General features: G+C 39.1%; 2 protein-coding genes and 1 pseudogene across 2 annotated transcripts; 2 read left to right on the forward strand and 1 right to left on the reverse strand.

The window, feature by feature from the left end:
- The first annotated feature begins 19,850 nt into the window (after positions 1-19,850).
- Positions 19,851-38,416, forward strand: LOC124959474 (mas-related G-protein coupled receptor member X1-like; annotated as a pseudogene).
- A 2,938-nt stretch (positions 38,417-41,354) lies between these two features.
- Positions 41,355-41,807, reverse strand: LOC124960107 (dynein light chain 1, cytoplasmic-like). Its single transcript, XM_047518666.1, has one exon. It carries the CDS (start codon positions 41,805-41,807, stop codon positions 41,421-41,423), a length of 387 nt encoding a protein of 128 aa, XP_047374622.1. The 3' UTR covers positions 41,355-41,420.
- Positions 41,808-45,091: 3,284 nt separating this feature from the next.
- LOC124959475 (mas-related G-protein coupled receptor member X1-like) lies at positions 45,092-46,087 on the forward strand. Its single transcript, XM_047517917.1, has one exon. The coding sequence runs from the start codon at positions 45,092-45,094 to the stop codon at positions 46,085-46,087; it is 996 nt and encodes a 331-aa protein (XP_047373873.1).
- The last annotated feature ends 26,002 nt before the right edge of the window (positions 46,088-72,089 follow it).

Consider the following 72,089-nt stretch of genomic DNA (forward strand, 5'->3'; position numbering starts at 1 on the left):
TGCAGATTTCCTCTATTGACTTATAATGTCCCTGAAGATTGCTAGTATATCCCCTCTTATCCTTCAGTAGCCTGCAGTCTTGGAGGAAGGTGATAATGTGGTGCTCCACAAGGAAGCTGCCTCTCTATGGTTGGTGACCCTCCGGTGGGGTATATTCCCTGATAGTGGGCAGAGGTGCCTCCACTAGTTGACCAATGGTCATCCAAAGGGGAACTAGGCTGCAGGCTGAGGCAAGGCCTCTTTGAGCCTGTGTCTCTGGTTTTACCGTCCTTGTGGGAAAACCTCACCCGGCAGGGAAGACTCACCCGGTGGGGAGGTCTCACTGGTCAGTTCCCCTCCTAGATGTTCCCCTCAATCTACAACTACTGTCTGGGCTGGGCTGTCTTCCTCTGCAACGTTCCCAGGGGCCTGGAACTACCTCCTGAGCCTGGGAGCCTCACCCTTCGCAGACGAGTCTCCTTAGGCTGCCTCTCCTCAGAGAATCTGCCCGCAGTCCTGGAAACTTCGTTCCGCCCCAGGTGTGTCCTTGTGCGGCTCTTCCACCAAGAAGCCGGTTCTGGGACCCTGCTCTGCACCTAATCACCTGGCTATGAGGCCCCTCCTCTGAGCCGCCACCTGGAACCCCGTACAATAGCTCCGAGACCCAGAGACCCGCCACACACCTCTTCCTCCAGACAGCTGCTCGGTTTCTGACACAGTCACTAGGAGTCCAAGCAACTCACTTCGTGTCTCCTCCTCCCGCCAACCACCCATAGCCCTAGGCAGTCACTCTGAGTCCAAGTGACCCGCCCTGTTCCTCCTCCTCCTCGGGGTAGCCCCCCGGGTGTTCAGGAGCGGTTGCTCGGAGACCAAGCGATCCACTGCGCTCCTCCTCCAGGCAGGACACTGGTGTTCAGGAGCGGTCGCTTTGAGTCCAAACAACTCACAACTTGCCTCCTCCTCTGACAACTGCCTGTGGCTCTGATGCAGTCACTCCTAGACCAAGCTTCTCCTCTTCCTCTGGGCAACCCCCTGGTGTTCAGAAGCGGTCGTTCTGAGTCCAAACAGCTCGCCCCGCAGCTCCTCCTCTGGCAACCGCCTGTGGCTCTGTTGTAGTCACTCCTAGACCAAGCGACCCACCACGTTCCTCTTCTTCCTCCGGGCAACCCCCCGGTGTTCAGAAGTGGTCGTTCTGAGTCCAAACAGTTCATCAGGCAGCCGCCCGGAGCCCCAGTGGTTGCTCTGAGTCCAAGCGCTGTGCTGAGCCGCCTCCTCTACGATGATCCCAGTTGTCCGTGTTTACCACTCCAGTGGAGGGAGGGGCGTCTCGCTGGGCAACTCTACTTCACAAAGTTCCCTGCGTTCCTGGGCTACCGCCCCATCCGGGATGCCTCCCCAATGGGAGAGACTCACCCGACAGCTTTAAGTTGGTCCCAAGTCTCTCACTATCTTCTCTTTTGAATCCTGCGTCCTGGAGCAACATGAAATGCAGCCGCCCTCTAGTCCGCCATCTTGAAACCCCCAGCATTACCTTAATACTAAGGATATACACAGACATAAGAGGAGAAGGAAACTATAGAATAATATTCATGATGAATATAGACAAAGAATTCCTCAATAATCTACTAGCAAACCAAATCCCATGCAAAAAATATCATGCCTCACTATCAAGTGGAATTTAACCCAGCGATACAAGTAGGCTTATACATTCTGAATCCAATAAATATGAATCTACATATTTTAAAAAATGAGAATGAGGGACAAAAATCATATGGTCATCTCATTAGGTGCATAAAGATCATTTCACCAATTCAATATCCTTTCATAATAAAATATCTAACAAATTAGGGATCAAAGAAAGGTACTTCAACACAATGAAGTCCATATATTATAGCCTACAATTAACACTATTCAGCACTTAAAATTTTTATTATTTCTTTTTTTACTGGTTCTTTTTAGTTACACATGACAGTAGAATTCATTTCGACATAATTTTACAAGCATGGAATATATCTTGTTCTAATTAAGACCACAGTACCTCTTCTTCCTCTTCCCTTTCCCCACCTCCTACTCCCTTCTATTGATCTTTATGCCATTTACCCATAGTTTTTAAAATTAATTTCTAATTGCTGAAGATGTTGAATATATTTTCATATATTTGTTGACCACTCATAGTTCTTTTTTTTTTTGAGAAGTGTCTTCTAAGTTCTTTTGTTCATTTATTGATTGGTTTATTTTGGTTTTGGTGTTAATTTTTTTTTTTTGAGTTATTTATATATCCTGGATACTAAAGTTCTATCTGAGGGGCAGGTGGCAAAGATTTTCCCCCATTCTGTAGGCTCTCTCTTCATGATCTTGATTGTTTCCTCTGCTGTGAAGAAGATTTTTAATTTGATGCCATCTCATTTCTTGATTTTTAAATTTTATTTCTTGTATTTTAGAAGTCTTGTTAGGAAAGTCAATTCCTGAGTCAATGTGTTGGATTATTGGGCCTACATAATCTTCTAGCAGCTACAGGGCTTTTGGTATAATCCATATATCTTTGATTTACTTTGAGTTGAGTTTTGTGCAGGGTGAGAGGGGTTTAATTTCATTCTACTACATGTGGATTTCCACTTTTCTCAACACTGATTGTTAAAAAGGCTATCTTTACTTCAATGTATGTTTTTGGCAACTTTGTCTAGTATGAGATAATATTTATGTGGATTTGTATCTCTGTCTTCTATTCTGCTCTATTGATCTCATGTTTTGGTGCCAATACCATGCTGTTTTTATTACTATAGCCCTGTAGTATAATTTAAGGTCTGGTATTTTGATGTCTCTTGCTTTGCTTTTCTCTCTAAGGATTGCTTTGACTATTCTGGACCTCTTATTTTTCCAAATGAATTTCATTTTCTATTTCTATGGAGAGGACCATTAGAATTTTGATGGGAATTGCATTGAATCAGTGTAGCACTTTTGGTACTATGGGCATTTTTACAATATTTATTCTGCCTATCCAAGAATATGGGAAGTCTTTCTGTCATTTAAGGTCTCCTTCAATTTCTTTATTTAGAGTTCTACAATTTTAATTTTAGAGGTCCTTCACCTGTTTTGTTAGATTGTTAGATTAATTCCCAAGTGGTTGTTTTTTTTTTGTTGTTTTTTTTTTTTTTTTTTTGGAGGCTATTATGAATGGGATAGTTGCTCTAATTTCTCTTTCAAAACATTCATCATTGGAGAATAGGAACCCAGTTGATTTATGAGTGTAAATTTGTATCCTGCTACTTTGATGAATAAGTTTATGAGTTCTAGACGTTTTCTAGTGGAGTTTTCTGGGTCTTATAAATGTAGGATCATGTCATCAGCCAACAGAAATAGTTTGAGTTCTTCTTTTTCCCATTCAAATCCCTTTAATTTTCTTCTCTTACCTAATTGCTCTGGCTACAATTTCAAGGACTATGCTGAAGAAAGTTGTTGAGAGAAGGCATCCTTGTCTTGTTCCTGTCTTTAGAGAGAATTCATTTAGTTTTTCTCCATTCAGAATGATGTTGGCATTGGGTTTGTCATATATAGCTTTTACAATGTTGAGACATGTTACTTCTATCCCTAGTTTTTCTAGTATTTTTTACATTAATGCACATAGAGTATTTTTTTCTACTTTCCACAATATATTCAGCACAACTAGATCCTCATGTGCTCACAATTCATTCCACCTACCAGGTGGGCAATTCCTGGACATCTACGTGTTATGTTGGAATAGAGTCAAATTTTAAAATGTAGACCTGTAGATTAGAGTTGTTTTCATAATAAAGCTAAGCAGTGTACCATAGGAAGCACTACATTAAAATTCACTTCTTTCCTGGACAGACTTAGGACAAATTTACATTACCCATGGATAAAGTGTCAGTAAAACAGAAGCCCTCTGAGTGGTAGGTACACAGCACTATTAAGAACCACATATGATTCATTCATCTGTTTTCATGTATTCTTCTTCTCACATAATTATTCTCACTTCTCCATTTCAGCGCATTATTTCTTTCTTTAAATCTCAAAAGAGGAGTCTAGATTTCCATGAACATCACTAGAAATCTGGAATTACCCATAGTATATATTCAGTACAACTGGGTTGTAATCACAATCAGTTCTAATTCCCAGGTGAGCAAAGAGAAGTATTCAGTGAATATCTATCTATCTATCTATCTATCTATCTATCTATCTATCTATCTATCTATCATCTATCTAGATTGAACCTATCACTGTTCAAATGAATGCTTTTTTAAAAGAAAAATTCTATAATTTCTGCCACACTTGCTGTTCTTTATCTTCCACAAAATATTTCCTTAAAAATGATCAGGAGAAATTTTCATGGTGAATATTCATAGCTCTTAAAAAAATAAATATATACCTAGATGACTAAGTCTGTCTGGTGCAACCTATTGGCCCTTTGCATTCAGCTCAATGAATGTAAAAGATCTTCAAAGATTTATCTTCAGATTGTGTCACCACATATGAAGATATTGTGATGGAGCCACTTACTAAGTGTTGTGCATGTGCACAAGTTTGTTTAAGAAACCAGAGCATGTGGAGATAATCATTACAAAAATTTCATATGCATAAATGCCATAAATAGAATGCTTCTATTTCACCAGAAAATATGTACTAAGGAAAGTTTAGCTTTCTTTCTTAAACTTAACTCTAACTGAACTTTTTTTATATATTATGATGAACTGCTTTCTTTTTCTTTAATTTATTTATATTGATTCATTGTAAACAAATGGAGTAAAACTTATTTCTCTGATTGTACTTGAAGTAGAGTCATACCATTTGTGTAATCATACATGTACATAGGGTAATGATGTTTGTATCATTCTGTTATTTTTCTCTTCCCCTCACCCCTCCCACCCCACTTTCCTCTGTACAATCAATCCTTCTTCCCTTCTTGCATATCTCCCACCCCCATTATGTATCATTATGCGCTTATCAGAGAGATCATTCGGGTTTTGGTTTTATGGGATTGGATTATCTCACTTAGCATGATATTCTCCAACTTCATCAGTTTGCCTGCCAATGCCATAATTTTACTCTTTATGGCTAATATTCCATTGTGTATATATACTACAGTTTCTTTATCCATTCATCAATTGAAGGGCATCTACGTTGGTTCCACAATCTAGCTACTGTGAATTGAGCAGCTATGAACATTGATGTGCCTGCATCACTGTAGTATGCTGACTTTAAGTCCTTTGGGTATAGGCCAAGGAGTGGGATAGGTGGGTCAAATGGTGAATGGTTTCATTCCAAGTTTTCTAAGGAATCTCCACACTGATTTTCAGAGTGGTTGTACTAATTTTCATCCCCACCAGCAATGTGTGAGTGTACCTTTTTCCCCACATCCTCTCCAACACCTGTTGTTGCTTGATTTCTTGATAAACACCATTCTAATTGAGGTGAGATGAAATCCTAGGGTACTTTTGATTTGCATTTCTCTTCTTACTAGAGATCTTGAACATTTTTCATGTATCTGTTGATTGCATGTAGATCTTCTTCTGTGAAGTGTCTGTTCATTTCCTTAGCCCATTTATTGATTGGGTTATTTTTATTCTTCCTGTAAAATTTTTTGAGTTCTTTATAGATTCTGGAGATTAGTGCTCTATCTGAAGTATGTGTGACAAAGATTTTCTCACATTCTGTAGGCTCTCTCTTCACATTGCTGATAATTTCCTTTGCTGAGAACAAGTTTTTAGTTTGAATCTATCCCAATTATTGATTCCTGGTTTTATTTCTTGTGCTTTGGGAGTCATGTTGAGGAAGTCTGATCCTAAGTCGACTTGAAGATTTTGACCTACTTTTTCCTCTGTAAGATGCAGGGTCTCTGGTCTGATTCTGAGGTTCTTGATCCATTTTGAGTTGATTTTTGTGCAGAGTGAGAGATAGGGGTTTAATTTCATTCTGCTGCATATGGATTTCCAGTTTTCTCAGCACCATTTGTTGAACAGTCTATCTTTTCTCCATTGCATGTTTTTGGCACCTTTGTCTAGTATGAGGAAACTGTATTTATTTGAGTTTGTGTCTGTGTCCTATCTTCAGTACCATTGATCTACCTGTATATTTTGGTGCCCATACCATGCTGTTTTTGTAACTATTGCTCTGTAGTATAGTTGGAGTTCTGGTATTGTGATACCCTCTGCTTTGTTCTTCCTGCTAAAGACTGCTTTAGCTATTCTGAGTCTTTTATTCTTCCAGATGAATTTCATGATTGCTTGCTCTATTTCTATAAGGTATGTCATTGGGATTTTAATTGGAATTGCATTGAATCTGAATAGCACTTTTGGTAGTATGGCCATTTTGACAATATTAATTCTTCCTGTCCAAGAACATGGGAGATCTTTCCATCTTTTAAGGTTTTCTTTAATTTCTTTCTTTAGTCTCCTATAGATCTCATTGTAGAGGTCTTTCATCTCTTTTGTTAGATTAATTCCCAAGTATTTTATTTTATTTTTTGAGGCTATTGTGAATGGAGTAATTTTCCTAATTTCTATTTCAGAGAATTCATCACTTATGAATAAAAATGCATTAGGTTTATGAGCATTGATTTTATATCCTGCTACTTTACTGAATTTATTTATGAGTTCTAGAAGTTTTCTGGTGGAATTTTTCAGCTCCCCTAAATATAATCATGTCATCAGCAAATAGTGATAGTTTGAGTTCTTCTTTTCCTATTCATATCCCTTTAATTTCTTTGGTCTGCCTAATTGTTCTGGCTAGAATTTCAAGGATGATGTTGAATAAAAGTGGTGAAATGTTGGGAGAAATCCTAGTTCTTGGCTGGCAGAAGTGAAGGTCTCAAGTGTGTAAGGAAAACTTGTAGGATGGAGAGTTCCACTCTATCTAGGAAAGTAAACAACTGCCCCAAGTTGACTCAGTGTTACCAAGGGAACCCATATAGGAGCCTGGTGGTCTGATCCCCCATGGCATACTGTGATTGGGCAAGAAATCTATAAAATGTATAGCTGTTCCTGCAATAAACAAGTTTGCAGGCTTCTTGCCACAAGTCTGCTTCCACCCAACTCCCGGAGTCTGGGTCTTGACTCCGCACCCTTACCCCGCATATGAGCTAGCCCGGCACAAGAGAAAAACTACATTTTGGCGCCCCAGGTGCCTCATCTACTCATGCACCTCAGGATTCACGAGTCCCCCCTGATTTGGTAAGGGCCCCTTCATGTTTGGTGTGCTGATGGTCCTGTGAGGGTGAGCACAGGACCCCTCTACCCCCTTTCTTCCTTGTATTGTCCTGATCCCCAAGAAAAGGCACACACCACTGCTAGCAGGTGCCTTCCCATCAGTGGCTCTACTTTCACCTTTGGTTCTCCTGGTGAATTCACATAAGGGATTGATCCCCCCAAATTCAGAACCACATCTCCCTCTGAGGACATTTTTACCAGAGACTCTGTACGGACATATGGCCGTGAACTGATGACTCATGGAAATTCCTCACTAAGCACAAGACATTGGATTCTAAATACTTCTTTGTTTGTCAGAAGGTAGGTTCCCTTTGTCCTCCCATGGGTCCTCTATCTTAGGCTTAGGGATACTCATTGTAGGTTATTCTACAGTCCTTCTCTTTGTTCTTGAGAGATTTGCTTACTCCAATCTCCCCCCTATGCAGAGAACTCTGCAACTCACCACTTTAAAGGCACTTCTCTTGCAGCTCAGGCTTAAAGTGAAACCAAAAGACAAGAAAATGACCCTTCAGGCATCCACTTCAAGCATTGTAACTTCTGAGGATGAAGAGGAAGAAACTGAATAACAAAGGCCTCCTGCCATCTGCCCCTCCCCCTGTATATCCTTGGAGTGAATTGCACTCTCCCACTCCCTCTGGAGTTCTCTCCGGAGTTCCCTCTGCGAAGCAGGGTACTTTAAAAGGGTCTTCTTTATCTCCCAAGAATTCATTTGCAGCATACCCCATCAATTTGGGCCCTGATGGGGGTGAAATGCCTTGGATCACCACCCCACTCCCAGAGCTGGCCCCCCCTTAGAAAGGCAGAAATGAGAGAAGGTTTAGTCCCACCAGCACCATTTTATCCTATAACAGTGATTTATGCCTGTTTAAAGGGAGTTCTGGGTGGTCCAAGATGGCGGACTAGAGGGTGACTGCATCTCCTGTCACTCCAGAACCCAGGATTCAAGAAGGGGAGGCATTGAGAGACCAGACTAAAATAGAGCCATGGGGTGAGTCTCCCCCACCGGGTGAAGCTTGGCCTGGGCGGCAGACCCAGATAGGGGTGGCTTATCAGAGCAGGACAGGGCAGTTAGAGTCTTCCCCAAGTAGTCCTGCTCCCTCCGGCGGTGGGCTCCTCCCACACAGCCAGCTTCTCGGAGCAGGCCCCCCAGTGAGAGCCTTTCTGCACAGAACCAGCTCCAAGTCCCGGAGACAGTGGTGAGCTCCGGGCCACAGGCAGCTTCAGGGACCAGAACAGGGCAGCCATTGTAGAGGTCTTTCATCTCTTTTGTTAGATTAATTCCCAAGTATTTTATTTTATTTTTTGAGGCTATTGTGAATGGAGTAATTTTCCTAATTTCTATTTCAGAGAATTCATCACTTATGAATAAAAATGCATTAGGTTTATGAGCATTGATTTTATATCCTGCTACTTTACTGAATTTATTTATGAGTTCTAGAAGTTTTCTGGTGGAATTTTTCAGCTCCCCTAAATATAATCATGTCATCAGCAAATAGTGATAGTTTGAGTTCTTCTTTTCCTATTCATATCCCTTTAATTTCTTTGGTCTGCCTAATTGTTCTGGCTAGAATTTCAAGGATGATGTTGAATAAAAGTGGTGAAATGTTGGGAGAAATCCTAGTTCTTGGCTGGCAGAAGTGAAGGTCTCAAGTGTGTAAGGAAAACTTGTAGAGGGAACGCGATAGTCCTTGAAACTCTAGCCAGAGCAATTAGACAGACCAAAGAAATTTAAGGGATACGAATAGGAGAAGAAGAACTCAATCTATCCCTGTTCGCTGATGACATGATTATTTATTTAGAGGAACCAGGAAATTCCACCAGAAAACTTTTAGATCTCATAAGTGAATTCAGTAAAGTAGCAGGTTACAAGATCAATGCTCATAAATCCAATGCATTTTTATACATAAGTGATGAATCTTCAGAAAGAGAAAATAGGAAAACTACCCCATTCACAATAGCATCGAAAAAAATAAAATACTTGGGAATCAATCTCACAAAAGAGGTGAAAGACCTCTATGATGAGAACTACAGAACACTAATGAAAGAAATTAAAGAAAACCTTAGAAGATGGAAAGATCTCCCATGTTCTTGGATAGGCAGAATTAATATTGTCAAAATGGCCATACAACCTAAAGTGCTATACAGATTCAAAGCAATTCCAATTGAAATCCCAATGATGTACCTTACAGAAATAGAGCAAGCAATTATGAAATTCATCTGGAAGAATAAAAAACCCAGAATAGCTAAAGCAATCCTCAGTAGAAAGAGCGAAGCAGGGGGTATCGCAATACCAGATCTTCAACTCTATTACATAGCAATAGTAACAAAATCGGCATGGTATTGGTACCAAAATAGACAGGTAGATCAATGGTACAGAATAGAGGACATGGACACAAACCCAAATAAAAACTATTTTCTCATACTAGACAAAGGGGCCAAAAATATGCAATGGAGAAAAGATAGCCTCTTCAACAAATGGTGCTGGGAAAACTGGAAAGCCATATGCAACAGAATGAAATTAAACCCTCATCTCTCACCCTGCACAAAACCCAACTCAAAATGGATCAAGGACCTCGGAATCAGACCAGAGACCCTGCATCTTATAGAAGAATAAGTAGGTCCAAATCTTCAACTTGTTGGCTTAGGATCAGACTTCCTTAACAGGACTCCCATAGAACAAGAAATAAAAGCAAGAATCAATAACTGGGATAGATTCAAACTAAATAGCTTTCTCTCAGCAAAGAAAACTATCAGTAATGTGAATAGAGAGCCTACAGAGTGTGAAAAAATCTTTGCCACTCATACTTCAGATAGAGCGCTAATTTCCAGTATATATAAAGAACTCAAAAAACTCTACACGAAGAATACAAATAATCCAATCAACAAATGGGCTAAGGAAATGAATAGACACTTCACAGAAGAAGATGTACAAGCAATCAACAGATATATGAAAAAATGCTCAACATCTCTAGTAATAAGAGAAATGCAAATCAAAACCACCCTAAGATTCCATCTCACCCCAATTAGAATGGTGATTATGAAGAACATAAGCAACAATAGGCATTGGAGAGAATGTGGGGAAAAAGGTACACTCATACATTGCTGGTAGGGTTACAAATTAGTGCAGCCACTCCTGAAAGCAATATGGAGATTTCTCAGAAAGCTTGGAATGGAACCACCATTTGATCGAGCTGTCCCACTCCTTGGCCTTTACCCAAAGGACTTAAAATCAGCATACTACAGCAATACAGCCACATCAATGTTCATAGCTGCTCAATTCACCATAACCAGATTGTGGAACCAACCTAGATGCCCTTCAATTGATGAATGGATAAAGAAACTGTGGCATATATATACAATGGAATATTACTCCGCAATGAAGAATGATAAAATTATGGCATTTACAGGCAAATGGATGAAATTGGAGAATATCATGCTAAGTGAGATAAGCCAATCTCAAAAAACTAAAGGACGAATTAAATCGCTGATAAGCGGATGAGGACATATAATGGGGGGTGGGAGGGGTTAGCATTAGGATTAGGGTTAGGTTTAGGGTTAGGGATAAGGAGGGCGGTAAGAATGGAGGAAAGAAGGACTGTATAGAGGCAAGGGAGGTGTGGGAGAGGTGGGGGGGAAGTGAAAAAATAATGAATCAAACATCATTGCCCTATGTAAATTTATGATTACACAAATGGTATGCCTCGACTCCATGTACAAATAGGGAAACAACATGTATCCCATTTGTATACAATAATATACAATAATATATATATATATCATATATATATATATATATATGGTAAATTTAATTGAGGAGGTGAGAGACCTATAAGCTGAAATCTATAAAATATTTTTTTAAGGAAATTGAAGGAGATGCAAAAAATGGAGAGATATTTCATGTTGATGGGGTGCGAGGATTAAAGTATTTAGTATATTTGAATTTATCACATTGTATGGAAAGTCTTGTTTTATATATGGGCACCTAAGTCCCAATTACATTCATTCAATATTACATGTTTTACTCACTACTTTAACAAGCAAACTATAAAATATATCACATTCACTTAGGCATTAGAACTTCAATTTCTAGAATTTTTATTATTCAACTTTTTGACTACAATGTTATGCTTATTAGGACTTAAAATTGTGTTTTAATCATCTTTGTTACTCTTCTATTTCAGAATATGTAACTGTGATGCATTTTCTCTCATTTTTAATGACCTCTTTAAGATAAAACCACCACCTGCTTAAACTGTCTCCTTGGCTGAGGTGGTGTTTCAGTTGAGACCTGGGATGTCCAGGAGTTCCAAGACATCCTTGCCAGTTGCTTGCACACCTGTCCAACCTGGTCCTCAGAACACACTCTCCCTCTGAAACCATGTTATCAAGTTCAACAGTGACTCCACAGAGTTAAATCAGAGGTCAGTTTATGTACCTCTCATCTGCTACTGACACTGTTTACAGAACCAAAGTCTCCATCACTTGGAATTCTGGAACAGCCCACTCTCCTGCTTTTCCCCTTTCTGAAATAGCTGCTCCTTCCCATATTTTACCCACTAATCTGATACTAAGTTTTACTAAATTCCCATTTCCATTTTTAATTCTGAGTCTTTTGATTCATTGACTAATTCTTCTATATTGGATACTGAATCCAATGCTTCATCCAGATTTTTAATAACGACCCCTTCAGAACTCTTCCCTTTTTCAATCTTAATTGGCTTTTTCTAGGAATGCTCCAGTCCTTTGGGGGTAATCTCCAAAGAGTCTATAATCTCATTTAGGTCACATTGATACTGTGGTTCCTGAAATAATGCCTATGACACAATGAGTCTGTATTAGTTTCCTAGGGCTGTAATAACAAAGTACTGTAGACTGGGTAGATTGAGCAGAAATTTCTTTTCCCACAATTTTGAAAGTGAGAAAACTGAGGTTTTGGTGCAGGATATGTCATTTTTTTCCTGACACGTTCCTCCTGTCCTTGTAGACATCAGCTACTCCTTTCTATACTTTCACATGGTCTTTCCTTTCAGTATCTCTGTCCTAATCTCCATTTCTTTTAAGGATACCAGTCATGTTGAATTAGGAAACACCATACTGATCTCATTTCTAATTCATTGCCTCTATAAAGATCCCCATCTTCCAGAAGCATCATATTCTGAGGTACTGAAGATAAGGTCTTCAGAATAGGAATTGGGGGAGAAAAACAATTGAGCCCATAACAGGAAGCCTGTTAAATATTAGCTAAATAAATTCTCTGAAAATTTCTTCTGAATATTTGAAACACATTTTTGTTAAAATTTCATCTTTCAAATGACTAATAGCTTGCTTTGACTAGTGCATGACATATAAGAAGGTAAGTTACAGGAGGTGAATTAAATTTAAATATCTATGTCAAATGAGGTAAGAAAATTTCATTAAGTGAGGGAAGAGACATGGTATTATTTGTGTGCCCAACTCTAATAAGGGGAAGTCAAATTGATCACACTGAGGAATTAAAACTAGGTGACAAATTTTATCATTCAGAGCAGATAATTATAAAAGAAAGAAGCATGGAGAGTTTAGAATGGGATGGCTAATAAAGAATAGGACTCAGGGATATTCCCTTTGTAAATGATTCTTTGAGATTGGGAAAGAGATCACACATACGAATGCATTATTTACATGATAAAAAATAAATACCCCAAAACGTGAGGACAAACCTTGGTGAGACTTGAAGACATATTCATATATTTTAATCTTATTTACAAAGCCCCACATTGCATGATCACATTGCTAACACGGCCATCTAGGGTTAGAGTGGCTATTAAAGATCCATAACAACAATGACTTTGAGGAATTTGAACTGGTTGGTATGAGAGAGTCTGAGAGGAAATGGAAGAGCAGTCATGAAATGTCTTGGTAATGGTCCATGCCTGGAGTGGCTCAGGTTTCTGACTTGCCCACGTATAGTACAGGAAAGAGCAGGTCTGTTCATCACGTTCATTGCTTTGTGGTCACCATTTCTCACTCCAATTCTTGTAGGTATATACTAAATAGAGAATGAAACAGGGTCCTCTGGGATCACTCAATTCTATAAAGGCTATCCCCCTTCATCCAGGGCAAATGCTGCAGCCATGTAGAAAAATGAACAAAATAAAAGGCAATATATCTAGAATTTGTTATTCCCATTTTGAATTATGATAATTTTTTCTAAATGCACATCCATTTTTCAACCTTCTGGTATTATATGTGGTTTCCTTCATGAAAAGGCAAGATAATGGGAATCTTTTTCTGGAAACTAGGTGCTGGCAGCCCTGACTGTTGAGTTTCAGAATGAGAATTACCAGAATTTTCCCCATTCTGATCCATCTCCTCGGAAGTTCTCCTAAATTCATCCTTTGGAAATCTGCTTTCCTAGAGAGAATGGAAATTTCTTCATGAATTTAAGGAACAAGGTGACCTCGCATCCAGTCATGAGCTGTTATGAACTCAATTTCACTGATTTACTTGCTTTTCAAAGTGATTCTATATTGAATATCTGAAAGGTATAAAGAAGAAAACAGATAGATCAATCTGAAATAATTGAGGACATTTCCATGAACAGACTATGTAGAAAATTCAGAAGGACTAAGAAGTTTACATTGCACAGTAAAGCATCCTAAGCAATAGTGCAACATCATTTCTCTTCTGGGTTTAAAATGACAAAGGAAGGAGCAGGTGCCAAAGAGAGCAGCCATTACTGCAGCTACAACAGCAGGAGACAATGACCAGATAGGAGAAGGAGCCCTGCCATTGTCAAGGGCCTGTGGGAAAATGCACTCCTTATTCATTAGAGTAAAATGTTTACTACTCTAATGGACACCAATTTTCATAAAGTCTTAGACACCAAAAAAAAATTTCACTCCTGAGCTAGAGGTTGCAACATAATCAGACATCAAAATTCCTTCCAGATTGCTATTACAATCACATAATATGTATCCTCACCTTGCTTGTCCTATAGTGTATCTGGATATATCATGATTCCTCCCGGAGGACCAGGAAAAGAGGGGAGACTATCTCCTATTAATCTCATGACCCAGGATTTGGTTACATTGCTTCTTCTCATATCCTCTGGGTCAGGACCTAGTAACACAGGGTTATAAGCAACATAAAAAACTGAAAAATAAGGTCTTTTTTCTGCTGTAATACTCTTAAAAATATTGTGAAAGATGGGAGAATTGATATTGGAGAAAACTAGCAGTTTCTACACTCCATGTCTCTCAGATTCTGCACTCATATTAAAATATAAGAGAAAACCATGAGAAAGTCATAAAAAGTGCTCCAGGAACTGTGTGCAGTGGTGCACATCTGTAATCCCAGAGGCTCTGGAGGCTGAGGCAGGAGGATCCTGAGTTCAAAGCCAGCCTTAGCAATTTAGTGAGGCCCTAAGCAACCTAGTGAGTCCCTGTCTCTAAATAAAATACAAAACAGGCTGGAATGTGTCTCAGTGGTTAAGTGCCCCTGACTTCAATCCCCAGTACCAACAAATAAAAGTGCTTGAGTAGAGCAGGGACTGGCATTGGAATGCCTCCTCTTGTTGTCATTTCAGAAAATTTAGGGTCTAATACTTATTAACTTCATAAAATAAGCAAGCATGTCCTTCAAAAAAAAAAAAAAAGAAAAGAAAGTAAGAAAGAAGAAAGACTAGAAAAGAAAATTTTGCTATCTGTTAAAGCCTGTCTTTTCTTGTATTAAGTGGGGATATTACAATAGATGGCCATTAAGGCACACAGGATTCATTACTAAAGAAATAAGCATGGTTTATGTCTTATTGAGCCTCTAATTTAAAGGAATCAAATACATCACATCCTAAAAACAGCTGTGTGAACTGTAAGTCCCTTGATTGCAAATAACACAGGTTCTATTTTTCCTCCCACATATTTTTCTGGCCAGTCGGGGATATGAAGTTTCTTTCTCTAAGGGAGCACATGATGGAGGCCATCACTTCAGTCCTGGATTCCTGCATATCTTCAGAAGACATACATTGTCTGTGCTCTTAGTGGCCTCATTTTCCTCTGAGTGATCTTGATTCTTCAGGCACGGCTCCCACTGCGAGACAACAATGGGTACCTGTATTATCTATTCCTAACTAACGTTCACCCATCCTTCTTTTGTTCTTTATTTGAGTGATTTCTCTTCCTCTCTGTTTCTGGAATGTGCTTAAGCTAGGCTTTATTTTCATCCACAATTTGACCACCATGTTACATATACAACATGGGAATTTCTCATCTACTTTTCCTGCATCCATGTGGGATCAGAACACAGAGGGTGTGAGTCACAAGGGCTGGACTGGGGGAAGGCTATGAGGCAGCACTGCAGGGTTCAGATTCACAGTGTATGAGGTCAAGGACTAAAAACACAACCTGTTTGTAGCACAATTTAATCTTCTGTAAAATGGGAAATACCAATTCTTACATTATTGATTTTTCACAGAATTCAAAGATGGAAAGCCAGGTATATTCTCAAGCACATGCCAGTTGATTTCCACTCAGGTAGGAGCTTGTCCTCTCTCCCATTTGAAATTTGTATGAGAAACTCTATTTTATTCAAGCTCTGAACTTCTACAACTCCTACAGACACTTGACAAAAACCTTTGATCTCTAAAGTAACTCTGGCAGAGAAAATGAAGAACATTTCTACTGTACACACCCCAGAGCACCACTTAATAGTCCTCCACAGACACTCCAATACTTATCTCTCTCTTCAGTGGCACTCAGACCCTACATTGCTTATTTGTTTCTCATTGGTGCTGCTACACAACTCAGTTAAATACAAATTTCACTCCCATAGTGGATGAAAATGCTTTTAGGTGCTCATTAAAGTCATTTTGAGGCTTCACTTTAAATGCATTCAGTGCTCAATTAATTTCTTTGGTTACACAAAAGGAGTGCTAAACACACCCAAAATATTTCACTAAAATAATGACAATATAAAGTTACTTTCATTTAATGTTTTATGCATTTTTTAATATTTTTTGTTGAATTTTCATTCCAACAAAATCTTCACTATGGTTAGACTCCTCTTTCTCTCATGCATTCAAAGAATGAATATGAATACACAAGACGCTGCACATAGAACTAGATGCTGGAAATACAAACACTGCTTCTGTCTTCACTGACACACTTGAGTCACTTCTAGTTCATCAGGCCAAGACATCTTCCCACCTGTCCAAAAAGAACCCACATTCCCTTCTGGGCCCTAAAACAAGGTCTTCTTATGTTCCTAGGAAGGAACATCTATTAGTCATGGTGGTGTCATGGCCACCTCTACATTTTTATGAATTCCTGAACCTGAGAGAAAATTTCTGAAAGCTGCCACACTCAGTGGTACTTCTCTCCTTTGCTAAAGGATGTTGATTGGGGACGTTGGGAATAGAATTTCCCATGCAATGGAGAATCTGCTCTGCAATGCAAAGTACAAACTTTAGAGAAGGTCAGAAGTAGGATTGTATCAGGTTCCAGGATCGTCAAGCCTTTGATAGGTTATGTAAACTCTGTAAATCTCTCTTTCCTCCCTTTTAACAGCCTGATAGTAAATTGAATGTAACAGTATGGTTCTGAGAATAGTAATCATGCACCAGATGCTCACATAGGAAAATGTTCCCTAGGGCAACATGGAAGTTTCTCAACATTAACCCAAACATCTCGACCTGAGGGATGGAACTCATACCAACAAATGGAAAGGACAGGACATTATGGCAACTTTTTCTTTTATATTTATTAAATTGTTGATGGGCCTTTATTTTACTTATTGATTTATATGAGGTGCTGAGAATCAAACCCAGTGCCTAACTTTTAACAAGAACAATCTGATCTAGAATGTGGTTATCTTCACCTTTGCCCAGGTTGTTCTGGTAGGTAATGTGGTTGTGCTGTGATTTCTGGGTTTTTACAGGCAGAGAAACACTACTCCATCTACATCCTCAACCTAACGTGTGTCTACTTTCTCTTCGCCAGCTGCAACATTATAGATTTCCTGCTGGGACTCATCAGAGATTTCCATTCCAACACTATCTTCCTCCAGGTCTTTGCCATGAATCACATTGTGTACATTGCAGGCCTCTGCATGTCAGTGCCACTAGTACCAAGCACTACCTGTCCTAACTGTGGCCTATCTGGAAACACTGCTGCCACCCAAAATACACTTCAGGTATGTGCATGCCCAACTCTGGGTCTGCTCATTGCTTCTGAGCATTCTGATCAGGTATTTTCATGGAATCCTGGATATAAAATATGAAGATCATACAAAAGACTTCAAAGCCTGTTGTCGTGCATCTAGGGTGTTCAATGCAATGCATCTAATATTTTTAGGTGTGAGTTGCTCTGGGTCCTGAATGGAACTGTTCTATAGATATTTTTTGTGGATTCTTGCAGATGTAGCTGAGTAGGCCTTATGTGAAAATCCAGCTCTTGTGTCAGACTTCTTCCCCTGAACCCTGTACACCCTCTTTAAAAGATTATTTTCTCCTTGTTAGGGGAAGTTATGGTTCGTCGATAACTGCCAGAAAAACGATCCGCAGACACAGGTCTCACACGAGGAACTTTTTATGCGGATGATTCATGTCCGCTGGGGAAGGGAAGAAGGAAAAGAAGAAGGAACATGGCGCATGGTTTCTCCTCATATTGGAATTTCGCAGACTGGGAGGAACCAATCACGGAGGAGAATTATTACAGACTGACTGATGGACCAATGACATATTAGAACGTAATGTGGGAGGCAGGAAGATTACAGCAATGTAAGTCGGAAATTCCTGTAACGGGAGAGGCGGGCGTAACGCAGATTGACAGGTGGTTGGGAGGCTGGATTCCTGTAACAGGATAGGTGGGCGGAACGCAGATTGACAGATGGTTAGGAGCCCAGGAATTCCTGTAGCAGGAGAGAAATGTGGCTTTATACCTTACATTCCCCCATTTCCTTTTTTATAAAAAAAAATTTTTTTTTTCTTTTTTTGGTACATGGATGAAGGTCAGTCTTCTGTAATTACTTCTTGCTGGGTGTGGACATAGAGCTGGTATCATTGTGGCAGGAAGAACTGGAGACTTGCTAGTTTCTCTGGAGGCACATCTGCAGCCAGGCTCCAATTTTTGTGAGAGCCTGATATTTCTGCAATACAAGTAGATTAATTGACATGGAAGTAAAAGACAGGGGGCTCCTCTTTTTGGCTGGCATTCTATTGGAAAGAAAATTCAGTGGTTAGGAAAATTATAAGCAGGACTCCGGTCCTCATGGCTGGGCATGGTTGTTTGGTATCATCTGGCTCCCAATTTCTGGAATGGGAGGAAGGGTGGAGGGCTTCATGATCTTCAGTCTGAGATGAAGGGGTCCCACAGGAGTGGCTGAGTATCATTTGGAAGAAGCCTGTGGATTAGGCACTGGAGAAGGGTTAGTGGACTGAGAATAGAGCTTAACCCAAGAAATGTGCAGCCGTCCTGGTAGATTTTGTACCTTGACAGCTGTTGGCGTGGTTAGGATCACTGTGTGGGGTCCCTGCCACTTGGGAGATAGAGGGATTGTAGCTTCCTGAGGAGAAGAAATAAGAACTTGGTCTGCTATTTGAAGAGGTTGGGTAAGGAGGCCAGATAAAGGTTTGGGTAGGGTGGAGTCAGCATAACCCCATAGAAATGCTTGAATGTGATTTAGGAGAGGAATGGATATTTGAGAAGGAAGAAGGGAAGGAAGGGGCACTATTCCAGGTGGCAGGATGGGACGACAGTACATTAACTCAAAAGGGGAAATATTAGTTGGTTTCTTTGGGAGTGAGTGAAGATGCAGAAGAGCAAGGGGCAGGAGTTTAACCCAGTCGAGGTGAAGTTCTAAAGAGAGCTTGTTTAAAACATTTTTAAGAATTCGGTTTGCTCTTTCTACTTTGCCTGATGACTTTGGGTGAAAAAGAATGTGGAAATGCCAAGGGACCCCGAGAGCCTTGGCAAGTTGTTGGGTGACTTGGGAAATTAATTCAGGTCCATTATCTGACTGGAAGGAAGTAGGTACTCCAAAGCAAGGAATGATTTCATAAAGGATGAAGGTAGAGACAGTTGTTGCCCTTTTGTGGGAGGTAGGGATGGCTTCAATCCATCCTGAGAAGGTGTCTATCATAACCAATAAGTATTTAGACTTTTTTACTGTGGGCATGTGAGTGAAGTCAAGCTGCCAGTCTACCCCTGGAATGGTGCCACAGGCTTGGTGAGTTGGAAAAATGGGGGACCTGACAGCTGTAGAATTTGTTCGCAGGCAGACTTCACATGAGGAAGAGAGTTCCTTTAGAAATGAGATATCAAAGGAGGACAGTTGCAGATGAGTTTTAGCAAATTGTAAGAGTGAAGAAAGGTTGGGGTGAAACAGACGATGGAGATAGGAAAGTATTTCCCTGTTGGGGGGTGGTGGAGGTAAAGGATTATGGAGAGCCATAATAGGGGCTGGCCTGGATGAGAGGGAAGCCCTTTTAGCTTCCTCATCTGCCTTGTTATTACCTGAAGAGATGAATGATTGATGTGTTTGATGGGCTCTGCAATGTACAAGGCCTATAGTTGATGGGAGGTGAACAGCCTCAAGGAGTTTTAGAATGTAACTAGAGTTGGTGATGGAGTTTCCTCTTGTAGTAAGAAGGCCTCTCTCTTTCCAGATAGCAGCATGAGAGAGGATAATGTTAAAAGCATATTTGGAGTCGGTGTAGACTGTGAGAGATTGTCCCTTTGTGAGGGTGAATGCGCGGGTAAGGGCAATTAGTTCCGCCTGTTGATTGGTGGTGTTGTTGGGTAGTGGTCTTGACTCTATTACCTTTTTAAGAGAGACAATGGCATATCCAGCTCGACGGATTCCTTTATGGAGAAATGAGCTTCCATCAGTGAACCATATGAAAGTAGGGTTGCGTAGAGCTCCTTCCTGGACGTTAGAGGAGTAGGGAAGTAACTCTTCCAGGGTCTCAAGGCAGCTGTGGGTTGCAGAAGCATGTATATTGGAAGGTAGGGGTAAGAGGGTGGCTGGATTTAAAGGAGAGGATGTTTTGAAGGAAATGGAAGAGTCCTCGATAAGAGCGGTTTGTAAGGTTAACACCCGACAGGGTGGTAGCATTTGCAGACCTTTATAAGTAAGAAACTTAGACAGATGAAGAGGTGAGAGCACTTCGGTGGGAGCCCCGAAAGAGAGTTTTTTTGATTCCTGAATTAAGACAAATGCTGCTGCTAATACTCTTAAGACATGGTGCCCAGCCCCTTATAGTGGGGTCTAACCTCTTTGACAGGTATGCTATGGGTCCAAAAGTGGGACCAAACATGTGTCCTAAGACCACCAGGGCGAACCCACTTTTCTTGGAGACAAACAGGTAGAATAGTTTGGTTAAGTCAGGGAGGTGTAGGGCTGGGGCTTGAAGAAGGGCTTTCCTTAAGATCTGGAAAGGGGCTTTCACTGTGTTGAGGAGAGGTTCAGTGGGAGTACCCTTTGAAGCCTCATATAGGGGAGCTGCTAGGATGGAAAAATTGGGGATCCAGGATCATAAATATCCTGCTAATCCCAAAAAGGAAAGGATTTCTTCTTTGGTGGATGGAGTGGGCTTGTCCTGTATTAATGCTTTTCTCTCTACAGTGATGGCTTTAAATCCAGGTGAGAGGCTGACACCTAAGTAAACAACCTGAGACTGGGAAAGTTGCACTTTTGCTGGAGAAACTCTATAACCCCTGTCAGCCAGAAAGTTTAAAAGCTTAATTGTGTCCCTTTGGGAGTCCCAAGAGAGGGGCTACATAGAAGAAGATCATCAACATACTGTAAGAGAAAGGAGGAAATGAATGTGAGAGAAGCAAGATCCTGAGATAATGTTTGGCCAAAGAGATGAGGACTGTCTCGGAAACCCTGTGGGAGAACTTTCCAGGTCAGCTGAGAAGAAACTCGAATGAAAGGGTCAGTCCAAGTAAAAGCAAAGAGATCCTGTGAATCAGGGTGAAATGGAACAGTAAAAAATGCATCCTTTAAATGTAGTACCGAAAAGTATGTGGTGGAAGAAGGGATAGAAGAAAGTAGGGTGTAAGGATTGGATACAATGGGAAAGATGGGGACCACTGCTGAGTTAATGATGTGGAGATCTTGCACTAGATGGTAAGATCCATTAGGTTTCCTAACAGCCAGGATGGGAGTGTTATAAGGCGAGTTGGCAGGGCGCAGGAAGCCTTTCTACCTTAAATCCTGGATGATTGGTTGAAGTCCTATAAGGCTCCTTTGGGAAAGGGGATATTGGGCCTGGGCTGGGTAGGATGTTGGGTCCTTTAGATGAATGAGTACAGGTGAGCAATTAGCTACAGAGGGTGTATGAGTGTCCCAGACCTTGGGGTTAACCAGGGAGGGAGGAAGGGGATATGAGGACTCTGTTTGAACTGTATATTCCTGTAGAGTCATAAGGAGAGGAATAGCAGAGGAGTCTTGGCTAAGGCACATGGTGGGTAAGAAGGAAATAGAGGCACCCAATTTGGTTAGGATGTCCCTTCCCAGAAGGGGAATGGGACATGAAGGAATTATTAAGAAGGAATGAGTAAAGCCAATTTGTCCTATATGGCAGCTTATTGGAGGGGTTTGTAGGGGATTATATGGTTTTCCCTCTACCCCGACAATAGAGGATTTGGCAGGGGAAGTGGGTCCCCCAAATTCCCGCAGCACTGAGAATGTGGCTCCGGTGTCTATAAGGAAAGGGATCTGCCTGCCTGCCACCATAAGGGTCACCCAGGGCTCCTGAGTTGTGATGGTCGTCAGGTGCAGAAGTCCCAGGCCCCTTCATTCATCCATTGCCAATCCCAGCAAGTCGCCAGAGGGAGGGGCCAAGGATGACCTGGCACTTCTCTGAGCACCAGGGCAATCCATTGCCCAATGTCGCGGTTGGTGGCATTTTGGACAAGGACTTGGGAGCTGCCGGGGGTTGGGGCAGGTTCATGCCCAGTGGCCCTCTTGCCTGCACTTGAGGCATGAGCTTGAAGGTCTTCTGGGAGCTTGGGCATCCCTAGCGGTGGACAGTTGGGCAGGTCTAGCTGGCTGAAAGGCTTTGGCCAGTATTTGGTATTTTAATTTTTGTTTTTTTCCTTCCCTTCCATTATAAACCTTGAATGCCACTGCTAGAATTTGTGACTGTGGGGTAAGAGGCCCCCTATCCAACTGCCTCAATTTCACCTTTATGTCAGGGTAACTTTGGGAAAAATAATAAGTCATAAGTAGCTACCATCCCTTCGGGGTTTCGGGATCCTGGTTGGTGTACCTAAGCATGGCCTCTGTAAGGCGGCTTAGAAATGCTGATGGGTTTTCATCTTTGTCCTGTATTACTTCCTGAAGTTTATCATAGTTAATGGGTTTAATAGTAGCTTTTCGTAGACCTGCAAGGATGCAGGTTTGAAACCTATCTCGCTGTAGACACCCAGCCTCAGTATTATAGTCCCATAGGGGCTCTCTATTTGGTACCACTTCAGCCCCAATGGGATGGGTTGGAGTCGATTGATGAATATCATATGCATAATTGCACGCCTGTTCCCAGACCCTCCTGTGTTCCTCAGGGGTTAGGGTGTTGGACATGATTATGTAAATGTCATGCCAGGTAAGGTTATAAGACTGGGTAAGGTACTGAAATTCCTTAATGAAGGTTGCAGGGTTGGAGGTGAAGGAACCTAGCCGCTTCTCTATTTGAGACAGATCAGACAGTGAAAAGGGGACATGAACTTTGATTACTCCGTCTGCGCCAGCCACCTCCTGTAAAGGGGCTAAGATATGTGCACGGGACCATGGTGGGGGGACTTGGTGGGCTGAATGGAGGAGCGGAAGGAGAAACAGAATGAGGCAAAGAAGAAGAATGGACAGGGGCTTCTGCAGTAGGAGGCTTGTAAGGAGATGACTCATCAGCTGGATCGAACTCGGAAGGGAAAGAAGGGTTAAAAGGTGGGGGAGAAGCCAAGAGAACGGGTTCAGGTTTTTGAGGAGAGCAGAGATTAGGTTTAGCCTGAAAGAAAGAAAAAACACAAAAGGGAAAAGTTCCTTTCCATTCACCAGGTTGCCCACATATGTACTTAATTATAACTAGTACAATTAGGCATATAATTATACCTAGTACAAAGCTAGAATTTAGGGTGTCATAAATAGACCATTCTGACTTACTATCTAAAGGACAATTTAGCTCTGATTCAGGGAAGAGGTGAAGGGGTTTGAGATGATTTAATAAGCATCTCAGGGGCGAGTTTGCTGGGCTGGATGTCCCGAATCCCATGGTAAGCTGAGACCCACCTGGCTAGTGGATTTTGGCGTCCCAAGAACCACGGTGCCAGGCAACGAGAGGTTAGAACAAAGGTTTGGTCATCACCTAAAAACAGTGTTTAACCAGGCAAATAGCCGAGAGAGAGTTTGAAGACCTGGCCAGGATTTCGAGCGAGACGCAGTGGGAAATAAGAGAGAGAGCTTCAAACCCCGAGAAAGAATCTCAGCACCATAAAATTCAGGAATCCACCCAGCAACTAGGACCAACTATGGGGACCAAGGAGGTACCCCCACACCTCAGCAGTTGGGCGGCGGGAGCCGCGAGGGGGAAGCTGCAGAGCGGCGAGAGGGAAGCCGTGAGGCAAGCAGCGAAAGCCGCGAGCTGGCGGAGGGAACCGTGGGAATGGCCAATTCTCAAATAAGGGGGGGCCGCAGCGGGAGCCGCAGGTGGCTGAGATGTGTTTAAGTGGTCAGGGGGCCTGCCTAAGGGGAACTCACCAATTTTGGAGTCCGGTGTTGTATGCAGAAAACTGGGCATTCAGGTAAATGGAAGGTGAGCCTGTATCTGTGGGTGCCGGGGCTATCGGATGGGATTCCGCTTGCTTAGTCAGCGGAAAAAACCCATCCCGGGTTTCAGCACCAGATGTTAGGGGCAGTTATGGTTCATCCATAACTCCCAGAAAAACGCTCTGCAGACACAGGTCTCACATGAGGAACATTTATTTTATGCAGACAATTCACGTTCACTCGGGGAAGGGAAGAAGGAAAAGAAGAAGGAACATGGTGCATGGTTTCTCCTCATATTGGTATTTCGTGGGCTGGGAGGAACCAATCATGGAGGAGAATTATTACAGACTGACTGATGGACCAATGACATATTAGAACGTAATGTGGGAGGCAGGAAGATTACGGCAACGTAAGCCAGAAATTCCTGTAACGGGAGAGGCGGGCGTAACGCAGATTGACAGGTGGTTAGGAGGCCAGGAATTCCTGTAGCGGGAGAGAAAGGTGGCTTTATACCTTACACTCCTGACTTTACTAGTTTTCTTAAGGAAAAAGTTGATTTGGAAGTATAATTTCCCAATCTTACATGATATTACCAGCAAATGTCTCAAGTTAAGTTCCTCCTAATTTTTCTTATTAAATGTTATCTCTTTTAATTTTTTTTCTGCACTGGAAAGAATTCCTATCAAAAACCACAATTGTCTGGGTTTCTACCAAATATTGCAGAAAAAGAACAAACCAGGTTTGCAAACAAACATCTTCAAGGTTCAACATTCTCACCATTTCTCTACATTCATGAAATCAAAAGACTCATTATGTCAAATAGCCCTCATGCTACACTCTCACATCAAAGCAAAATGTTTACTACTAAAAACATTTTTAGATGGAGAACCTCCAGGTACTTAGATCACAGGCATTGCTCCACTCCCTACTCCCACTACCCTGTGATCTAGCAAAGGATTGCTTCTCTCTAGCCTGCTCACCTCAGCAACCAGGACAAAAATTACCTAATAATGCACACCCTGAGTATGTAATGGGGAAGAGCACCTCACTTGGGTTCTAGTAACCTGTATTCTCAGACTGATCAGTGACCACCTGAGCCCACATGCCCATCCAGAGCAACTCAAGCAGGTAATGAAGTTACAGATTTCCACTGGTCTGATCTCAACACCATGAGAAGTACAGAATCTGTGCTCAGAATAAATGTGTGGTGTTTGAGATGGACTGTATGCAACTACCATACTGATGAGGAAAGGCTCACAAGTTAGTATCTATATACCATAAGTATAAATATAATGGACATAGACTCTTTGTGCCTGTTTGTCCCATACCTGCAATTTGCAAATGCTGCTGTAATGCTCTTTCTGTATGTCAGTATATTATATACTGAACCCAAATACTGTCAATACACCAAGGCTGGCCCTAAGAATACGTGAGATTTGATTTCAATGCCTGGAAACTTACTATAGAGTAGGGAAGAAGAGATTTTCTTATACACACAAAAATGTAGATACAACTGCCTCTCAATCCTTCTAGGATACAAGATGACATGGGAAGAGAAAGGGAGAAGATCTCATTAGCAATTGTGTATACAGAGATAAGTGAATCTGGGAAATCTTCGTGATATATTTAATTTATACTGAGGAATCTACATTTTTGCCAACTACATCACCTTTTGTTTGTAGGTGTTCAAGGATAAATAGAACCTAGACAAAACAAAATGGGAGAGAAGTAATTCATAGGGTGTTTTTATGAATGGTGATGCTTCTTTAGTGAATGATTATCAGGATGCATAAGTTTCATTCCCTGTGCCTCTCCATGTATTTGGTCATAGGTGAAATATTCCTCTTAAGAAGCTAGAGTGCTCAAGCAAACCGCCAAGTCTTTCATGGGCATGAAGCCACTAAAATTGACAAAATGTTTAAAAATTCATTGGATTCAACTCCAAAATACTGTAAATTGAAGACAAAGCCAGGTGAATCCAGGACAAGGCCACAACCTGTTCTTCCTACCCTCTTCCAAGGAATATGTACAACCTACTGGATCAGAAGACACAAATTAAAACCAAAGAGAAATAGAACAAGGAAAAGCTTGAGAGGTAAGGGGCAAAGATAGAAGCAATGGAATATATCCACTTTCCTGATGCTTTTAGACCTGGAAAAAGCCCTAGTTGAGAGTAGGCAAGGTAATTCATTTTGAAAATAAATTAAAAATATTATTCCTCACATAAAAATTCAACACTAAATTTCTTTGTAGTCTTCATATGGCTTAAGAGTTGGTAACAAATTTTCATAAGTGTGCTTAAATTTTGCATGTCTCCAGCACCTCTTTGGGCATATAGCACCAATAGTATCTCTTTGGTTTCTTCACTTCAGTACAGGTCCTCTTACATGCCTACCTAGTGCTCTACCCCTGAGCTCCACCATAGCTGATTCCCTCCTTAATTTTCAGATTAAATCTTTGTTTTAACATCCTGTGACAATGAGATAGAATAATGCTTATCTACTGGACAAGAGCTGAAGAGCACAGTGGGAAAGTAGATACAGAGTTGAGCCTGTAGTTCTACCTATAAATATTGTTCTTTACAAATTGCTTTTGAATGAAAAATCATAAAATTTTAACATTTGTTTAATTATAGTGGAGAGTGTGCAAATGCTTATATTTTCTACAGGCCTTGGACCTGGCTTGCAAATTCTCTCTAGCATACCCTATGTCCTCACTTATGCTGACTTCAATATTCATGTAGTTTGTGCATCCCACAAAGAAATATTTCAATTGTCTTTAAGCAATTCCTTCCGTATTAACTGAGGACTAGCAAAAATTTTAGAGTTTCTGTACACCTACCATCCTGACCACACTATTAGTGATATTTTACATTAATGTTGTATATGACCAAAACCACACAGTTGATGGTAGTACAACCAAATCACCTACACTACGGATCTCACTTGGATTTCATTGTTTAATGCATGCACTACTTGTGTGTGAAAATCTATAACATTTAATTTTTTTAAAAAAATGGAAGTTTAACTGAATGCCTGAATTACTCTTCTACTAGTCATATATAAAAAATCCAGTTTATCCAAATTCTTCCCACACATATATTAAAAATTATTATATATAAGTGGAGTATAGAAGTCTCTTATATGGGTGTGTTATGAAACATTATTCAGTGCCTGTAAATGGAATCATTTTCTTCTTTTTTCTCCTTTTTGGTCTGCCTTTGGCATGGCTGTTTTGTAATCTCCTCTTCTTTTAAGTACACCATTTACTTTAGATAATACCCATCTTAATGGATTTCTCTTAATTCTCCTGAAGGATTCCATGTCCAAAGAGATATATTCTGAGATAACAGAGGTTAGGACTTTCAGATAAATTTTTCTAAGACAATTCAGAACATAATTCAGGTTCTTATGAAACATTTGTTGAATCACTCCACAGAAGAAAATTTCTGAATTTTCAAATTATCTTCTTTATTATTTAGCTTCACTTACTATAACAAAATTTCTGACACAAGCTATTCATGAAATAGAGAGGTTAAATAAGCTTACAGATTTGACTGAAAGTCAAAACTTCATAGCCCAGGTTCTGGGTCAGGCCCCATAGTGGTGCTAAAAAGTCCCAGAATGGGAACTCTATCAAGGAAGAGAAGAAGGATGGAATAAAAATTGTCATGACACATGAAACTGTCCCTCACCACCCCTTCTATCTTCCTACATTCTGGGGTTTTTATCAATCTAATATCATTGAATCCATTACCAATTTATCTCCTTTGAAATAATATTTCCTACTTTCTCTTCCATCAATTTTATGGGACGGTAACCTACATTAATCAAAAATGCCTTGAAAATGGAATGTCATTTTAAATGGCAAAATCTTCCTTCTTGTTTAGAGTGAAAGTGTGGCTAAAAAGAACCACTAATGACCATAACCGGATATGTGTTAGACCTGTGCTGTAAGTTCCAGATCATCAGACCCAAGGAATACTTTTATAGTGCTGCTCTCCAGGCCTGGGAGTGTCCCATCATCCTATGGTCCTACATGACTCCTAGCCATATCAGAATGGATGTCTGAGGGAAATTAGAGAAGGAAATGCAGGCTAGTCTCCTTCTATTAGTCCTATAACCCAGGAGTTGGTTACATTACTCTCCTCACTGGCTTTGGTCAATGCCTAGTCATGTGATGATATCAGCAGTAAAAAAGGAAGATAAATGGAATCCTTGAGACCTAAAACTCAATCACTGTTACAGAACACAAAATTGGTGTTATTGGGGTAATCTAGAAGTTGTGACATGTGGTGATGGCATCTCAAATTCTATGGTCACATGAAGATTCTTTGAAAGCTCTGAAAACAAAATAAGGCAAGATGGGGCAGAGAACAGTGCCAAAGCCATCATATAGGGCTCCAGGAGACCAGGGGCTGGAATTAACTTATTCTGAAAGATGTGATACTGGAAAATTCCTTAGTTTTAGCCTTAGTTTTTTTTTTGTTTTGTTTTGTTTTTTGTTTTTGTTTTTTGTTTTTCAGTATGTGTGTGTGTGCTAGGTAAGGATATTACAAAAGATGATCTAAAAAGAACACATTAAGATTGTGATACATTAATAAATAGAGGGAACAAGACATGCCTTGAAAGAGGGTAATTTTTAATTTAAATCTTTTTTATACTTACAGGCTGCATTTTGGTTCATTGTACACAAATGGGGTACAAATTTTCATTTCTATGGTTGCACACAATGTAGATTCACACCACTCGTGTAAACATACATATACATAGGGTAATGTTGTCTGTTCATTTTACTATCTTTCTGTCTTCTACCTCTTTCCACCCCATTTTCCTCTATACCTTCCAAAGTTTCTTCATTCTTCTCTTCCCCCCACCACCTCCCCTTGTTATATATTGTCACTGATCGAAGAAAATATTTGGTCTTTGATATTTTGGGCTTGGCCTATTTCACTTAGCATGATATTTTCCTACTTCATCCATTTACCAGCAAATGCCATAATTTTATTCTTCTTTATGGCTGAATAATATTCCATTGTGTATATATATATATATATATATATATATATATATATATATATACCATAGTTTCTTTATGCACTCATCAATTGAAGGGCATCTTGGTTGGTCCAACAATCTAGCTATTGTGAATTGAGAAACTATGAATATTGATGTGGCTGCATCACTGTAGTATGCTGATTTTAAGTCATTGGATATAAACTGAGGAGAGATAGCTGGGTCAAATGGTGGGTTCATTCCAACTTTTCTGAGGAAACTCCATATTGCTTTCCAGAGTGGCTGCACCAATGTGCAACTCCACCAGCAATGTATGAGTGTTCCTTTTTCCCCATATTCATGCCAACACTTATTATTGCTTGTGTTCTTGATAATAGTCATTCTAATTGAAGTTAGATGAAATCTTAGGGTGGTTTTAATTTGCGTTTCTCTAATGATTAGGGATAATGAACACTTTTTCATGTATTTGTTAATCACCTGTATATCTTCTTCTGTGAAGTGTCTGCCCATTTCCTTAGCCCATTTATTGATTGGGTTCTTTGTATTTTTGGTGTAAAGTTTTTTAAGTTCGTAATAAATTTTGGAGATAAGTGCTCTGTCTGAAGTGTGTGTGGAAAAGAGTTTCTCCCACTCTGTAGGCTCTCTTTTCACATTATTGATTGTTTTCTTTGCTGAGAAAAAACATTTTAGTTTGAATCTATTCCATTTATTGATTCTTGTTTTTATTTCTTGCATTATGGGGTTCTTGTTAAGGAAGTCTGGTCCTAAGTCCACGAGATGGAGATTCGGGCCTACTTTTTCTTCTATTTGGTGAAGGATCTCAGGTCTAATTCCTAGATCCTTGATCCATTTTGAGTTGAGTTTTGTACAGGGTGAGAGATAGGGGTTTAGTTTCATTTTACTGCATATGGATTTCCAGTTTTGCCAGCACCATTTGTTGAAGAGGATATCTTTTCTCCATTGTATGCTTTTGGCACCTTTGTCTAGTATGAGAAAACAGTACTTATGTGGGTATGTCTCTGTGTCTTCTATCCTGTACTTGTCTATTTGGTCTACCTGTCTATTTTGGTGCAGTACCATGCCATTTTTGTTACTTTTGCTCTATGGTAGAGGTTAAGGTCTGGTATTGTGATACCTCCTGCCCAGGATTGCTTTGGCTGTTCTGGGTCTTTTGTTGTTCCAGATGAATTTCATGATTGCTTTTTCTGTTTCTATGAAAAATGACATAGGGATTTTAATTGGAATTGTGTTAAATCTGTATAGCATCTTTGGAAGTATGACCATTTTAATAATATTAATTCTGCCTATCCAAGAACATGGGAGACCTTTCCATCTTCTAAGGTCTTCTTCAATTTTGTTCTTTAATGTTTTGTAGTTTTCATTGCAGAGATCTTTCACCTCTTTGGTTAGATTAATTCCCAAGTATTTTAATTTTTTTGTTTGAGGCTATTGTGAATGGAGTTGTTTTCCTCATTTTCCTTTCAGATGTTTCATCACTTATGTATAAAAGTGCTTTAGATTTTTGCGTGTTGGTTTTGTATCCTGCTATTTTGTTGAATTCATTTATGAGGTCTATTCTGGAGGAGATTTTTTGGATCCTCTAAATAGAGGATCATGTCATCATCAAATGGTGACAGCTTGAGTTCCTCTTTTCCTATTCGTATCCCTTTTATTTCTTTAGTCTGTCTAATTGCTCTGGATAGTATTTCAAGGATGATGTTGAATAGAAGTGGCGCAAGAGGGCATCCCTGTCTTGTTCCAGTTTTTAAAGGGAATGCTTTCAGTTTTTCTCCATTAAGAATGATGTTGGGTGTTCATTGTCCCTCCATACCTTGGGTTTCAACCAGAGGATATCTCTTTCTTGGTGCAGTAGTTTTTGCTGCTTATCGATTCCCTGCTGTTTACCCCATTTGTCTACTGTGATAACCTGCAGTCTGCCAGCATATTGACTACTTTTTGAATGCAGATTCCTCACTCTCTTGTGCCTACCATCAGCCATTTGCCTGCCTCTTACCTGTCCATTACCTACCTTTCACCTACCTGTTACCCACAGCCCAAGGTTCACCTGCCAATCATCCAACAGCAGCCAGCAGACTGACCACAGATTGCTAGTGGAGCACCAGCTGCCTGCTCTTGCCTGGAAGTTCACTGTCACAGTACATGCAGGTTTGGTTACATGTGGCTGCTGCCATTTTGAGACAACAGCCAAGACCTATAGGACCCCTGGCTGGATTGACTGAGACCCATCTCCAGGACCCCTCAGCCTGACTGACCACTCCTACCTCTGGGGCCCTCAGACCAAGTGACTACTCCCTAACTCCAGGATCTCCAGACCGACTGACTGTGCCATACCACCCGAACTCCCAGACCAACTGACTGCACCCCACCTCCAGGATCCCGCAACCAGACTGACCACATCCTGTTTCCTGGACCCCTGCCCAACCAACCACACCAGCCTCCAGGACCTCCATCTGACCATGCCCACACCCTGTGCTACAGCTCCCCATTTGCCAGACTAGACCACTTGGAAGACAGAACTTCAGACAATGAAGACAAAATATTTGGAAACCAGAGTAGCCATTTTGGCTAATCCTGGAAGCCATATCTCCCATCTTTAGGTGGGGCAAATATCATCCTGAGACACCTGCTGAAGCTTGGAAGTTCATTGTCAGGTATCTCTCATACATCAGGCTCCTGAAGACTGGGAAGTTTGAATACTATATGACTGTTAGAGTGCAGAATGTTTTTTCTCCTTGTTGAAAAATTTTAAGTTTTAATTTCTTTACTTTTCTCATTCTATTTTTCTTTTGTTTACCTGTTCCCTCATAGTCTCTTTCTCACTTTTCACATGATAACAGCCAACTTCTTCTGATTGCACTCTCACTCTTTCTACAATCTAGAACTTCTATATACTCTTTTCTTATCCCATTAACAACTACATCCTAGACCCCTACCTATTCTCTTTGTCCTCCATTAGAAACTGCAGACCTTACTGCAAATCTATTTGTTATACTTTAGATAATATTTGAACTCATTTTGTTTATTATGACAATATCATTAATGTTCGCATAGGTGCTATTTGGTTTAGGGTTGCATATTGTCTGTACTGAGCACTGCTAATATTGATCTTCCCCCTTAAATAAAAGGTTTTGGAAACCTATAGGGCCACTATAAGCCTACAGGGGGGAAACTGCAATACCCCAGATCTGTACTGCTAGAGGGGAAGATACATGAACAACATGAAAAAACAAGGGAAGAAAATGATCCAAACAAACCTAGATTGTATATTAATAGATCTGAGTGACAGTATGGTAGAAGAAATGTCAGAAAAGGAGTTCAGAATATATATAAGTTAAATGATTTGTGAAGAAAAGGATAATACAAGGGAGCAAATGAAGGCAATGAATGATCACTCCAATAAACAGTTGAAAGAGCGACTGCAGGAAGCAAAAGATCATTTCAACAGAGATAGGGATTCTGAAAAAAAAGTCAAACAGAAATCCTTGAAATGAAAGAAACAGTAAACCAAATAAAAAACTCAATGGAAAGCATCACCAACAGACTAGACCATTTGGAAGACAAAACCTCAGACAAAAAGACAATATATTTAATCTCGAAAATAAATTTGCCCAAAAAGAGAAGATGCTAAGAAATCATGAACAGAACCTCCAAGAACTATGGGACATCATGAAAAGACCGAATTTAACAATTATGGGGATTGAGGAAGGCACAATCAGTAACACAATCAATAACTTAGACTTAACAGACATACATAGAATAGTCCATCCATCAGTGAGCAAATTCACTTTCTTCTCAGCAGCACATGCTACCTTCTCTAAAATAGACCATATGTTATGCCACAAAGCAGTCCTTAGTAAATGCAACAAAATAGGGATACTACCATGTGTTGTATCAGATCATAATGAAATGAAGTTAGAAATCAACGACAAAATAAAAAACAAAAACTCCTCCAACACCTGGAGACTAAATAATATGCTATTGAATGAAGTATGGATAATAGAAAACATCAGGGAGAAGATAAAAAAATTCTTAGAGGTAAATGAGAACAATGATACAACATATCAAAATCTCTGGGACATTCTGAAAGGAGTACTAAGAGGAAAGTTCATTCCATTGAGCTCATACATTAAAAAAATAAAAAGTCAAAATCCACATTACCTAACATTACATCTCAAAGCCCTAGAGAAGGAAGAACAGATCAACGCCAAAAATAGTAGAAGACAGGAAATAATTAAAATCAGAGCTGAAATTAATGAAATTGAAACAAGAGAAACAATTCAAAAAATTGACGAAAGTTGGTTCTCTGAAAAACTAAACAAAATTGATAAACCTTTAACCCATTAACAAAGAGAAGGAGAGAGAAAACTCAAATTACTAAAATTTGAAAAAGGAAATATCACGACAGACACCACTGAAGTACATAACATACTGAGAAGCTACTTTGGAAATCTATACTCCAACAAAATAGAAAATACCAAAGACATCAACAAATTTTTAGAGACATATGATCCTCCCAAACTGAACCAGGAGGACATACACAATTTAAACAGATCAATATCAAGCAATGAAATAGAAGAAGTCATCAAAAGCCTACTAACTGAGAAAAGCCCAGGACCAGACGGATTCTCAGCCGAGTTCTACAAGACCTTCAAGGAAGAACTCGTTCCAATACTTCTCAAAGTATTCCAGGAAATAGAAAAGGAGGAAACCCTACCAAATTAATTCTATGAAGCTAATATCACCCTCATACCCAAACCAGGAAGAGACACATCAAGGAAAGAAAATTTTAGATCAATATCTCTGATGAATATAGATGCAAAAATCCTTAACAAAATCCTGGCAAACTGCATTCAAAAACAAATAAGAAAATAGTGCACCACAATCAAGTGGGATTCATCCCAGGAATGCAAGGTTGGTTCAAAATCCATAAATCAATAAATGTAATCCATCATATCAATTGACTTAAGGATAAGAATCATATAGTTATTTTAATTGGTACAGAAAAAGTTTTTGACAAAATAGAACACCCCTTCATGCTCAAAACACTATAAAATATAGGGATAGTAGGAACATACCTCAACATTGTAAAGGCTGTCTATGCTAAGCCTATGGCCAACATCATTCTTATTGGAGAAAAACTGAAAGCATTCCCTTTAAAAACTGGAACAAGACAGGGATGCCCTCTTGCGCCACTTCTATTCAACATCATCCTTGAAATACTATCCAGAGCAATTAGACAGACTAAAGAAATAAAAGGGATACGAATAGGAAAAGAGGAACTCAAGCTGTCACCATTTGATGATGACATGATCCTCTATTTAGAGGATCCAAAAAATCTCCTCCAGAATAGACCTCATAAATGAATTCAACAAAATAGCAGGATACAAAACCAACACGCAAAAATCTAAAGCACTTTTATACATAAGTGATGAAACATCTGAAAGGAAAATGAGGAAAACAACTCCATTCACAATAGCCTCAAACAAAAAAATTAAAATACTTGGGAATTAATCTAACCAAAGAGGTGAAAGATCTCTGCAATGAAAACTACAAAACATTAAAGAACAAAATTGAAGAAGACCTTAGAAGATGGAAAGGTCTCCCATGTTCTTGGATAGGCAGAATTAATATTATTAAAATGGTCATACTTCCAAAGATGCTATACAGATTTAACACAATTCCAATTAAAATCCCTATGTCATTTTTCATAGAAACAGAAAAAGCAATCATGAAATTCATCTGGAACAACAAAAGACCCAGAACAGCCAAAGCAATCCTGGGCAGGAGGTATCACAATACCAGACCTTAACCTCTACCATAGAGCAAAAGTAACAAAAATGGCATGGTACTGCACCAAAATAGACAGGTAGACCAAATAGACAAGTACAGGATAGAAGACACAGAGACATACCCACATAAGTACTGTTTTCTCATACTAGACAAAGGTGCCAAAAGCATACAATGGAGAAAAGATATCCTCTTCAACAAATGGTGCTGGCAAAACTGGAAATCCATATGCAGTAAAATGAAACTAAACCCCTATCTCTCACCCTGTACAAAACTCAACTCAAAATGGATCAAGGATCTAGGAATTAGACCTGAGATCCTTCACCAAATAGAAGAAAAAGTAGGCCCGAATCTCCATCTCGTGGACTTAGGACCAGACTTCCTTAACAAGAACCCCATAATGCAAGAAATAAAAACAAGAATCAATAAATGGAATAGATTCAAACTAAAATGTTTTTTCTCAACAGAGAAAGATCTTTACAGAGCTTCATAATTGATGACAGAGACAAATACACCACACCCTAAACAGAAAAGTAGAGACTGCATTCAGTTAGGACATCAAGATTTCCATTTTTCCTCCTGTTTCCTGTGCAAATCAATTATTGTTGATGGAACTTGGTATCTAAGAAAATGTGTGATGGATGCCTTCACTTTAGGATGCCTCTCTGCATGCTCAGAGGAGAATGTGCCCTCTATCCACTTGGGTGCCTCCAGCACCTGTGTGTTCTCTGGACTCTGAAGTCATAGTTTCACTTGTGTGCTAGCAAAAGATTTCAGGATTCTCTTATCTGCTCCTGATTCCTTCCAAGATTCCTTTTGTGCCCTATTTGACTGGCTTCTCTTCCCATTTGTTTCTGAACTTTGCTTCTTCTAGATTTTGTTGTATCCACATTTGACAGTCATCTGAGATATAACTTGGGAATTACTGCTCTGTTCTTCCCTCATCCACATATAATCAACACAGAGAAGTGGAGGATTCAAACTGATGGCAAACATGTAGAACCTGGGGTGTCCAAATCCACAATGTATGATATCAGGGGTAATCACTCATCCAGTTTGTGCTCCAAGTCTATCCAGTGTAAAAATGAGATGAATATATATTTTTACCTTAGGTTCTTTGGAAAATACAATGAGAAATTATGTGATAAACTCTTAAATTAACTATTGTTAATAATTAAGTTACAAGTGGGTCCCTTTACCTGTTTGGCACATTGTCCTAGGGAAGCTACAGGAATCGAGTACAGACACATCAACAGGAAGGTCACTTGGGCTACAACAAATAAGGCCACAGGGGCAGAGCTGCACATGCCATTTGCAGACAATATCAGGATGCCATGTGCTCCAGGTGCCAGACATGGAGCTAAAGGACTTGTTTGCCCGGCAGGATTTCTGTCTTGCTTTGGCCCTATCCCTTATTCCTACACCCCTATTTTTGTAAATGGAAATGTTTACTCAGTATGTTTATGTGTTGGATGATGTAAATTGCTTTTAATTGTATAGGAACTCACAATGCAAGATTGCCTTGAGCCTCGGGGATGACTTGGACTTGAACTTTGAGCAATCTTGGAACTGTTGAGACTATGGGCACTCTTGGGAATGGATTAAATGTATTTTGCATTGTGAGATGTTTATGAGCTTTTGGGAGCCAGGAGGGAATGGTACAGTTTGGATGTGAGGTATCCCCCAAAAGCTCATGTGTGAGACAATGCAAGAAGGTCCAGAGGAGAAATGATAGAATTTTGAGGGTCTAAACCCAATTAGTGAATTAATTCCCTGATAAAGATTTACACAGTGGTAACTGAAGTGGTAGGGTATGGGTAGAGGAGGTGGAAATTGGGGCATGACTTTGGAGTATATATTTGTTTCTGGCCACTGGAGTCTCTCTCTCTGCTTCCTGATAACCAGGATGTGAGCTGTTTCCCTCTGCCACACTCTTCCACTGTGATGTGCAGCCTCACCTCAAACCCCATGGAATTTAACAAGAATTCTATGGACTAAGACTTATGAAACACTGAGCCCTCAAATAAACTTTTCCTCCTTTAACATTGTTCTGGTCAGATCATTAGGTCACAGCAGTGAAATAGATGACTAAAACAGCAGTCCTCTGTAGATATTCTCTTTTTTCAAATTCCCTTTTTTCAGTGTGGCATGTGGGTCACACATAGAGCTCCGCACGCGGGATTAAAAAGTGAACCTGTCTCCAATGCTTGACTCAATGAGCTATTTCTATGATCAACCATTCTCACTCTCTCTTTAGCAAAATCTCACATTACCCTCATGGCAATAAAGTCAGGTCTTCTTTCACCTCCTTGAATGAAACTTTCTTTATGATTGGGATATTATAATCACTTATGTGTCTGTCTACATTTCTGCACCTAAGCAAAAAACTGTCCCAGGACACAGTAGTGCTGGTCCCCTCTGAGTGAGAGTGTTCAGATTATAGTATATTTCTTTGTCATTTATGCTCAGGTCAGAGAACTCAGGCTGTTCAGACAATAACTACTGGATTGGAATCCATATTTCAAGAATCCCCAGCTGTTGATAGATTACCTCACCTATTCCATCTTGTTTTCCTTCTCTTTAAAATGTAATCCCCACATAGCAGGGTGATCCTGAGAATCTGAGCTGATGCTGCAATTGCTCAAGTCTTCTTTGTGTTCCCAGGGGTCCCACTGAAGAGATGAGGAGCCTTGATCCAACCATTTCAGCCTGGAGGACAGAAGCCACACCAACCAATGGAAGTTATGAGAATCGTCCTCCAATTTGTGACATGAGTAATCTGATTCCACAAGTGCTCATCTTCATCATTTCCCTGACTGGGCTGGCAGGAAATGCATCTGTGCTGTGGTTCTTGGTCTTCCACATGCCCAGGAATGCCTTGTACATCCTAAACCTGACTGCTGCTGACTCCCTCCTTCTCTGCCTCTATGTTACTATTTGCCTGATAGAATTCATTCTTCACATTAACATTTTTACAGATGGCATCATACACACTGGGGTATTCATTTTCTACATTGCAGGCCTGAGCATGCTCTGTGCTAGAAACACTGAGCACTTCCTGTCAGTCCTGTGGCCCATTTGGAACAACTGCCATCACCCAAGACACACATCAGTTACCATGTGTGCCTTCTGACCCTGTCTCTATTTCTAAGCATCTGGACAGTGTCTTTTTTTTTCATCTCAACAAAGCTGAAGATCATAATAAAATAGTTGATTTTACTGTAATGGTATTACTGGTTTTTTTATTTGTGAATCTCTCAGGGTCTAGCCTGGCCCTACTGATAGGATGCTCTGTGGATTCAAACAGAAGTCTCTGACCAGGCTTTATGTTACCATCCTGCTCACTGTGTTGGTCTTTTTCTTTTGTGGTTTACTCTTTGGAGTCTATTTGTTCCTGTTAATGGGATTCAGAAATATATTGCACCAAACAGTTTCCTTTTTCTCGATTCACTTGTTTTGTCCTCTGTTAACAGCTCTGCCAACCCCATCATTTACTTCTTCATTGACTCCTTTAGGCAGCGGTTGTGGGGGTAGAACCTCAAGCTGGTGCTTGAGTGGGCTCTGCAGGATACTCCTGAGAAGGAGGAATGTGAAGGCAGCCTTTCTCAGGGAACCCTGGAGATGTCAGGCAGCAGAGTGGAGCAGGGATGAAGAGCCTCTGCTCTGGTCCATCAGTTGTGACTTCAAGAGGCAATAGTGCCCAGCCACAATTGACAGTTGTCTGCTCTCCTCTCAGTCTTGTGTCCCTGAAATACTTCCTAGCCCCTAAGAGTACTTCTGTCTTCACCGACTGCTGCATTTAGCCATTTCTAGCTCATTAGGCTCAGCCATCATTATACGTGTCCTAGCAAGAACCCATATTCCCTTCAAGTCCCTAAACAGAGGTCTTCTTCTCTTCCTAGGATGGAATATCTCTTAGTCATGGTGGTATCATGATCACCTCTACATCTTTATGAATTTCTATACCTGAGAAAATTTTGAGTGGTGCTTGGGGACTTCACCCAAGCATGTTGAGTGGGAATGCTGGGACCATAGAATTTCCCATGAAATAGAGCAACTGCAGTACAGTGCGGAGTCAAGGCTTTAGAATACTCTAGACATGACTTTGTATCCAGCCTCCAAGACTCCCTGGACTGTGATTAGTACATAAACACTTCAAGTCTCTGTATCCTCCCTTGTAATGGCCTAACACTAAATTCCACATAGAAGTGTGGCCCTGAGAATAGTAATCGCACATCATGTGCTAATGTCTGGTTTGTGTTCCCAAGAGTAATAGTAGAGTATTCTGAACATAAATCCATATATCTCAGTCTGGTAGATGTAACTCACACCAACCAATAGAAAGAAGAGGGACATTTCTGGAACTTTCCAAAAGAAGACTGATCTCTACAATGGTGATCCTCATCTCTGAACTTCTGGCAGGCAACACAGTTGTGCTGTGACTTCTGAACTTTTGCATGTGAGGAACGCTACTCCATCTACATTCTTACCCTATGTGTATACATCCAAGTTCCATCTTCTTTTAAGAACACCTTTCATCTTATAGAAGCTCCACCGTAATACTGATACTTCTTAATTTCATTTGCTCTTGAAGGAATCCATCTCCACAGATAGTCATATTCTGAGATAATGAGGAATTATAGCCTGCAAAGGTGAGTACTGTAGATCTTTCACAACTAAATATTGAAAGGACATAATTCAACCCATAACATCATCCTTATTAAAAAATTTCTGAACTAACCCACTGAAGAAATTTTCTGAATGTTGTTAACTTATTTATGAGATAGTGCTTTTTTACAACAAAATTTCTGACACAGTTGACTCATGGTTTCAAAAGGTTAAATTAAATTATCTCTGGGCCAGGATCCATGGTGAATAATAGGAGTGCCTACAGAAGAAGGATCATAGTTCCAGCCAGGAAGTAGGGAGCTGATTGAGTGAGGTCAGCCATGTTCTTTCATAACAAGTCTCTCATTAGAACTCTATGAGTAGCTGAGAACCAAATTCTCAGAGCCCATCCAAAGGACCTAAGGACCTCCCACCAGGCCCCATATCTTAAAGGTTCCACAGAACATCCCAATACTGCCAACCTAGAGACCAATCAAAATTGCATGAATTCTTGAGTAGGAGACACAATGAAACAATATCCAGATCATAGAATTCCACCAATGACCCTCAAAGTTCATATCCATCTTGGCTCCTAATATAAATTAAATTTTGTAAAAAAGACAGTAGCCTAACATAACTATAGTAAGAAGAGCAAAAAATGAAGCCATGTGAGACAAGACTTCAGATGTTGAGTGCCTACCCTGCATGAAAATAAATAAAAAAATTTCATGAGATGTAGAGATGACAAAAAGATGTGCTCAATACATCATATTTCATAAGGGAAGTTAGTTAATTAAGTTCCTCATACTGACAATTTAAAAAGAGAAATGTAAATTTGTTCTTCAGGGATAATAATGAGGAAATAAAAATTGGTGGAGGTAGGAAGTGAGGAGTTCAGGAGAATAGAATTCAATGAGATTTTAATTTTGTTTACATTTCTCTGTAATTTGGAACACAATTACAGAAGTAAATGCATTTCTGCAGAGGTAAAGTACTAAAAAACATGAGGTCGGGATGTGATGAGCCTTGAATGACCCAATGATATACTTTATTACTTAGTAATAAAGGTCCATTATGAAAGCTCACATTGCTTATGTTACTACCTAGGATCATAGTTGGCAGTTAAAAGAAAGAACAGCAATAACTTATAAGGAGGTGGACCAAAAGGGAAGAGATGGAAGAGACTGAAATATGAGTGGAAGCAGGGCAAATTCCCAGAAACATCTCCATGAAGTTTGAAGTCTGAAATGGTCCTGGTCATAAAAGGAAAGTTTGAGAAGCTGAGAAAACTGAGGAACACCATGCAGATTAGAAAAGGAATTCAACATGTGAATCTCAACCTAGATCCTTTTGCTAGAAAGAGCATTCTTAATGAAACTTGAATGGGATTTCTGAGAGAAAGTATGCAAGATTACATTGTACTGTTTAAACTTTTATGGAAATTTGAAACTTAATCAAAATGAAAGAAAGCCAATAAGCTTACATTTTCATTTTTGAAGAAGAAACATGAAGTTTTCTTGAGGAAGATCCCCCAAATACAGCATAAATATAGAAATAATGAATATAAATAATGAATAATGAATATAAATATATAAATAATGAATATACAAAGTTTTAAAAATTCATTGGTATCAACTCCAAAATACTGTTAAATCCAAGACAGACAGTCAGGAGAGCCCAGGGCAAGGCTACAACCTGTCCTTTCTTCCCACTTCCTAGGAATATGTCCATCCTACTGACCTACTGGGTCAGAAGCCACATGCAAACAACAGAGAAATAGAACCCAGAAAAGTTTTTTTTTTTTTTTTTTTTTTTTTTTGGTGAGATAATGGGCAAAGAAAGAAGCAGTGTAATAAAGTCACTCTTCTGGTGCTTTTTTTTTTATCTCCAACAGATTTATTTTTTAAAGGAATGGATTGAGAGGAAAAAACATGGGGCAAAGTAGTATGGAATAGAAAATTAATACAAATGTAAAATGTTTTGCTAATTGTTTTATAACCACAACAAACTAGTACAGAGAATGCCCTGTACAAAACACAATAAATGTTCAAAGATCAAGTTGTTCCCTTAGCAAGGCTAAAGATTTCAGTCTCTGGTATTTGGAATTTAGGCTGCAGTCCTTATTTTTGGATGGATCACTGGGTGTGTGGCACAGTCTATGCTTTGAGCCAGATTTGAACAGAAGAACGGCCACTTGGCCCAGGTAGAAGTAGATGAAGAGTTTGGTTTCGAGTGTCACATAACTACCGAAGTTCCTCCCCACAATGCAGTGCCAGGTGGGGTTGTACTTCTTGTCAAACTCCTTCTTGATCTGGGCTGCAATATCCTTTTCTATGCTATATTTCTCCAACGCCTGAGTAGCGCACTTCACCGAATCCTGTTGCATCTCTTCCGACATGTCCACATTTTTTATCACTGCCTTCGGGTCGCACATGATGACCATGGGGCAGTGATTGGGCAACTGCAATGGTCTCCTGAGGGAGGTGCTGGCGCAGCTCAAGCCCCAGGGGGGTTGCTATCGCTACCAAGGCTGTGGCGCATCTCTGTTCTGATGCTTTTTGACCTGCAAAAACCCCTGGTTGAGAGCTGGAAAAATAACTCATCTTCAAAATAAATTCAAAATGCTATGCCTCACATAGGAATTCAACACTCATCTTTTTTTATAGCCTCTATGTTTTACAGCTTACGAGTTGGTTAAAGAATTTTCAGAAATGTTGTGTTTAAATCTGTTTGTGACCAGCACCTCTTTGGGCATTGAGTACCAATACTATCTTTTTGGTTTGTTTCTTTCTTTGTTTTAGGGCAGGTCCTCTCACATTCTTACCCTGCACTCCCCCCGTGAGCTGTACCCCAGCCAATATGCTCTTTGACACTCAGATTAAATCTTTGTTTTAACATGCCGTTGCACATGTGATAGAATAAGGCTTATCAACCAGTTTCTGAAAAGTGCTGAAGGAGAGCACTGATTTCTTTTAAAATTGCTATTGAAAGAAAATATCACAAAATTTGAACATTTGCTTAATTATAGTGGAGAGTATGTGAATTCTTATGATATTTTCTACTGGCCTTGGTACCTGGCTTATAAAATTCTCTCTAGACTTTCCTATGTCTTCTTTTATGGTGGCTTCCTTATTCATGTAGGTTGTCCACTGAACAAATAAACATTTCAATCATTTTTAAGTAATCTTTCAGAATTAAGTATGGACTTGCAAAACTAGTAGAGTTTCTGTACCCACTACTCAGACTACAGATATTTTACATTAATGCAGTACATTACCAAAACAAAGAAGTTGATATTAGTACAACCAAATCACCTACACTTCAGACCTCATTTGGATTTTACTATTTTATGCATGCACTGCTTATGTGTGAAAATCTTTAATTTTTTAAAATGTAAAAAATATGGCTGAGTAGCTGAATCATGTAACTTTCCCACTAGCGATATATAAAATATCCAGTTTATTCAAATGCTTCCCACATTTAAATTAAAAATTATTGTATCTATTATAAGTGAAGAATAGTGTTCTGATAGGTGTGTGTTTTGAGGCCCTTCTCCAGCTTTATAAATGGGATCCTTTTCTTCTCGTGTCTCCTTCTTGACCCTCCTTCAGGGTGTCTGTTTCTTAACCTCCTCTTCTTATAAGTACACCATTTATTTTAGATAGTACTCACAGTAAGGGATTCCTCTTGACTTAATTATGTCTTGAAGGATACCATCTTCAAATAAAGTTATTCTGAGATAATGGAGATTAGGACTTCCAAATAAATTTTGCTATGACACACAGAAAGATGTTTGCTAATCAGAGAAAAATCACAATGGGTATAGGTAATAAGTAGAGAATAGGATTCAGTGAGAATAGGATTCACATCCTTTTGTTCTGTCATTTGAAACAAACTTATAGAAATAAATGCATTACTGATGAGCAAAGGAAATTAAAAAAATATATGTGGGGCCAAGCCATGATGAACCTTTAATGATTTCAGTGGTATATTTTGTTATTTAATAATAAAACTCAGTATGAAAGCTCACATTGCTTACATTGTTACCTAGAACAATAGTTGGCAAAGGAAACAGAAAAACAACCACTTACAAGTAGGTGGAGTAAAAAGAATGGGATGGGAGGGGCTGATATGTGAGTGGAAATGGTGCAGATGCCCAGAAACATCTTCATTAAAATGAAGTCCCAATGTCTGTGGTCTCCAATTTACTCCCAATCCAAGGACAATAAAGCACAGGGGCCATTCAGAACCTTAAAAGCCTCAACTGGTCACCAGCTTTAAATACAGCTTCCATAGGCATCTCTGTACTTGGAAAACGAAGGATCATACCATTGTGTCACTCCATCTGAGAAAGACTCTCTGTTGTCAGCAGAGCTCAGCTCTCCACCTCTGCACAGGACAATGGAAGAAAGGTAAGAACGGTCAGAATTCCTGTGAGGTATGGTGTTTACTCTGAGTTCACATCCCTGTGTTTCTACCATAGTGTGCTACGTGGAGGGGGTCATGGTGCTTCTTTTAGGGAAAGGCAGGAGACAGAATCATACTTCAGAAGACTGGGTGCTCAAAGCTCTGAATTGGGGAGTCTGAAATGGGGTTAATGAGACCTTTTCCCTTTGGGCTTGACCCCTCTTTATCCCCTTTATTTCAACCATTTAAATTTGCTGTCATAGATAGATTTTTGCCTTTTTAAGATTTGTTTAAAAATTTAAGCATGTAGAGGTATAACTCCTAAGAGCTAAGATGCTATATAATGGGTTTCATTGTTTTCACCTGCTTTTCAAAAATATTTCTTTGTATATTTCTCAAGTTTCTTGTAAGAAACCAATGGTTCAAATTGGAATAATTGAAGTATACTCCAGGAGAGAATATTTACAGAGATGTGCAAAACTAAGGGGAAGATGCCAATGCGTGGTGAAGTGCCTTGAGGAAAGCAAGAAGGAAACAGTATTTCCAACCCTGGTGTATAAGAGAAAGGGAGGGAGCAGCTACCAGGCACAGAGCATACCCATGGCTGTAGCTGTATTAGTAGAAGATGACCAGGCAGGTGGAGAAGCAGTGCCGCTGCCAACACCCGGCCTCACAGCAGAGAGCTAGGGGTTTTCATTTTTATTTTCCATTTAACCCACATCATTCTGCACTGTAAGTCTTCAAGTTCATATATTAATTCACTAAATAGATACTGAGGGCATGTGGGCCACACATAGACCTCCTCACGGGGGATTAAAAAGTGAACCTGTCTCCAATGCTTGACTCAATGAGCTATTTCTATGATCAACCATTCTCACTCTCTCTTTAGCAAAAACTCACATTACCCTCATGGCAATAAAGTCAGGTCTTCTTTCACCTCCTTGAATGAAACTTTCTTTATGATTGGGATATTATAATTACTTATGTGTCTGTCTACATTTCTGCACCTGAGCAAAAAACTGTCCCAGGACACAGTAGTGCTGGTCCCCTCTGAGTGAGAGGTTCAGATTATTTTATATTTCTTTGTCATTTATGCTCAGGTCAGAGAGCTCAGGCTGTTCAGATAATGACTACTGGATTGGAATCCATATTTCAAGAATCCCCAGCTGTTGATAGATTACCTCACCTATTCCATCTTGTTTTCCTTCTCTTTAAAATGTAATCCCCACATAGCAGGGTGATCCTGAGAATCTGAGCTTTTGCTGCAAGTGCTCAAGTCTTCTTTGTGTTCCCAGGGGTCCCACTGAAGAGATGAGGAGCCTCGATCCAACCATTTCAGCCTGGAGGACAGAAGCCACACCAACCAATGGAAGTTATGAGTATCGTCCTCCAATTTGTGACATGAATAATCTGATTCCACAAGCGTTCCTCTTCATCATTTCCTTGATTGGACTGGCAGGAAATGCATCCGTGATCTGGTTCTTGGGTTTCCGCATGCGCAGAAATGCCTTTTACACCTACATCCTAAACCTGGCTGCTGCTGACTTGCTCCTTCTCTGCCTCCATATCACTTATTTCCTGGTGGAAGTCCTTGTAAAGGTCTTTCACTTCTCTATTTTTACATATGGTTTCATACGAACTGGGGCAAGCATTTTCTATATTGCAGGACTGAACATCCTCAGCGCTATTAGCACTGAGCGCTGCCTGTCAGTCCTGTGGCCCATTTGGTACCACTGCCATCGCCCAACACATACATCAGCTATCATGTGTGCCCTGCTCTGGGTCCTGTCTATGCTTCTAAGCATCCTGGACCGGGTGTACTGTTTTCATTTAAAAGAATCTGAAGTTGATTTTTGTGAAAAAGTTAATATTACTCTAACTGCATGGGTGCTTTTTTCATTTGTGGTTCTGTTAGGGTCCAGCCTGGTCCTCCTGGGTAGGATGCTCTGTGGATCCAAACAAAAGCCTCTGACCAGGCTGTATGTTACCATCCTGCTCACAGTGTTGGTCTTTCTCTTATGTGTTGTGCCCTTTGGTGTCAGTTTGTTCCTGTTATCCTGGATTAAGATTCCTTATGAGGCACTTAATTGCCTTTTTCTGTCTTCACTTGTCTTGTCCTCCGTTAACAGCTCTGCCAACCCCATCATTTACTTCTTCGTTGGCTCCTTTAGGCAGAGGTTACAGGCACGGAACCTCAAGCTGGTGCTTGAGCGGGCTTTGCAGGACACTCCTGAAGAGGATGAATATGGAGGTAGCCTTTCTCAGGGAACCCTGGAGATGTCAGGCAGCAGAGTGGAGCAGGGGTGAAGAGCCTTTGCTCTGGTCCATCAGATGTGCCTTCAAGAGGCAACAGTGCCCAGCCACACTGACAGTTGTCTGCTCTCCTTTCTGCCTCCTGTCCCTGAAATTCCTTCATGTCTTCCAGGGTTTTTATTAATCTGGATTTTCTTCTTTCTCTCATGGAAACCAATCTTATGTAAGAACATCTCAATACAAGTTTTTGTATTTTCAATAAATGTCTCATTATATCTTCACCTAAATCTTTTTCTTTTATGCTTTTCTTTGACATATTCATTCCAATGTGTAAAGACTCCTTGTACTAAATTATAAATCTTTTTTTCCTTTCTTTCTCTCTCTCTCTTTTTTTTTTTTTTTTTTTTTTTTTCCTTACTGTTTCCTACCTGAAGTTGTAGAAAATATCACTCTTCTTTTCTGGATCTGTCCTGCAGAGTGAAAGAGCAGTTAACTGAACACAGGTTATGAGTGGCTCAGAAAATAAAACTCAGATGAATTACATTTATTGATTTCCATATGTTGAATCAACCCAGCATCTCTGGGATGAACCACACTTGATCATGGCACATGAACTTTTAAGTATGTTTCTGTATGCAATTTGTCAGAACTTTATTGAGAATTTTTGCCTCTATGTTCATCAGGGATATTGGACTAATGTTTTCTTTCCTTGTTGTGTATGTGTTTGATTTGGGTATCAGGGAGATACTGGCTTCATAGAATGAGTTTGGAAGGGTTCCCTCCTTTTCTATTTCATGGACTACTTTGAAGGTTATTGGGATCAGTTCTTCTTTGAAGATCCTGTAGAACTTGACTGAGAATCCATCTGGTCTGGGGATTTTCTTAATTGGTAGTCTTTTGATGCATCTTCTATCTCATTGCTTGAAATTGGTCTGTTTAAATTGAGTATGTCCTCTTGATTCAGTTTGGGTAGATTTTATGTATCTAGAAAGTTGTTGATGTCTTTGAGATTTTCTATTTTATAGGAGGATAAATTTTAAAAATAGTTTCTGATTATCTTCTGCATTTCAGTAGTGAGTGTTTTGATATTTCCTTTTTCATCATGAATTTTAGTAAGTTGAGTTTTCTCTTCCTTTGTCTTCATTACCATGGCTAAGGGTTTATAAATTCTGTTTATTTTTTCAAAGGATCAACCTTTTGTTTTGTTAATTTTTGAATTGTTTCTTTTGTTTAAATTTCATTGATTTTTGCTCTGCTTTTAATTATTTCCTATCTTCTACTAGTTTTGGTGTTGATCTGTTCTTCTTTTCCTAGGACTTTGAGATGTAATGTTAGGTCATTTATTAATTGACTTTATGTTAATGAAATGCAATGAAATTTCCTTTTAGCTCTGCCTTCACAATGTCCCGGGAATTTTGGTATATTGTATCACTATTCTAGTTTACTTCTAAATATATTTTTATTTCATCCCTGATTTCTTCTGCTATCTGCACATCATTCATTTTGTTTAGTCTCCAGGTTTTAGGGTAACTTCTTTTTTTATTTTATTATTGATATCTAATTTCACTCCATTATGATCTGATTGAATGTAGGATATTATCCCTATGTTTTTGTATTTGGAAACAGTTGCTCTGCGGCCTAAGATATGGTCTATTTTAGAGACAGAACTTTATGTTGCTGAGAAGAAAGTGTATTTGCTTGCTGATGGATGAAATATTCTATATGTCTGTTAAGTCTAAATTATTGATTGTATTATTTAGTTCTATTGCATTATTTAGTTCTTTGTTTACTTTTTGTTTGGAGGATTTATCCAGTAGTGAGAGAGGTGTATTAAAGTCTCCTGGTATTATTGTGTTTTGAAATGTTTGATTCTTGAAATTGAGAAGGGTTTGTTGGATGAACATAAATGTTCCACTGTTTGGGGCGTAATGTATAATTTTTATGTCTTGTTGATGTATAATTCCCTTAAGCAGTATGAAATGTCCTCCTTTGTCCATTCTGATTAACTTTGGCTTGAAGTCCACTTTATCTGATATGTGAATAGAATACCCTGTTTACACAATGCATGTGGGTGTTTTTTTCCCCCATTCCTTCACCTTCTGTAAATTTCTTTGCCTATGAGGTAAGTAAGTCTTAGAGAGAGCATTTTGTTGGACCTTGTATTTTAATGCAATCTGCCAGGCAGTCTTTTGATTGATCAGTTTAGGCCATTAATGCTCAAGGTTATTATTGAGATATGATTTGTATTCCTGGTAATTTTGTAATCCACATTTTCTATATACATTCATTCGTTGAAGGGCACTAAGGATGGCCCATAGTTTGGTTATTGTGAATTGTGCTGCTATACACATTGATGTGGTTGTGCTGCTTCAGCATTTTGATTTCAAATCCTTTGGATATATACTGAGGAGTGGTATAGCTGAGTCATATCAGTGTTCCATTCCTAGTTTTTTGAGGAATCTTAATACTGATATTTGGAAGTTAATCCAAAATAATGGGGCATAGGAGAATAGAAGGAAGATTAGTGGAGTAGACAAAGGGGAGTGAAGAGAAGGGAAGAGAATTAGAATAGGGAAGGATCATGGATTGAATCTGACCTAAAATTCCTATATATGAATATATCACAGTGAATCTCACCATTGTGAACATGCACAAGACACTAATTTGAAAAGGTAAATGAAGTAGGAAGAAGGGATGTGAAGGGGAAGTAATGGGGACTGAATTAGAACAAGTTATATTCCATGATTTAATAATTATATCAAAATTAACCCTATTGTTACATATAACTGAAAAGAACAACAAAAAATGTCCATTTCTCTACTCCAGGGCTATAATCACCGTGAGCACACATTCTTCAATCTATGCGGTAGGTTGGATATGGAGATGGTATGGTATATATTGAGAATCAATATTGTTCATTCATAAAAGCTCGCTTTAAAAATAACTGATTTTTTTTTCTTTGCTCTTCTTTGGGATATTAGTGTAGGGTTAAAAGAAGTTATCTCCTTAGAGATCTGATGTAATTGGTCTAATCTCCCTAGCTTGCAAACACAGACTCAGGGATAAGTGTGCAAGAAGATTTCCCTAGTAAGCGTGTGTGTGGTCGTTAGTAGACAGGGAAGGCTTGTTGAAATACTTGGAATTTGAACTGATAATTCTCCAATTACCTAGCATGTACCTCTGCCACCTTTTCAGTCACATCAATATCTGAGGCTGGCAAAGAAAGATAAATAGAACTTGGAGGGATGGAAATGGGAAAGGGGCAAAATCATGGTGACAATAAAGGAAAGAAATGTATACACATCACCATAAGTAAAAGTGGAATAAAATGAATTCTGCCTGGATTTATCTATCAGTAATTACCTTGAATGTAAATGAATTACATTCCCAAATACAAAGACATAGAATGACTTATAGGATTTTAAAATAAAAACAAGGCCCTACTATATACTGCCTATAAGATATTTGCTTCACTCCAAAGGGCACACATAGATTTAAAGTAAAAACATGAAATGTGGGGATGTCACTGTTTCTGAGCAATTTCCCAGCATGTATAAGGGCGTAGGTTCAATGCCCAGACTCCAAAATATGGGAAAGAAAAAAAATGATATTCAATACCACTATAAACTAAATGAAGTCAGAAATAGATAGAAGATAGATAGATAGAAAGTAGATCAGGTAAATTAGGTTTTAGGTCAAATAGACAAAAAGAAACAAAGTACACACTGTGTAATAAAAGGATAAATAAAAAGGATATCAATGTCCTCTTGATTAAGAGGACATATTGATTATAAATATATGCACCCAACAGTGCCCATAAATATACAAAGCAAATATTAAAGAATCTAAAGGATCAGATAGATACATTGGAATATAATAATAGTGGGAGATTCCAATATGCCACTTTCAATAATGGATGCCTACCATTATTACCAAGGCTGATGGTGGTTATTGAAGGATTCATAACAACAATGACTTGCAGGAGGTTGAACTCATTGGGATGGGAGAGCCTGAGTGAGTGGAAATGGAACAGCAGTCAAGAAACGTCTTGGTAATGTCCGTGCCTGAGTGGCTCTGGTTTCTGACTTGCCCACAGTACTGCACAGGAAGTCCCAGCGTTTTTCAACGTGTTCATTGCTTTGTGGTCACCATCTTTCATTCCACTCTTGTAGATCTCCCAGATAGAGGATGGAACAGGGACCTCTGGCATGACTTGATCCTATAAAGGCTATCCCTCTTCATCCTGGTAAATTCTCCATTTCTGAATAGAAATATTTACAAAATAAAAGTGATATACCTGGAAGTTTTTAATCCCATTTTGAGTTATGAATTTTTTCTTACTACACATCCCTTATTTCAACCTTGTGTTATAGGTAGTTTCCTTCTGAAGAAAGCAAGTTACATGAATCTTTTTCTGGAAACTAGGTACTGGCAGCCCTGAAAGTTGGGTTTCAGATGAGAATGACTAGAACTTTCTTTATTCTGATCCATCTCCCCATAAGATTCCCTATATTCATCCTTTGGAAATGTGCTTTCCTAGAAAGAATGGCAATTTCTAATGAATTTAAGGAACAAGGTGACAGATAGGCATTGTGTCCAGATATGAGCTGTTATGAATGCAATTTAACTGATTTACTTGCTTTTCAAAATGATTCTACATTAAGTATCTGAAAGGTGTAAATCTGAAATAATAAAAAATCATTCCTTGCACATACTATGTATAAAAAAATGGAAGGACTAAAAGAAGTTTTCAATGCACAGTAAAGCATCCTAAGCGATAGGACAACATCATTTCTATTCTGGGTTCAAAGTAACCAGGGAAGGAGCAGGTTTCAAAGATTGCAGCCATAACTGAAGCTGCAGCAGCAGGAAACAATGACCAGACAGGAGAAGAGGCCCTGTCATTGGCACACAGGGCCTGTGGGAAAATGCACTCCTCATTCATTAGAGGACAAATTTGTCTGCTCTAAAAAGATACCAGTTTTCATAAATTCTTAGACACAAAAAAGTGTTTCATACCTGAGCTAGAGGCTCCAACACATTCAAGCCTCAAAATTCCTTCCAAATTTCTACTCTACAACTACAGAAAAGGTACCTTCATCTTGGTTGTTGTACATGTTTTTAGGTATTGTGAATTCTACTATAAACATTGATGTGACTGTATCACTGTAGTATTCTGATTCTAAATCCTTTGGATATATACTGGGAGGTGATTCAATTACTATTTTTTTTTGAGGAATTTCCATACTGAGAGAAGAACTTAATCTGAAAAATGGAGGCAGCATGGAGAGAAGACAGATCAGTGGAATGCACAAAGGTAAATTAAGGGAAGGGAGGAGAAAATGGATAGGAAAAGACAATGAAATGAATCTGACCTAACATTTCTACATACATTTATGAATATACCACAATGAATCCCACCATTGTATACACCCACAAGACATTATTGTTTTTAAAAAATATAAGTAACTAGAAGAAAGATCAGAGGAGTAGAGAAAGGGTAACAGAGGTGGAAAGAAGGGAAGGGAAGGGGAAGTAGTGGGAAACTGACTTCTTTAACATCCAAAGTGCAAGAAGTAAAATCAAGAATCAATAAATGGGTTAGATTTAAACTAAAAAGTTTCTTCTCAGCAAAGGATACAATCAATAATATGAAGAGAGACTATATAGAATGGGACAAAATCTTCTCCGCATGCACCTAAGATACAGCATTAATCTCCAGGATAAAGAACAAAAAAACCCATATTAACAACAACAAAAAAGTACTGAATCAATAAATGTGCTAAGAATCTGAACAGACACTTCAATGAACAAATATATGAAAAAGTTTTCAACATTTCTAGCAATTAAAGAAATGCAAATAAAAACTACACTGAGATTCCATCTCACTCCAGTCAGAATGGCAATTATCAAGAATACAAGTAACAATAAATGTTGACAAGGACATGGGAGGAAACATATATTTACACATTGGTGGTGAGACTGCAAATTGGTGCAACCAGTCTGGAAAGCAGTATGGAGATTTCTTAGAAAAAATGGAATGGAAAAACCATTTGACCCAGCTGTCCCACTCCTCAGTTTATACCCAGGGGACTTAAAGTCAGCATATTACACACACAGCCACATCAATGTTTATAGCCAATAAATTCACAATAGTTAAACTACGGAACCAACCTAGATGTCCTTTCACAGAGGAAAGGAAAAAGTAAAAATGGTATGTATACACAATGGAATATTATACAGCCCTTAATGAAGAATGAAATTGTTGCATTTGCAGGTAAATGGATGGAGCTGGAGAATATCATGCTAAGTGAAATAAGCCAATACCAGAAAACAAATGCTGAAACTTTTCTCTGATATGAGAATGCTGACTCATAATGGAGGGGAGCGAGGGAAGAATGAAGAAATTTTGGATTGAGTAGAGGTGAGTAAGGGGAGGGGAGGGGACTTGGAGGTGGAAAGAATGGCAGAATGAGATGGACATTATTACATGAGATGTACATGTATGATTACATGACTGGTATGACTTTGAATGGTGTACAGGCAGAGGATTGAGAAATGGTGCTCTATTTGTGTATAATGTGTCAAAATTCATTCTTCTGTAATCTATAACTAATGAGAACAAATAAAAAAAAACTGCTGGTAAAATGAAGAACCTGGGGTGTTGAAACCCACACTGTGTGATACCAGGGATAGTCACTCATCCTGCTGTGTTCCAATTCCAAATTCTGTAAATGGGACAAATAGAAATTCTTACCACATAGGTTCTTTGGAGGATTCAAAGAGAACTTATGTGATAAACTCTACATTAACTCCTGATAATCATTAAAACACAAGTGGGTTCCTTTACTTGTTTGAAATTTGCTTGAGCAACTCCCTTTATGACTCCTTCTGTTTCACCTCATATACTCTTCTCACACAAATACTTCCACCAAAAAGAAAAATACTGCCGTGGATTTTCTGGCAGAGAATGGAGCAGGTTTATATCGTACACACCACCTAGTAGTCCTCCATAGACAGTCTCTGATTTCAAATACTCTTTTCAGGGACACTCACTCCTCACCCTCATTCACACCCTCCTGGTCTATACTGTTGAACAATTCAGCTGAGGCACAAAGCTCACCCCACACTGCTCACCAAATGCCTCTGGGTGCTAAACAAAGCCATTTTGAATCCACACTGCAAAGGCACATGAGTAGTCAACAGCAGTTATTTGGTCACACATAAGTAATTCTAAATACACCCAGTACTGCTCACATTTAGGATTAGGGTGAATGGTATTTTCTTCATCTCATTATGTGTGTGTGTTAAGGCCTTTCTTTCTATTTTCATGTTTATTTTCCATTTAACCCACATCATCCTGCACTGTAAGGCTTCTTGTTCATATATTCATTCATTAAATAGATCCTGAGGGCATGTGAGCCATGGATAGAGCTCAGCACTGGGGATTAAAAAGTGAACCTGTCTTCAATGCCTGACTCACTGAGCTAATTCTATAACCAGCCATTCTCACTCCCTTTAGCAAAAACTCACATTACCCTCATGGCCATAAAGCCAGGTCTTCTTTTGCCTCCTTCTGTTGTTAACTTTTTTGAGTTCTTTCTTTCTTTCTTTCTTTCTTTCTTTCTTTCTTTCTTTCTTTCTTTCTTTCTTTCTTTTCTTTCTTTCTTTCTTTCTTTTTAAATTTTGATTCATTGTACACAAATGGAGTATAACTATCGTTTCTCTGGTTGTACACAAAGTAGAGTCATACCATTTGTGTATTCATACATGTACATAGGGTAATAATGTTTGTCTCATTTTATTATCTTTCCCTCCCCCACCCCTTCCCCACTCCTCATTTCCATCTACACAGTCCATTGTTTTTCCATTCTTCCCTTACCTCCCACTGTCCCCGTTATGTATCGTCATCCACTTATCAGAGAAATCATTTGGCCTTTGGGTTTTTGGGCTTGCCTTATTTCACTTAGTGTGATATTCTCCAACTCCATCTATTTACCTGCAAAAGCCTTAATTTTATTCTTCTTTATTACTGAACAATATTTCATTGTATATGTATACCACAGTTTCTTTATCCACTCATCTATTGAAGGGCATCTCGGTTGGTTCCACAATCTGGCTATTGTGAATTGAGCTTCTATAAACATTGATGTGGTTGTATCATTGTAGTATGCTCATTTTAAGTCCTTTGGGTATAGGCCAAGGAGTGTAATAGCTGGTCCAAATGGTGGTTCCATTCTAAGTTTTCTAAGGAATCTCCATACAGCTTTTCAGAGTGGCTACACTAATTTGCAAACCCACCAGCAATGTATGAGTGTGCCTTTTTCCCCACATTCTTGCCAACACCTATTGTTGCTTGTATTCTTTATAATTGCCATTCTAATTGGGGTGAAATGAAATCTTAGGGTAGTTCTCATTTGCATTTCTCTTATTACTACAGATGTCAAACACTTTTTTCTTATATCTGTGGATTACTCGCAGATCCTCCTCTGTGAAGTGTCTGCTCATTTCCTTAACCCATTTGTTGATTGGGTTATTTGTATTCTTGGCGTAAAGTTTTTTGAGTTCTTTATGCATTATGGAGATTAGTGCTGTATCTGAAGTATGTGTGGCAAGGATTTTCTTTCACTCTGTAGGCTCTTTCTTCACATTTTTGATTACTTCCTTTGCCGAGAAAAAGCTTTTCATTTTGAATCTATCCCAATTATTGATTCCTGCCTTTATTTTTTTGTGCTTTGGGAGTCAGGTTAAGGAAATCTGGTCCTAAGTGGATATGATGAAGATTTGTACCTACTTTCTCTTCGTTTAGGTGCAGAGTCTCTGGTCTAATTCCTAAGTCCTTGATCCATTTTGAATTGAGTTTTGTGCAGGGTGAGAGATAGGGGTTTATTTTCATTTTGCTGCATATGGATTTCCAGTTTTCCCAGCATCATTTGTTGAAGAGGTTATCTTTTCTTTATCATATATTTTTGGCACCTTTGTCTAGTATGAGATAATTCTATTTATGTGGGTTTGTCTCTGGATCCTCTATTCTGTACCATTGGTCTACCTGCCTATTTGATGCGAATACCATGCCATTTTTTTTTTTACTGTTGCTCTGTAGTACAGTTGAAGGTCTGGTATTGTGATGCCACATGCTTCACTCTTCCTGCTCAGGACTGTTTTGGCTATTTTGGGTTTCTTATTCTTCCAGATGAATTTCATGATTTCTTTCTCTTTTTCTATGATGTATGTCATTGGAATTTTAATTGGAATTCCATTGAATTTGTATAGTGCTTTTGGTAGTATGACCATTTTGACAATACTAACTCTGCCTACGAAGAACATGGGTGATCTTTCCATCTTCTAAGATTTCCTTAATTTCTTCCTTTAGTGTTCTGTAGTTCTCATTGTAGAGGTCTTTCACCTCTTTTGTTAGATTGATTCCCAAATTCTTTTTTGAGACTATTTTGAATGGAGTATTTTTCCTAATTTCTTTTTCAGAGGATCCATCCTGTATGAATAAAAATCCATTAGACTTATGCATATTGATTTCATATTCTGCTACATTACTGAATTAATTTATTAGTTCTAGAAGCTTTCAAGTAGAGTTTTTTGGATCCTCTAAATATAGAATCATGTCATCTGCAAATAGTGATAGCTGTAATTCTTCTTTTTCTATTCATATCCCTTTAATTTCTTTAGTCTGTCTAATTGCTCTGGCTAGAGTTTTGAGGATGATGTTGAATAGAAGTGGTGAAAGAGGGCATCCCTGCCTTGTTCCAATTCTTAGAGGGAATGCTTTCAGTTTTTCTTTGTTTAGAATGATGTTGACCAAAGGCTTAGCATAGACGGTCTTTTTTTAATTTTATTTTTTATGTTTTCTTATTTTAATTTATTTTTATTGTAAAGAAATGGGATACATGTTGTTTCTGTTTGTACATGGAGTAACAGCATACCATTTGCATAATCATACATTTACATAGGGTAATGATGTTCGATCTATTCTGTTATTTTTTCCTTCCCCACCACCCCTCCCATCCCTCTTTTCCCTCTATACAGTCCCTCCTTCCTCCATTCTTGCCCCCTCCCACCCCCATTATGTGTCATCATCTGCTTATCAGTGAGATGATTCGTCATCTGGATTTTTGAGAATGGCTTATCTCACTTAGCATAATATTCTCCAATTTCATCCATTTGCCTGCAAATGCCATAATTTTATTATTCCTTATGACTGAGTAATATTCCATTGTATATATATATACCACAGTTTCTTTATCCATTCATCAATTGAAGGACATCTAGGTTGATTCCACAGTCTGGCTATTGTGAATTGAGCAGCTATGAACATTGATGTGGCTGTATCTCTGTAGTATGCTGATTTTAAGTCCTTTGGGTATAGGCCAAGGAGTGGGATAGCTGGGTCCAATGGTGGGTCCTTTCCAAATTTTCTAAGGAATCTCCACACTGCTTTTCACAGTGGCTGCACTAACTTGAGCCCCACCAGCAATGGATGAGTGTACCTTTTTCCCCACATCCTCTCCAACACCTATTGTTGCTTGCATTCTTGATAAACACCATTCTAATTGGGGTGAGATGGAATCTTAGTGTAGTTTTGGTTTGCATTTCTCTTATTACTAAAGATGGTGAACATTTTTTCATATGTTTGTTGATTGCTTTTAGATCTTCTTCTGTGAAGCATCTGTTCATATCCTTAGCCCATTTGCTGATTGGATTATTTGTATTCTTCATGTAGAGTTTTTTGAAGTCTTTATATATTCTGGAAATTAGGGCTCTATCTGAAGTATGAGTGGCAAAGATATTCTCCCACTCTGCAGGCTCTCTCTTCACATTGCGGATAGTACCCTTTGCTGAGAGAAAGCTATTTAATTTGAATCTATCCCAGTTGTTGATTCTTGCTTTTATTTCTTGTGCTATGGGAGTCCTGTTAAGGAAGTCTGATCCTAAGCCAAAAAGTTGAAGATTTGGACTTAGTTTTTCTTCTATAAGATACAGGATCTCTGGTCTGATTTCAAGGTCCTTGATCCATTGTGAGATGATTTTTGTGCAGGGTGAGAGATAGGGGTTTAGTTTCATTCTGTTGCATATGGATTTCCTGTTTTCCCAGCACCATTTGTTGAAGAGGCTATCTTTTCTTCATCGCATATTTTTGGCACCTTTGTCTAGTATGAGAAAATTGTGTTTATTTGGGTTTGTGTCCATGTCCTCTGTTCTGTACCATTGATCTACCTGTCTATTTTGGTGCTAGTACCATGCCGTTTTTGTTACTATTGCTTTGTAGTGGAGTTGAAGATCTGGTATTGTGATACCCCTTGCTTCGCTCTTTCTGCTAAAGATTTCTTTAGCTATTCTGGGTTTCTTATTCTTCCAGATGAATTTCATGATTGCTTGCTCTATTTCTGTAAGGTTCATCATTGGGATTTTAATTGGAATTGCATTGAATCTGTATAGCACTTTTGGTAGTATGGCCATTTTGACATATTAATTCTGCCTATCTGAGAACATGGGAGATCTTTCCATCTTCTAAGGTCTTCCTCAATTTCTTTCTTCAATATTTTGTAGTTTTCTTTGTAGAGATCTTTTACCTCTTTGGTTAGATTGATTCTCAAGTATTTTATTTCTTTTGAGATTATTGCAAATGGAGTTGTTTTCCTCATTTCCCTTTGAGACATTTCGTTGCTTGCGTATAAAAATACTTTAGATTTATGCGTGTTATTTTATAGCCTGCTATTTTGCTGAATTCATTGATGAGGTCTAATAGTTTTCTAGAGGAGTTTTTTGGATCCTCTAAATATAGAATCATGTCATCAGCAAATAGTGAAAACTTAAGTTCCTTTTTTCCTATTTGTATCACTATAATTTCTTTAGTCTGTCTAAGTGCTCTGGCTAGAATGTCGAAGAAAATGTTGAATAGAAGTGGTGAAAGAGGACATCCCTGTCTTGTTCCCGTTTTTGAAGGGAATGGCTTCAGTTTTTCCTCCATTAAAAATGATGTTTGCGGGGGGTTTTCAAGATGGCGGACTAGAGGGCGGCTGCATTTCACGTTGCTCCAGGACACAGGATTCAAAAGAGGAGATAGTGAGAGGCTTGGGACCAACTCAAAGCCGCCGGGTGAGTCTCTCCCTTTGGGGAGGCGTCCCGGAGGGAGCGGTCGTCCCGGAACGCAGGGAACTTTGTGAAGTAGAGTTGTTCGGCGAGACGCCCCTCCACCCACAGGAGCGGTAAACACGGACAACTGGGATCATCGTAGAGGAGGCGGCTCAGCACAGCAATGGACTCGGAGCAACCACTGGGGCTCCGGGCGGCTGCCTGAGGAGGAGCTGCGTGGCGAGCTGTTTGAACTCAGAGCGAGCGCTCCTGAACACCGGGAGGTTGCCCGGAGGAAGAGGAGGAGCGCGGCGGGTCCCTTGGTCAGGGGTGACTGCATCAGAGCCACAGGCGGTTGCCAGAGGAGGAGCTGCGTGGCGAGCTGTTTGAACTCAGAATGAACGCTCCAGAACACCGGTGGCCTGCCTAGAGGAGGAGCACAGTGGGTCGCTTGGACTAGGAGTGACTGCATCAGAGCCACGGGCGGTTGCCAGAGGAGGAGGCGAGTGGTGAGTTGATTGGACTAAAAGCGACCGCTCCTGAACACCGGTGGCCTGCCTGGAGGAGGAGCGCGGTCGGTCACTTGGTCTCGGAGCCACCGCTCCTGAACACCCAGGGGGCTACCCCGAGGAGGAGGAGGAGGAACAGGGCGGGTCACTTGGACTCAGAGTGACTGCTTAGGGCTACAGGCGGTTGGCGGGAGGAGGAGACGCGAATTGAGTTGCTTGGACTCCTAGTGACTGCATCGGAAACCGGGCCACTGTCCGGAGGAGGAGGTGTGTGGCGGGTCTCTGGGTATCAGAGCTATTGTACGGGGCTCCAGGTAGTGGCTCAGAGGAGGGGCCGCATAGCCAGGCGATTAGGTGCAGAGCAGGGTCCCAGGAGCTAGGTGGCTTCTTGCTGGAAGAGCCGCACAGAGACACGCCTAGGGGCGGAGCGAAGTTTCCAGGACTGCGGGCAGATTCTCTGGTAGAGGCAGCCTAAGGAGACTCGCCTGCGAAGGGTGAGGCTCCCAGGCCCAGGATGTAGGTCTGGGCCCCTGGGAACGTTGCAGAGGAAGACAGCCCAGTCCAGGCGGTAGTTGTAGGTTGAAGGGAACCTCTAGGAGGGCAACTGACCAGCGAGACATCCCCAACGAGTGAGTCTTCCCTGCCGAGGGAGGTTTTCCCACAGGGAGGGTAAAACCAGAGACACAGGCACAAACAGGACTTGCCTCAGCCCACAGCCTAGTTCCCCATTGGATGACCATTGGTCAACAAGTGGAGGCACCTCTGCCCACTAGCAGGGAATATACACCATCTGAGGGTCACCACGCTAGAGAGGCAGCTTCTTCGTGGAGCTCCGCATTATCAACTTCCTCCAAGACTTCAGGCTACTGAAGGATAAGAGGGGATATACTAGCAATCTTCAGGGACATTATAAGTCAATAGAGGAAATCTGCAATATCTTAATGACCCACTGATTCCTGAACAATATGAGAAAACAAAGGAAGAAAATGCCCCAAACAAATCTGGATGTTACATCAATAAAATCCAATGACAGCATGGCAGAAGAAATGACAGAAAGGGAGTTTAGAATGTACATAATTAAAATGATTAGGGAAGCAAACAATGAGATGAAAGAGCAAATGCAGGTATTGAATGATGGCACCAATTGACAGTTAACAGAGCAAATACAGGAAGCAAAAGATCATTTCAATAAAGAGTTAGAGATATTGAAAAAAAAACAAACAGAAATCCTTGAAATGAAGGAAACAATAAACCAAATTAAGAACTCCATAGAAAGCATAACCAATAGGATAGAACACCTGGAAGACAGAACCTCAGATATTGAAGACAAAATATTTAACCTCGAAAACAAAGTTGAACAAACAGAGAAGATGGTAAGAAATCATGAACAGAATCTGCAAGAACTATGGGATATCAGGAAAAGGTCAAATTTGAGAATTATTGGGATTGAGGAAGGCTTAGAGAAACAAACCAAAGGAATGAACAATCTATTCAATGAAATACTATCAGAAAATTTCCCAAATCTGAAGAATGAAATGGAAAATCAAGTTCAAGAGTCTTATAGGACTCCAAATACACAAAATTACAACAGACCCACACCAAGGCACATTATAATGAAAATACCGAACATACAAAATAAAGACAGAATTTTAAAGGCTGTGAGAGAAAAGAACCAAATTACATTCAGGCAAAAACCAATACGGATATCAGCAGATTTTTTTAATCCACACCCTAAAAGCTGGAAGGGCCTGGAACAACATTTTTCAAGCTCTGAAAGAAAATAGATGCCAACTAAGAATCTTATACCCAGCAAAACTTACCTTCAAATTTGACGATGAAATAAAATCATTCAATGATAAACAAAAGCTAAAAGAATTTACAAAAAGAAAGCCAGCATTACAGAACATTCTCAGCAAAATATTTCATGAGGAAGACATAAAAAACAAAGAAGCAAATCAGCAAAGGAGGAATTATCCTAAAGGAACTGTCATATAAAGGAGGAACCAATATGTGTCAAAAATTTTAAATATGAACCAAATGACCGGGAATACAAATCATATCTCAATAATAACCCTGAATGTTAATGGCCTGAATTCATCAATCAAAAGACATAGACTGGCAGAATTGGATTAAAAAGAAAGATCCAACAATATGTTGCCTACAAGAGACTCACCTCATAGAAAAAGATACCCATAGACTAAAGGAGAAAGGATGGGGAAAAACATACCATGCACATGGACTCAGCAAAAAAGCTGGAGTATCCATCCTCATTTCAGATAATGTGGACTTCAAGCCAATGTTAGTCATAAGGGATAAAGAAGGACATTTCATACTGCTTAAGGGAAGCATAAATCAGCAAGATATAACAATCATAAACATCTATGCCCCAAACAGTGGCTCATCCATGTATGTTAAACAAATCCTTCTCAATTTTAGAAACCAAGTAGACCATAACACAATAATACTAGGTGATTTTAACACGCCTCTCTCACCATTGGACAGATCTTACAAACAAAAAGTGAACAAAGAAACCATAGATCTCAATAACACAATCAATAATTTAGACTTAACAGACATTTATAGAATATACCATCCAACCAAGAGCGAATACACTTTCTTCTCAGCAGCACATGGATCCTCCTCTAAAGTAGACCATATATTATGCCACAAAGCTAATGTCAGCAAATACAAGAAGATAGAGACACTACCTTGCATTCTATCAGATCATAATGGATTGAAGTTAGAAATAAATGAAACAGTAAAAAACAGAAACTACTCCAACACCTGGAGATTAAACAATATGCTATTATATGATGAATGGATAACAGAAGATATTAGGAAGGAAATTAAAAAATTCTTAGAGGTAAATGAGAACAAAGAAACATCATATCAAAATCTCTGGGACACTATGAAAGCAGTACTTAGAGGAAGATTTATTTCATGGAGCGCATTTAATAAAAGAAGTAAAACTCAAAAAATAAATGACCTAACACTACAGCTCATAGCCCTAGAAAAAGAAGAACAGACCAACACCAAAAGTAGTAGAAGACAGGAAATAGTTAAACTCAGAGCTGAAATCAACGAAATTGAAACAAAAGAAACGATACAAAAAATTGACAAAATAAATAGTTGGTTCTTCGAAAAAATAAACAAAATTGATAAACCTGTAGCCACACTAACAAAGAGAAGACGAGAGAAAACCCAAATCACTAAAATTCAGAATGAACAAGGAAATATCACAACAGACAGACTGAAATACAAAACATAATTAGAAGCTATTTTGAAAATCTATACTCCAACAAAATAGAAAATTTCGAAGACATCAACAGGTTTCTAGAGACATATGAATTGTCTAAACTGAACAAGGAGGACATACACAATTTAAATAGACCAATTTCAAGTAATGAAATAGAAGAAGTCATCAAAAGCCTACCAACAAAGAAAAGTCCGGGACCAGATGGGTTCTCAGCCGAGTTCTACAAAACCTTTAAAGAAGAGCTCTTTCCAATACTTCTCAAAGTATTCCATAAAATAGAAGAGGAGGGAACCCTCCCAAACTCATTCTATGAAGCCAATATCACCCTGATACCTAAACGAGACACAGACACATCAAGGAAAGAAAATTTCAGACCAATATCCTTAATGAACATCGACGCAAAAATTCTCAACAAAATTTTAGCAAATCGCATACAAAAACATATTAAAAAGATAGTGCACCATGATCGAGTGGGTTTCATCCCAGGGATGCAAGTTTGGTTCAACATCAGGAAATCAATAAATGTCATTCACCTTATCAATAGACTTAAAGTCAAGAATCACATGATTATTTCAATAGATGCAGAAAAAGAATTTGATAAAATACAGCACCCCTTCATGCTCAAAACACTAGAAAAAATAGGGATAGTGGGAACATTCCTTAACATTGTAAAGGCCATCTATGCTAAGCCCATGGCTAATATCATTCTAAATGGTGAAAAACTGAAAGCATTACCTCTAAAAACTGGAACAAGACAGGCATGCCCTCTTTCACCACTTCTATTCAATATCATCCTTGAAACTCTAGCCAGAGCAATTAGACAGACCAAAGAAATTAAAGGGATACGAATAGAAAAAGAAGAACTCAAACTATCCCTATTTCCTGGTGATATGATGGTATACTTAGAGGAACCAGGAAATTCCACCAGAAAACTTTTAGATCTCATAAGTGAATTCAGTAAAGTAGCGGGATATAAGATCAATGCACATAAATCTAAGGCATTTTTATACGTAAGCGATGAATCTTCAGAAAGAGAAATTAGGAAAACTACCCCATTCACAATAGCATCAAAAAAAAATAAAATACTTGGGAATCAATCTCACAAAGAGTTGAAATACCTCTACAATGAGAACTACAGAACACTAAAGAAAGAAATTAAAGAAAACCTTAGAAGATGGAAAGATCTCCCACGTTCTTGGATAGGAAGAATTAATATTGTCAAAATGACCATACTACCAAAAGTGCTATACAGATTCAATGCAATTCCAATTAAAATCCCAATGATGTACCTTACAGAAATAGAGCAAGCAATTATGAAATTCATCTGGAAGAATAAAAAACCCAGAATAGCTAAAGCAATCCTTGGCAGAAAGAGTGAAGCAGGGGGTATCGCAATACCAGATCTTCAACTCTACTACAAAGCAATAGTAACAAAAACGGCATGGTATTGGTACCAAAATAGAAAGGTGGATCAATGGTACAGAATAGAGGACATGGACACAAACCCAAATAAATACGATTTTCTCATACTAGACAAAGGGGCCAAAAATATGCAATGGAGAAAAAATAGCCTCTTCAACAAATGGTGCTGGGAGAATTGGAAATCCATATGCAACCGAATGAAACTAAACCCATATCTGTCACCATGCACAAAACTATACTCAAAATGGATTAAGGATCTCGGAATCAGACCAGAGACCTTGCATCTTATAGAAGAAAAAGTAGGTCCAGAGCTTCAACATTTTGTCTGAGGACCAGACTTCCTCAACAGGACTCCCATAGCACAAGAAATAAAAGCAAGAATCAATAACTGGGATAGATTCAAACTAAAAAGTTTTCCCTCAGCAAAGGAAACTATCAGCAATGCGAAGAAAGAGCCTACAGAGTGGGAGAAAATCTTTGCCAATCATACTTCAGATAGAGCACTAATCTCCAGAATCTATAAAGAACTCAAAAAACTCTACACCAAGAATGCAAATAATCCAATCGACAAATGGGCTAAGGAAATGAATAGACACTTCACAGAAGAAGATATACAAGCAATCAACAAACATATGGAAAAATGTTCAACATCTCTAGTAATAAGAGAAATGCAAATCAAAACCACCCTAAGATTCCATCTCACCCCAATTAGAATGGCAATTATCAAGAATACAAGCAACAACAGGTGTTGGCGAGGATGTGGGGAGAAAGGTACACTCATACATTGCTGGTGGGGCTGCAAATTAGTTCAGCCACTCTGGAAAGCAGTGTGGAGACTCCTTAGAAAACTTGGAATGGAACCACCATTTGACCCAGCTATCCCACTCCTTGGCCTATACCCAAAGGACTTAAAATCAGCATATTACAGAGATACAGCCACATCAATATTCATAGCTGCTCAATTCACAATAGCCAGATTGTGGAACCAACCTAGATGTCCTTCAATTGATGAATGGATAAAGAAACTGTGGTATATATATACAATGCAATATTACTCAGCCATAAAGAATGATAAAATTATGGCATTTGCAGGCAAATGGATGAAACTGGAGAATATCATGCTAAGTGAGATAAGCCAATCTCAAAAAACCAAAGGAAGAATGATATCGCTAATAAGTGGATGATGACACATAATGGGGGGTGGGAGGGGTTAGTGTTGGCGTTGGAGTTGGGTTTAGGGAGGGGGGCAGGAATGGAGGAAGGAAGGACTGTATAGAGGGAGTGGGGGGTAGGAGGGGTGGGGGAGTAGGGAAAAAAATGGCAGAATGAATCAAACAACATTACCCTATGTAAATTTATGATTACACAAATGGTATGCCTTTACGCCATGTACAGGCAGAGAAACAACATGTATTCCATTTGTTTACAATAAAAAAAATGATGTTTGCTATGGGCTTAGCATAAATAGCCTTTACAATGTTCAGGTATGTTCCTACTATCCCTATTTTTTCCAGTGTTTTGAGCATGAAAGAGTGTTGTATTTATTGAGCGCTTTTTCTGCGTCAATTGAAATAACCATATGATTCTTATCCTTAACTCTATTGATATGATGGAGTATGTTGATTGATTTATGGATGTTAAACCATCCTTGCATTCCAGGGATGATCCCACTTGATTGTGGCACACGATTTTCTTAATAGTTTTTTGGATATGGTTTGCCAATATTTTGTTAAGGATCTTTGCATCTATATTCATCATGATATTGGTCTAAAATTTTCTTTCATTGATGTGTCTTTTCCTGGTTGGGGTATGAGGGTGATATTAGCTTCATAGAATGAGTTTGGTAGCGTACCCTCCTTTTCTATTTCCTGGAATAATTTGAGAAGTATTGGAATGAGTTCTTCTTTGAAGGTGTGTAGAACTTGGCTGAGAATCCGTCTGATCCTGGGCTTTTCTTGGATGGTAGGTTTTTAATGGCTTCTTCTATTTCATTGCTTGATATCGATCTGAATAAATTGTATATGTCCTCCTGGTTCAGTTTGGGAGTAGTATATGTCTGTAGAAATTTACCAATGTCTTCGGTAGTTTCTATTTTGTTGGAATACATATTTTCAAAGTAGCTTCTCATTATGTTGTGTATCTCAGTGGTGTCTGTCGTGATATTTCCTTTTTAATCACAAATTTTAGTAATTTGAGTTTTCTCTCTCTTTGTTGGTGTGGCTAAGGATTTGTCTATTTTGTTTACTTCTTCAAGAACCTACTTTTTGTTTTGTTAATTTTTTGAATTGTTTCTTTTGTTTCAATTTCATTGATTTCAGCTCTGATATTAATTAATTCCTCTCTTCTACTACTTTTGCTGTTATCTGTTCTTCTTTTTCTAGGACTTTGAGCTGTAATGTTAGGTCATTTAGTTGTTGACTTTTCATTCTTTTCTGGAATGTGCTCCATGCAATGAATTTTCCTCTTAGTACCGCTTTCATAGTGTCCCAGAGATTTTGATATGTTGTATCATCGTTCTCATTGACCTCTAAGAATTTTTAATCTCCTCCCTGATGTTTTCTGTTATCCATGTTTCATTCAATAGCATATTATTTAGTCTTCAGGTGTTGGAGTAATTTCTGTTTTTTTATTTTGTCATTGATTTCTATTCTCAGTCCATTATGATGATGATACAACACAAGGCAGTATCTCTATTTTTTTGCATTTCCTAAGGGCTGCTTTGTAGCATAACATATGGTCTGTTTTCGAGAAGGTTCCATGTGATGTTGAGAAGAAAGTGAATCCACGTGTTGATGGGTGGAATATTCTATATAAGTCTATTAAGTCTAGGTTATTGATTGTATTATTGAGTTCTATGGTTTCTTTAGTTGGTTTTTGTTTTGAAGATCTATCTAGTGGTTACAGCGGTGTGTTAAAGTCACCCAGAATTATTGTGTTGTAGTCTATCTGATTCCTGAAATTGAGAAGGATTTGTTTGATGTACAAGGATGCATCACTGTTTGGGGCATAAATATTTACTATCATTATGCCTTCCTGATTATGGTTCCCTTAAGCAGTATGAAATGTCCTTCTTTATCCCTTCTGACTAACTTTGGCTTGAAGTCCACTTTATCTGATATAAGGATGGAAATCCCCACTTTTTTACTGAGTCCTTGTGCATGATAGGTTTTTTGCCCATCCTTTCACCTTTAGTCTGTGGATGTGTTTTTCTATGAGATGAGTCTCTTGCAGGCAGCATATTGTTGGGTCTTTCTTTTAATCCATTCTGCCAGTCTATGTCTTTTGATTGATGTGTTTAGGCCATTAACATTCAGGGTTATTATTGAGATATGATTTGCATTCCCAGGCATTTGGATTATTTTTGGTTTTTAACTTGACTTGGTTTCTCCTTTGAGTGTTTTTTTCTCTAAGGTAGTTCCCCCTTTGCTGACCTACATTGCTGTTTTTCATTTCCTCCTCATGGAATATTTTGTTGAGAACATTCTGTAGTGCAGGCTTTCTATTTGTAAATTCTTTTAACTTTCATTTATCATGGAAGGATTTTATTTCATCTTCAAATCGGAAGGTTAGTTTTGCTGGGTGTAGGATTCTTGGTTGGCAACCATGTTCTTTAAGAGCTGAAATATGTTGTTCCAGGCCCTTCTAGCTTTTAGAGTCTGAGTTTGAGAAGTCAGCTGCTATCTGTATTTGTCTCCCCCTATACTTAATCTGATGCTTTTCTATCGTGGCCTTCAAAATCCTATCTTTATTTTGAATGTTAGGCATTTTCATTATAATGTGCCTTGGTGTGGATCTGTTGTGATTTTGTGCATTTGGTGTTCTGTTAGCCTCTTGTATTTGATTTTCCATTTCATTCTTCAGGTTTGGGAAATTTTCTGATATTATTTCATTGAATAGGTTGTTCATTCCTTTGGTTTGTATCTCTGTGCCTTCCTCAATCCCAATAATTCTTAAATTTGGTCTTTTCATGATGTCCCATAGATCTTGGAGATTCTGTTCATGATTTCTTACCATCTTCTCTGTTTGGGCAACTTTATTTTCAAGATTAAATATTTTGTCTTCATTGTCTGAGGATCTGTCTTCCTAGTTGCCTAGTCTTTTGGTGATGCTTTCCATTGAGTTTTTTTGTTTGGTTTATTATTTTGTTCATTTCAAGGATTTCTGTTTGGGTTTTTTTGAGAATCTCTATCTCTTTGTTGAAATGATCTTTTGCTTCCTGCAGTTGCTCTTTCAGCTTATTGTATTATCATTCATTGCCTGCATTTGCTCTCTTATCTCATCCTTTGCTTCACAAATCATTTTAATCATGTATAATCTGATGTCCTTTTCTGACATTTCTTCTACCATACTGTCACTGGATTCTATTAATTTGGAATCTAGATTTGTTTGGATCATTTTCTTCCCTTGTTTTTTCATGTTGTTCATGTATCTTCCCCTCTAGCAGTGCAGATCTGGGGTATTGCAGATTTCCCCCTATAGGCTTACTGTGGCCATATAGGTTTCCAAAACCTTTTCTTTAAGGGGAGATCAATAGTAGTAGTGCCCAATTCAGACACTATGCAATCCTAGACCAAATAGTCCCTATGAGGACAATAACAAAATTGTCATAATAAACAGAATGAGTTCAAATATTATCTTCAGTAAAATGAACAGATTTGCAATAAGGTCTGCAGTTTCAAATGGAGGACAGAGAGGATGCAGAGGGATGTAGAATGTGGCTGTTAATGGGATAAGAAAAGCATATACAGAAGTTCTAGATAATAGAAAGGGTGAGAATGTAATCAAAAGAAATTGAATGTTAGCATGCCAAAATGGATGAAAGAGACTCTGAGAAAACAGGTAAACAAAAGGAAAAGAGAGCAAGAAAAGTAAAGAAATAAAAACTTAAATTTTTTCAATAAGGAGAAAAAAGAAAATCTACAGTATAACAGTCATATAGTAATGAAACCTCCAAGTCTTCAGTAGCCTGATGCATGAAAGGTACCTGACAATGAGCTTCAAACCTCCAGCAAGCATCTCAGGATGGGTTTTGCCCCACCTAAAGTTCAGAGCTATGGCTTCTAGGATTATCCGAGATGGCCGTTATGGCTTCGAAATATGTTGGCAAATGGGGAGCTGCAGGTCAGGGTGTGGACGTGATCAGCTGGAGGCCCTGGAGGTGGGGTGTGGTTGGTCAGGCAGGGATCCTGGAGGCCGGGTGCAATCAGTCAGTCTGGGATCCTGGTGATAGGGCACAGTCAGTTGGTCTGGGGTTCCTGGCCCCAGGGAGCCCTCAGTGGATGTGAGGGCCCCAGAGGCAGGGAGTGATTGGTCAGGCTGAGGGCTCCTGAGACGGGACTCAGTCAGTTCGTCCAGAAGTCCTACGGGTCCTGACTGTTGTCTCAAAATGGCAGCAGCCATGTGTAATCAAACCTGCAGGTACTGTAACAGTGAACTTCCAGGCAACAGCAGGCAGCTGGTGCTCCCCTGGCAGTCGGCAATCAGTTTGCTGACTGTTGTCAGTAGATCGGGAGGTAAACCTCGTGTGTTGGTTGATGGATAGGCTTTTAATTTATTTGGTCTAATTGCTCTGGCTATTGTTTCAAGGATGATGTTGAATAGAAGTGATTGAAGAGGACATTCCTATCTTGTTCAAGTTTCTAGAGGAAATGCTTTCAGTTTTTCTCCATTTAGAAATATGTTGGCTGTTGGTTTAGCATAGATAGCCCTTACAATGTTGAGTTGTTGAGTTATGTTCCTATTTTCCTTACTTTTTCTAATGTTTTAAGCATGAAAGGGTGCTGTATTTTATCAAACACTTTCTTAGCATCTATTGAAATAATCATATTATTCTTTTTTTTTTTGAACCCAGGACCTTGTGATTGCAAGGCAAGCACTCTACCAACTGAGCTATATCCCCAGCCCCATCATATTATTCTTTTTTTTTATTGTAAACAAATGGGATACATGTTGTTTCTCTATTTGTACATGGAGTCAAGGCATACCATTTTGTAATCATAAATTTACATAGGTTAATGTTGTTTGATTCATTCTGTTATTTTTTCTCTTTCCCCCCACCCCCCCCCCCCCCTCTTTTCCCTCTATACAGTCCTTCCTTCCTCCATTCTTACCACCCTCCTTATCCCTAACCATAAACCTAACCCTAACCCTAACACTAACCCCTCCCACCCCCCATTATATGTCCTCATCTGCTTATCAGCGAGATCATTCGTCCTTTATTTTTTGAGATTGGCTTATCTCACTTAGCATGATATTCTCCAATTTCATCCATTTGCCTGCAAATGCCATAATTTTATCATTCTTCATTGCGGAGTAATATTCCATTATATATATGCCACAGTTTCTTTATCCATTCATCAACTGAAGGGCAACTAGGTTGTTTCCACAATCTGGCTATGGGGGAAAAGGTACACTCATAATTGCTGGTGGGGTTGCAAATTAGTGCAGCCACTCTGGAAAGCAGTATGGAGATTCCTCAGAAAGCTTGGAATGGAACCAGCATTTGACCCAGCTATCCCACTCCTTGGTTTATACCCAAAGTACTTAAAATCAGCATACTACAGAGATACAGCCCATCATAATATTCTTAACTTTAAGTCTATTGATGTGATGAATTACATTTATTGGTTTCAGAATACTGAACCAACTTTGCATCCCTGGGATGCCAATGAATTTTTCTTGGGAGACTGAACCTGTTTCAGAGTGTACATACCTCAGTTCAGGCTGCCTGGAGCCAATGACTGAACACTATGTGTGGTTTTTAGGAGACCAGCTCACTGACTCAAGGAGAGACAAACTTTCTGGTGATCTACACTTCAGAGATCCCTATAAGATTATGCTGAGGTTAGACTTCAATGGAAACTTATTCTTGTTCAGACCTTCTCTTTCCCTATAATCCTTCCCTTTTTCCTTACAAACTTCTGACAAGAGCTTTTCTTAAAATATCACATGCATTGTAACCCCATGTCAGACTATCCTTCTGGAGAACTGGTCTGAAATTATAGAAGGAATCTCAATTTTAATATGACCACAAAGGTTAGTGAAGCTTAAGTTGAAGAAAAGAAATTGGAAGGGCAATCTCTAGACCAGTGACGTCCAGACCTCACTGTGCCTGAAATCATATGATAGAGTTCTTAAAATGCCATTTCCTAGGTCCTACCCTAGGCATTCCTACCAAAACTCTAGAATTGTGACTTAGAAATCTCAATTTTTTAAAGTCTTTTTCTGTCTGCTTATCAAGGACTTGGAATTCTCTGGTTTAGAAAACACATTGGTACTAAATGATTTATGCATGTCTTTGTATGAATTGGGATGTGTGAAATAAAATTTTGATATCCTGCCCTATTTTACAAGTCTGTCATTCAGTTAAATAATACAAATCAATAACACAACTTCAAAAATGATCTTGACATCAAACCGATCATAGATTGTTTATAAATTAAATGTGATATGGGTATAGTGGCATCTGAATTTTGGAAAAATTTCTAGGAGTATTAGTAGTTTACATTTTATGAAATAGTAATAGTATTATTAATAGTACATAGTTTGTGCATATTGCTGTATCAGTTGATATAGACTGGGTTATGCTGAGGAAATCGATACCATCAAAATCTCTGTGACTGAATAGAGTGCAAGTTTATTTTCTGTTCATGAAAAGATAACAGTATGTCTAGAATTCTCTCTAGGACTGCCCCCCATGTCTTCCAGGCAGCAGTGAATGCACTTCCATCCTGAGGCCCTCACATCTCAACATCATTGCTATGGAGACTCCACTGGAAATTAAGCACTCTGGTTCAAGGCATCACTGATCATTGCCATTGATCCCATAGATCACAATTTATTCCTAAGCAAGAATTTGTCCTATATTCTGATAATAAGGTCAAGAACCAAGGCAGTCTAATCTTGCTCTATGATCAGAATGAGATGCTAACTGTATACTGTGAAGACTATCCATGTCAACGACACTTAATAAACAAAATGGGGAAGATGTATGAAGTAGAAAAAGAAAAAACTATACCTGGCAAAACTACTATTGATTATTAATTTATTCCTTGAATCTTTGATGATATTGCTTCTTTTAATGATGGTTAACTTACAATTATGCATTTAACTATCTAACAAAAGAAAAATTTTAACACTTGCAAATTCACCTCCTTTAAGTTTCAATACATTATGGTTGGAGTACTAAATGTGATTTGCATTTATTTGTAATAGACTTATTATTCATAACAATGTGGCATCCAACATTCCTTGAGAGCACTTTGTCCATAGGAGAACTCCAAAACTGGAGATAACCCTCTAAAAGTTGACCACAATGTCGCCAATTAAGAGTGCATAATATTAGAAAGAAAACTGTAAATGTCTTCATAGGAGCTACTGTATTTAAGACTGCATAGTCTTTGAATTGGGTGCTGTTAATTTTGATCTCCCCTTAAGGGCAAGGTTCTGGAAACCTGCAGGGACACTCTAAGTCTATAGTGTAGTAACTGTAATACCTCAAATCTACAATGCTAGAGGAAAACATACATGAACACATGAAAAAAGAAAGCACCCCAAACAAACCCAGATGCTACAATAATAGGATCCACTGTCAGCAGAGAAGAAAACACAGAGAAGTAGTTCAGGATGTGCATAGTTAAAATGGTCTGTGAAGTAAAGAATGATATGAAAGAAAATGCAGGCAGCAAAAGATCACATTAATGAAGAGATAAGAGAGAGCAAATGCAGGTAACAATATTACTTCAATGAAGAGATAGAGAGTCTGAAAAAAAAAACAGAAATA

This window comes from Sciurus carolinensis, chromosome 11 (assembly GCF_902686445.1).
Source record: "Sciurus carolinensis chromosome 11, mSciCar1.2, whole genome shotgun sequence".
In the NCBI taxonomy this organism is placed as follows: domain Eukaryota; kingdom Metazoa; phylum Chordata; class Mammalia; order Rodentia; family Sciuridae; genus Sciurus; species Sciurus carolinensis.

Bases quoted from the DNA above. Each gene is read 5' to 3' on its own strand.
- LOC124959475 (XM_047517917.1), top strand. From the start codon at position 45,092: ATGAGGAGCCTCGATCCAACCATTTCAGCCTGGAGGACAGAAGCCACA.
- LOC124960107 (XM_047518666.1), bottom strand. From the start codon at position 41,807: ATGTGCGACCCGAAGGCAGTGATAAAAAATGTGGACATGTCGGAAGAG.